Genomic DNA, 72089 nt, shown 5'->3' with positions numbered 1-72089 from the left:
TCCAAGACCCTTGGAGCGCACATGTATTATTTCTTACTTGCTGGCACTACTATCTCATCAGGTAGACATGACCTACAGTTCTACCTCTGTAACTCTCTTGCAGATCTCAATCCCATCCACAGACACAGAAGCAATAGAAAACCACATCTAGCGTTAACCAGCTGCCAACTTGTAAGGTCAAATTCCCATAATAAAGAACATGTTCTCTACCATTTTTAATAGTTCTGTTTCCTGGAGAAACATTGTTTTTATAAAAATGCCCTCTACCTTGCAGCTGAAGATACTGACTATGACTAATGACTTCCTGATGTTGATGCAGATAGAAATTTCTTTCTAAAGGCAGAAAACTGTCTTCCGATAACTAGTCAGGAGGGAGAGCAGCAAACAGCAGACATCCTGGAGTCAGCCACTGCTTAATCTCCCACATCTGCATGCTTAGTCTCCTGACAGAAGGAGCTACACCTCAAAGAAGTAACATGAATTTTGCTATATGACAAAGTCAAGAAGTTACCCAGTTGATAAAGCAGGGGATGTTTTCTCCCTGTCTCTCAATATTAATGGTGGTTACCGGAAAAGGTGAGATATGAAATTTTCAATGTTATTTTTTTTAATGGATTCCTGTGAAATGCTGTGTATTTATGTTTTAATACATGTCAGTAACTATAAGCCTCCATTGAACTCTCAAGTTCTGTGCCCAGTGGAAGGGCTCCCAAGGCCAAACTCAAACTGTTAATGCACCTACTGGAATCTCAACACACAATGCTGTCAGAAGCACCTGTGTCTGAGGTCAAATTGTCAATGAGATGCCATAGCAGGAAGTGTATGCTGATCTGTTTAATGCCAGACTTAGTTCTGCTCCCAGCCGGCATTGTTCTGCAAACAGACCAATTGTAATTGTCTGTGATCATTCAAATCTTGACTATGCCTCCTCTTCGAAGCTTAAGTAATCTCACAGATCTTTAAGTCACCATCTAAAATTGATTGAGAAAAAGGCAACTCTGACAGAGGACAGCGATCATAGCCCAGATTAGGCTTAATAAACACTTCTTGACTAAATAGATGGACGAATTGGGGTGAGGGGGGGCAGGGAGTGGAAGCTGAACTAAGCATGATAAGCAGTTTGGTCAACACACTAGTGAAATAAAAGCACATAAAATATCTTCTGTAAAGCATTATCCATCGTACGACATAAGGCTGTGTGCCTTGGCTCACTGCTAAGTGGTCCTTTATCTGTTTGATCTCCCTAAAAAAAAATTCACCTTTTCTCATTTGACTATTTTTGAGGGTTTTTTCCTGGGTAAAAAATAATATTCCAACATTGCCAAATTAGTATGTTTATTATATAGGTAGTTTAAATATTTTTGAGATAATTACATTTCTCCCTTCCTTTCTTCCCTAACATTTCCACATGCTCCCTTCATGCTCTTTAAAATTTATAGCATCTCCTTTTCATTAACTGTTATTGCATGTATATATGTATTGATAGATAACATATATATTCCTAGTTAAACCTGTTCCGTCTACATAATGTTACTTGTATGTATTTTCAGGACTTATCATTTAATATTAAATTACCAATTAATGTGCTATTTACTACATATCTAAAAATTATTAATTTTAAAGATATTTTGTCACTGTTTGTCAAAATTTTATCTAGAAAGACATAGTTATATAAAGTTAGTAAAGTATATAGAAAAATTGAGCTTTAATGCCTCTTCCCAGCTTATTAAAATTAGTGCACATCATGAAAATGCATAAAATTTAGGTTCTTTTTATTTCATTATCATCTATCAGTAATAACCACAATACAAATAGGCATAAAATATTTCATCTTCATCGACCTAAAAAACTATGATAGAATGTAATTGTAAGTCAATAAGCCCGGAAGCTTTATCTCCTTAATATAAATATAACCCGATTTGCAGAAGGAATTTAAAGCTCTGACATGAGAAAACAAATTAAAATCCTTCACCTTTACATTCTCCTAAGTGAAAAATGTCCACATCCTGAGGGTGAGGGATGAGCTGGGGTCTGGGTGGGAACCAGCACTGCGAGTTATCTGTGAGGACCATGCTTAAAATCCAGGACCTTTTTGACCTGTTCGGTGGTAGGTTTACATTGAAACTGTTATAAATTATTACAGAGGTGAAGCCAAGCCAAACAGTCCAACATAAATATATCTGCAGACACACTGGCTACTATATATTCTAAACACTGTCGGTAAATGAATAAACAGAGCTCTCTAAATCATTTAAGAAAATATAGTTATTTGTACAATCAATTTTTTTTTATTTTTAAGCTTCAGACTCCATAAGAGAGAAGGGAAGGGGGAGAGAGAAAGAGAGAAAGAGAGAGAGAGAGAGAGAGAGAGAGAGAGAGAGAGAGAGATATTTTACATCTAGCTTTTGTGAAATCTGTAAATTTCTTACACTCCCATCTTACCCCTTTCCTGTGATGATGACCAGAACATCAGAGTCACTAATTGATGTGTGAAGACTCTCTTTGTGAATACTCAACTAATTTCTACCTGCTGAAATGGCCCACTGTGTCATCCATGTCCACAGACTGACTGCAACTGTGTACAGGGACAAAAGAACATATTACAACAGTGTGATTCCCCCAGGCTTGCTGGGAAAGCAGCAAGACTTCTGGCTTGTCCTTATGGGTGAGTCTCAGCCAACTTGAGCAGACCAAATCTTGTGGTCTGCTTTTATTTGCCTAGCCATATAATTCAGGGATTTAAGTCTGCACATTGTTGACCAAAACATTAATTGTGGCAAAAATCGTTTGTGTCTGTAGCAAAAGAGTAATACCAGAGTAACCCACATATAGTGACCGTGAATTAGTTAAAGAGAGGGCAGAAGCATGAGGCCATGTTTTGTTGCCAGGGAAAGCTCCTAACCTCTGAGGATGGAGTCACTGGGAGGTCTGGTGTTGAGGAAGGCTTCAAAGGCAGAGGAGGTCATTCACGGGATTCGGGGCTCGGGTGGGTGGGTACAAGTTCAAGCGGCAATGATGGGAAGTCAGAGCATTTCTGGTTAATATTTCTCACCTCCACGTGCTCCATTATTACTCAATGCAGCTGTCTTTCTGTGTCATCTGATTTTCCTTATCTTTTAAACAGAGCCAAATCATGGTCATCTGCAGCTCACTTTTCCTAAAAGTGATTTACTTTCAATTTTCTTTCCAATCATAGGGAGTGCACGAGACTAGCACAGCCAACAAATATTTTATGCAGGGGACAAAAACAGACCTAAAATTGTCAAAAATGTCACAAAAATATAGGTGGTTTCCAAGAACAACAAGAACAACACAGGAGGGTGTGTTCTGTGTACTGGTACAAGATTTTTTGTTTCTTTCTCTCTTTCAAATTACTGAGGATATTCATCTTGAAACTTATCTGGAGACAAAAGATCCTGCCATTCCAAAGTCATTATTTCATGCTGCCAAAACTGGCATTGGGATATTTGTGTACTGATTTTAGATGCTCTGAGCCAGAAAGGCTGTTTCTTCTTCTAAACAGCAACCACATACTTGAACTGTCACCAGTGTGAGATTTTGTTGTGGACAACTCTGAGGACAGTTGCTGATCTAGCAGGGGGGAAGCTAGACCTCCAGATCCTTAATGTCTATCTCACCTATGTCTCTTCAGGACAACACATGTATTAGTTACTCAGGGCTAATGTGACAGAACACCATAAATTGCGACAAAGACCAGCAGGTGTGTATGCTCACCCAGTTCTGGGGGTCGGGGGCATGCATCCAAAACCCATTGCAGCTGGGTTATTTGGTTCCCACAGTGGGCCCTGAGGGAGAATTCATTCAATATTGTGTTATACCCTCTGACAATGCTTGGTGATCACTGTTCTTCTTTTCTAACAGAAGAACATCTCTGCCCTCATCTCTGCCTTGTTTCACATGACCCACTTCCTTGTGTGGCTCTCTTCACCCATGGACACCCCACAGGTCACAAATCAACTCTAATCTATGATGGATTTCCTTAACTTACTACCTCTGCAGTGACTTTTTTCCAAAATAAAGTCATATTCTTAGGAAATGGGGGCCAGGATCGCAGCATATCATGTGGGGATAAAAATATGCAGCTTCTACCATTATATGTGATATATATATATATATATATATATCAATCACAATATGCTTCTTCCAGACTGTAAAGATTCTCCAACTTTGCCTTCTAGGCACACTTTCAAACAGATTTTCCTAGTGTGTGCAACACTGGTTGTTAGGGTCTTTCTGGGTATTGGATGAGTTAATTATTTTAATGCTAAACATTATTTTAATTTTTTAGGTTTTCATGACAGCATGGTGATTATTAATGAGGGCAACACTTTTGCTATTAGAAGAAGGTACATTTCTTCATTTCATTTGCAAGAATTTCTGATTTTCATAGTATCAGAAAGCAAATCTGCCAAGTGATCAGAAATAAAATTAACTCTTACTGTTTCCACTCTGCTCTCTTAGTTGGTTTGGATTATATCTATGGTAAATTTATAAAATATCATAATTGATATTAAACTACTCATTTAAACTTTCAAACTGTGACCAGGTGTGGAGGCACTCATGCCTGTAGACTGCAAGCTCAAGGCCAAACTGATCTACAGATCGAGTTTCAGCCCTGTCAGGGGTACATAGTGAGGTACTTTCTCAAAAATAAAAGCAAACTGTTCCTAATGCTACCTACCTACAAACAAAGTGAGAAGTAAGACTACTGTACAGACCTATTCTTATATGTATGATATATCATTATCTTGAAATGGGAGGTTAGAAGGCCTGCCTTTTGCATCTACAGCTGCATTACACCTCTCTAAATATTCTGAATAAAGTAAAATTTCAAATAATGATCTGGCCCAAGCAACAGAAGAATCCATGTCAGAGGAAGCAGAGGACATTGCAATAGGAGGTTATCTGTGAAAGTACAATAAATGTAGACTAGGTTGATATTGAAATATTTTGGTCTATTCTGTGTTAGGCAGTATAGCAGTTTCTGTGTAGTGCCACGGGGCCAATGAGTCAGTTACAGTGCCATAAAAAATATTCAAAGTTTGGGGGAGGATTTGCAGAGGGGATCAGGGCAAACTATGTAGCTGAGGTTGGCCTAGAACTTGTTATGTACCCAAGGCTGACCTCAAATTCTATGTCCTCCTGCCTTAACCTCCTGAGTGCCTGGTGCTGGGATTATAAGTGAATGTTACCAAAGCTAGCTGAGAATGTAATATTTTAGGTGAAGGCACAGTGAGTTCTTTTACTTATTAGTTTTCAAGTTAAGCACCATAAAACCATCTTATTAGAGAAACTCCATATTGCATTGGCTAATGGAAGGCACTCAAGAGCCAAGAACTCCAGGCAGCCTAGCAAGCGGACCCTGATCAGCTTGCAGAGCGACAAGTCAGAAGTCAGGGGGAATAACAGCCCTGTCACTGCTCCACCACACCAAGCTGGACAAGTCAGAGATGCAACTGCAGCTGTGTCCTAATTGCAGACTTGAATTTTAGGCATTTTCAACATTCTAATTCCTAAGGCTCTTTTTTCATTTTCAAATGCTTTCATTGCTTTGCAGATTGCCATTATGAAAGCAAATATACTTTTAATTGTTTGAAATTAAAATATAATTACATAGGATTTCCCTTCCCTTTTATTCTGCCTACTTTTCATATGAACTCCCTTTTGCTCTCAAATTCATAGCCACTGTTTATTTAATTGTTGATTTGCTACTACTTACACAAACATACACATATACACAAAAGTGTGTGTGTGTGTACATACACATATATATGAGTGTGTGTCTAAATATGTAAGTACAATATGCTCAGTCAATATAATGTTACTTCTACGTATATAATGTCAGGATGTTTGTTCTCTTGGTAGTGGATAACCAATTAGGGAGCTCCTCTATTTTTCTGCTCTCGGTATTCCTTAGCTTCAGATAGTTTCATATGGTAAAAATTAATCTTAAATAGGTTAACAAACTTTGAATTATCACACTATACACACACACACACACAAAAACACACACATATATTCGTGCATCTTTGGGTTTTCAATAGTTCTTTCAACCAATAAGAATCTTCAGATCAGAATTTAATAGAGATCGAAAACCGTATAGATTAATCTTACTTTCTCCTCCCATTGCTCTTCAAATCCAGCTTGCTTGCTTGAATCAAACTTTGAGTTTCATATCCTTTATTTCAGAGTCACATCTCTATGTTCTCATTAGAACATCAAGTACTTGAGAGGATCTCTATCTTACCATCTCAAATTCGTGACTAGAGGATGAGAGACAAAGGTGGGGAAGAGTGGGATGCCTGCCTTTCCTGCTCTAATCCTCATCTACTGTCCAGATACTAAAGAATTAATGCCTGGAGATGGAGGGAGCTCCCAAGGCCCAGAACCTGCACAGACACAAACATCTGTTTTCACCCATTGATGCTGTGCTTCGCTTGTTGTCGTAGTTAATACCCTGACACATATCATTGTGAGAAATGTTATTACCATTAATTATTATGAACAAATTATTCAATATTTGTAGAGCACCAACACAACTCGCAGTACATAAGTATGCTCAGAGAGTGTTAGATATTTTCTGCCATAAGGATTTCCTTTCCGTGCTCCTTGGCCAGCCTTCTGTGCCCTGGCATTCTGTTGCCCTGTCTTTTCACAATGCTGGGGGACATTAGCTGAAGATTAGGCAATGTGAACTTTAAACAATTGCAGTGTGTTCCAAAGCCATGTTTTGCTTTGGGATGCAGCCCAGCACCTTTCAAAAGAGCCCAAATCAAGAGTTCAGCCTATAGGCATGTCTTCTAAGTACTGGCTTTTGTTGCTCTTTGCCAGCTGCAGAAGGAAAAAGAGCAAACTTGCAAAACTACCCCCAGGGGACCTCTTGGTATTTGAGCCTGGCTCAAGGCAGAGCATATGAAAAGCCTGTGTGAAACCCTGTGTTTGGTAAGGGAGTTCTGGACAGCAAAGACTGCTGGAATACTCTATAAAGCCAAGAAACTTCTAGAAGGCTGGTCACACAGTCGTAATGCAACTCAAGAGCAGCAAAACTAGGAATCTGATTTATTAGTAATACAGTTTCCCTTGCAAGCAAATATTGGATGCAGAGAACATCCCAAGAAGGGGAGTTCAGATCCCAGTCCTTCCTATTTTACTTAAGATGTAGGTGTATTTACACAAAGGTTTGGGCAGTATTAAACCACAGCCAGTCTGAAGGTCCAGGGAGCTAAGAAGTAATCCCTCATGCTCCACTTGAAAGGAACCTTTGGGGCCAACCATCAGCCAAGGGAGTTTCCGGTTCGTTTGGAATCTGGGTCTTCAACACAGTGTGGCTTTTTTCTTTTTTTCCTCCCTCCCTCCTCTACCTCTTCAACCAAGAAACAAGCTTACCCATTAAGTATTTTTCCACATTTCTCCACAAATGCAGAAGCCTGCTTCTCCTGGCACGTAAAGGAAACCTTGCAGAATGCCTTGCAGTCCAGAAGTTCTCTTACCTGCCTACCTATTCCATCTTTGCTAGGGTCCTGAATGTGAGATAGGGAGAGGGAGAGGTGGCCATTGTTATTGTTGCCAGTCGCTTTGGTTGTTAATAGTAACTGGATTGGATTTAAAGGAACTGAGAAGAATCTACTGAATGTGTAGCCTTATGCCAATTAAGATTTTGGTTAATTTAGAGAGGAGGGATTTGCTTTTAAACAGTGGCTCAGAGAGGAGAAAGGTCTATTAATCCCAGATACAACAGAGTCCAGAAGTCAGAGCATGAAGATTTGAAAGGCAACTGCTTGAAAACAAAGGAATCAGATGTTTTAATGAAATTACTCCCAACATTTAAGTAATATCTCTTCAGTGTTTTTACGGTGATTGACTGGATTTCAACCTTTATGTACACATTCCCACCGTAAGCAAAGATGCAAGGAAAAGACTACATAATTTGCAGAGCAGCTGGCCTCTCCCCATGGCCACAGAATTCACCTTTCTTACAGTCTGCTCCTTAGAACTTGGTCATGTGATCACAGCTAACTTCAAGAAAGCTGAGTCTAATGTCAGATTATGTGACCAGTTTAAGAGTTTAAGTAATGTAAGTGTGTAATAATGGAAGCAGCAAACAGATTCTTTTATAACTTGGAGCAATATTGAAGACCTCTGAAAGCCCAATTTCTTGTTCTGTGAGATGTGTATACCCTGACTTCCCAAGCTGGTCATTCACCAAACCAAAAGTTTATCTGAGTAACCACTCAGCATGGGTGATGCCTGGGTATATGTGAGGTTCATAATACAACACAGATGTTCAACCAGAGCCCAGGCAATGGTGTGGGAGTCTGAATGCTAAACCAGAAAATCATGAAGGAGGAGATAAAAACTTATACTCCAGAGGTCACAAAACAAATCAAACAAATCGATAGGAGGCATTGGAAAGGAAAAGGATGGCCCTTCATGACTTTCTAGAACTTATCCACACTTCACAGTGGATATCTAGAGGTGCATTAAGGAAGAATCTATCCATTTTTAAGTATAGGATGAGTCTAGGCAGTAGCAAGGCTAACTCAAAATATTTGTGAAAAATCTCCCTTGATCTACATAGCACTGCTAAAATACCATAGTCATGTAAAAATAATAAAATGATAATGTAAAGCAGGGTAAGGTTGTGAGAGGCGGGCAGAGTTGGAGGGATAACTGCCCGAAATCTTTGCTCTGCCATCTGTTGAGTGTGGGGTATTGGCTAAGTCCATTATTCTGTTTGTGTTGTAGTTTTCCCATGTACAAAGGAAGAATGATGCTCCCTGTCTGGCTGCCATAAAAATGAATGAAGTAATACCAGTGACAGGTTTGGAATATTGCTTGGTGTGCATGAAGTGTTTCCTATGTATCACCTGCTCTTATTGTAAAGGGCATCGCTGTTGTCACAAGAAAGACAATTATCCAATGCGCTTACATACAGCTTTCATTCTACCCTCTAGGGATGCTATTTGGGAGCAACTACTACATGCTCTATTAGTTTTATTTCTTACACTGTGGGAAAATACACTACAGAAAAAAATTAAGGAAGGAAGGGTTGACTTTTACTCACAGTTTGAAAAAAAAAGCCCATCATGGCAAGGACGGTATGGTGGCAGAAGCCTGAGGCAGCTCGTCATACTGCATCTGCAGACACAGAGTGGAAAGAGATGAAGACTGGTACTCAGCTAGCTTTCTCTTTCTTTTTCTTTCTGGAATACTAGCCTGCAGGATAGTGTTACCTGCATCCAGATGAGGTCTCTCTGCTTTAATTAACATCATCTAGAAAACCCATCACAGACATGTTCAGAAGTTTATCTACCCAATGTGTCTAGATGCTATCAGCTTGACAATATTAACCATTATATCGGTGATCAAAAGCCAAGGAATTGGATGTCACTGTACATTTTTAAAAACCTGCAATTGAAAGTTTCTTTTGCTGTCAGAAGAGACTGGGAATTCATTCTCTGGACAAAGTAATAAATATGCTAATCAGCTTTCTCTAATCACTTTTTTGTTTTCATTATTACTGTGCATGTGCAAATGCACACATATGTGCACCGACACACATCATGGCACTCATGAGGAGGTCAGAGGACAACTCTGAAGAGTTGGTTCTCTTCTTCCACCATGAGTTCTAGGGGCTGAGCTCTAGTTACTGGCTTCTGAGAGTAAGTCCCTTTACCTGCTGAACCATCTCACCTTCCCCATTTCTCTGTTCTTTCAACCTAATATGTTATGGGTTATTTGTTTATTTTATCCTTCTGGTTGGAAGAAGAATTTTAGGTTAAGTAACTTTGGTACATCAGATGTTGTCCACAGGATACAGCCTTGGCTTTTTAGCACAACATTCAGAGCCTCCATTGGGTAGAAACTGATTGTATCTCCTCCTCTTCTGCACCATCTCCTCTCTCAAGAAAACACTCTTTTCTCTTACTGAATTTCTCTCTACTTTTGGCATGGGGTCTTCCTCTCTATAGCACCACATTTCTCTGAACTTTCATCTATTCTGACTCTAATAATTCAATTTCTTTTGCTCAAACTTCATTAAAATGCACATCACAATGGCAAAAGTGTATGATATAAAGGGGAGGTACAGTAATATAATAGCTTAGTTGCAGCTCCTTCCAGTTGTGGATTAGAGAATGAAATTAGGATGCTTCATTCAAGACAGGATTTGCATTTCCTTTTTTTCTTGCAAATGCAAGCTCCCCCAGTTTTCCTACTGAACTCTCAGACTTCAAACATGTATTGACTCTGTGCCAAGCTTAAACAAAAAGGAGAGAATGCCTGAAGTAGCAGTTCACAACAACTGCATCTTTAATATTGGCAGTAGCTCCTGATCCCATATATCCATCAAGCTAATTTTCATTTGGAACTGGAGTGATTTGAAGGCATTCTAAACAACTGTAACCAAATCCTTTTCTATAACTTAGCTCTTCATATGACCTTTGTTCCAATTCTCTTGAAAGCATGAGTTCAGTTACATGAAGTCTCTTGGGACTGAACCACATACATGTGAACATGACTCTTAGTCTTAGTTTGTAAGACTTTTGCTACAAACAACCACAAGTGCCTTGTGTCCATGTTGGGAAAACAGAAAGGTTAGGCTCAGTGTGTTCACATTATCTGTCCTGGAAGTGAAGTAAATGACTAAAGACAGTTTCCTTGGTTCTTTAGAGTAAGTAAAACTCTGTGAACTATTGAAAAACAATTTACAAGGTCTCACAATATCTTAACAGAGTTATGAAAAGGCTCATAAAAATGCACTTGCATTTTAGTTCAGAGAATGTTTGTGCCAGGTAGACGTAACAATGAGCTCTAAATAAAATGTGAGCTTCATTGTACAGAAAGAATACAGGGATGGAGTTAGACGGGAAAATAAACTCTAGACCTGCAACTAATTTCATCAGCTACACAATAGAAATAATAATAATAATCAACATCTGGAAGAGTCACCATCATTGAAAGATATTCTCTATCTTAGAATCCAGAACCTTACCAGATGACTGAAGATATGAAGAACTTTAATAAAGAAAGGGAGTTAGCACTGTGACACAAAGACAATTTAACTAAGGCCTAGTAAGACTTTATCTTGTGGATATGGGCCCCTTTAACTGGAAGCCCATGGCTCTGGTTTGATATTTCCAGAACTAATCATTTTTTTTTTAGAAACTAACAAAAAAGTACAGAGTACAAGGGTACACAGCAGAATGCAATTGTAACTGGAAATCCCAACTGCATTGGGAAGGGGGACTTGCATAAAATTGTCTTTATTGATGGTGCCTCCAAATGCTTAGTTAAGCTGATTAAAGGCAAGCATGGGGGCCTGAGTTTCATTCCCAGAACACACATTAAAGAACATGCTTGTGGGCAGGAGGTGGGTGGGTGGGGGAATATACTTATAGTTTCAGTTTTGGCGAAGTAGAGACAGGAAGATTTCTGAGAATTGCTGACCAGTCAGCCAGCCTAGAATTATCAGTGGGCCCTAAGTTTTAGGGAGAAGAGGATGGCTCTTAAGTAATGACATAGGAAAGCTGACCTCTGTTCTCCATCCGTACTTAAGCACACGTTAGCATATAAACACATATATATGCACACACTAGTGTGGACTCCCAGACAAACAACACAAATAAGGTCTAATAATTAAGGTCAGTTGTTTTCACTGACCTAATATAGAATTACTTTAAGGCTTCAGAGAAAGGGTTCGTGGCAGGTCTCCCTTATAACAGTGGTTATGAAGAGGTCAATGACAGAGATGGAGGAAAAGCCATAAGACTTAAAAGGAGAAAAGATGACAAAAAGTAGCTAAAGGTGACCCTCGAAATGAAAGGCTGACACCACCGCCACAAGATGGAGCAATCAAGGAAATGATAGGAAGAATGCTGGGGTTTTTTGTGGTTGTTGTTCTTGTTGTTTTTCAAAGCCTAGAAACAGGCTGAGTTAACACTTTATAGATCATAAGAGGTAGAAGCAGTAGTAACATTTAATGAGGAAACTGTCTCCTAGTAATAAAACTAGTGAAATCTGTAGGAGAAATGAAATTCTTCTGCCATCATATTCTTTAGAATGTCAGTTCTTTACAGTTTTACTTTGCAGTTATTTGGGTTTTTTGGTTTTGCTTTTTATTTTTGTTTTGTTTTGTTTTGAATAAGCCTCATGTGTCCTAGACTGATCTCCAACTTACACTGTAGCCAAGAATGACACTGAACTCCAAATTCTCCTGCATCTATCTCCTAAATACTGGGATTGCAGGTGTATACTACCATATCCAGTTTTATGAAATACTGGGGATCAAACTCGTGACCTTGTACATGTGGAGTGAGCACTCCATAGTTCTTAAATGAGTAGAAAGACAAAACTATAGGAACTATTATTATAGATGAAAAGTGTCCACCCAAAAGCTGTATACTGAAGGGTTGGCCACCTGGTACAAGCAGCATTCAGTGGTGTAGATTTGGAGAGTTGATGGTGATCATGACAGCTCTGATCATCAATAGTTTAACTGACTGATAGACTGCTCACTTGATAGCATCATGAGTGCGGGAGTAGAAATGCAGCAGGTAGACCTGGAGGGAATAAATAGGTCACTGGAAATGTGCTTCAAAGGATGTGTCTTTCTCTTTTCCCTTCCTCTAGCTCTAGCTCCCTCCCCCTTCTCTCTCTGTATGTGTATGTATGTGTGTTTCCAAGCTGCCTCAAGGTAAAAAATGTCATTCCTCTATAGCCTATCACCAGGAGGCTCTGCCTTACCTTGGGGCAGGGTGTAGAACAAAGAGGTTATAACTATGGACCAAAACCTCTGAAACATAGAACCTAAACCCTACTTTCCTTCTTAAAAATTGTTTTCTCTAGGTAATTAGCACAGTGGTGATGTTTGACTGACAGGAAGGACACCATCTTCAGAAGATCTTATCATCTGAGCATTTATAATGTGCAGATGACCTCAGCACATTGTGAATAATCAGCCAGGATCCTGTAAGGTACAGTCCTCTGTCCTCCAGGGAGTGCTGCCATACTGCCCATGCCATTGCTGCTATTTTCTTGGCTGCATTAGTCTGCCTCACCTCAGCGAGCATGCTTCCTTCCTCCTCATGATTATTAATTCCATTGTCTGTGTCTCCATTTTATAATGTAGGTGAGCCGCTATCATATTCAGGACTACCTCCAGATTTAAAAAATCTCTTGAGACAGTTTCACTCTGTTAGTTTGAACTATTTCTTTTTGGTCTCTCTAATTTTCTTTACCACGTGCTGACTTTGTAGTCTAACCTTCAGAGAATAATCTTGTTTTACTTGTTCTTTGAAGACATCTTGATTTAGCCTTGAGTATGGAAAACTAGTGTAACAAACTTGGCACTTAGTTGAGTTCAATAAATGTTAATCCCCTGTGTTCCCCTGGGGGATAAAAGACTATTTCAATCTATTTCTGAGCAAGTATTTAATAAGTGCTGGCTGAGAGTTGTGAGTTCATAACAGAGGCTGCTATGTGAAATGCATTGGCAATGTGAGTGAAGAGCTCATGTGCTTTTCTGTGCAGTGTTAATGATGTGAACTATGACTTAGTTTCAGTGGTATTGTTGACATGGGTAAGGAGAATGTTGACCACAGCTGCACATACCTGAACAGATGTTTTGATACCAAAATAGTCTGGCTATTAATATGAGTTAGTGTGAACCCACAGAAATAAAGAATTGTTAAACCTACTCACGACACTAATATATTTCCTTTATACATTCTTCTTTACATATATTCTTGCTTTACTAGGTTATAAATATTTGTATGAAAAGAACTATGTCAAATTATTCCTTTATTGCTAGTGTCTAGGAGTGCCTGTGACTCTGAGGTATTCTCTAGGTATTTATCAGCTCTATACTGACTATACCATTAGTCACTCTATTCAGAATTACCTTGCTAGTAAAACAATTGCATCTCTTATCAAATAATCAACTCATTTGCTATATTAGTCTCCGGAGGGATAACATGTTCTTCTTTCAACTTGAAATGCCCATAAAAGATGGAAGAAGTAAAGATTAGAGATTGGTCTAGGCAGATGGCCTTTTTTTATTTGAGTTTTTTTAGTTAATTAGGTTTGAGAGAATGTGAACTAATGATCAAAAGTGTTCCTTCATAAGTAGACATTTGTCACTTTGGCCAGTGAAAAGGCAACTGGCTACTTTTGATAAAGGAGAATCAGAATTGGCTTCACAAGTTCTTGAGGAATGTTATCTTTTGCCCAATTACCAAAATTTAGGAAAATTTAGTTTCCTCTAAACCCTACAATCTGCAGCTCTCCTTAGATATCCCATGACTCTGGCACCTCCAACATCTTCGGGTCTCTAGTATAATTCAGGCTTTACATTTACGACTTTATTTAATGGCCTCTCTGGGCCTCCATGAAAGGATACCTCTGCTACACATTTGTCTTTAAAGGCTTTTGGAACCAGAGAGAGGGATTCCACAACCTCTATTTTTTGAATCCTTGACTTTAAAACCAAGACCATGAGGCCCAAACTGCAAAGTTGTGTTGCTTGACGGGGCTGGAACTTGCTCCGCTCTTCCAATGATCTTCTTCATCAGCTTCCCTTGTTGGTGGTCTCCACTGCTTAAGCTTTTCTTTAATTCCTTTTCATAAGGTGGAAGCTTACCTGGGGAGAATCCTGTAGTAATGTCATCATTCCCTTTTATTTTATTTAACATCAGGCTTTTCTTTAACATTTTATTCTCCTTAGCTCCATTACACCTGAATTACAATTCTTGATGCTTCTTTTCTCCTGAATACATCTTCCATTTCTTTTTGACCCACTTGTTCCTTTTCAATTCGGATCTGTATAAGAGTGTATACTAATAACCACAGGACATAATCAATACTCTCTTCTCCTGTCACTGTTATGAATTCAAACTTCTTCTACTTAGCCTCAGGCAGGATTTTGGGACAAGGTCAAAAAGCAACCACCTTGTTTGGAAAAAAACACAAGAGTAGCCTCTAGAGAACTTACTCATATTCTTCTTCTCTAAAACTTCTTGAGCTGGACCATTATAATTTATAATGCTCTCAGTATCACTGTCTTCCATGCTCCTACTAGTACGGCCCATTTAGTTCCATACTATTTCAACTGGTTTCTTTATCTAAAGTCCCAAAGTCCACATTTCACCAACAAGGAACATGGTCAAGCCTGTTACAGATATATCCCAGTCTATGGTACCAAAATCTGTCTTAGTTATTGTTCTATTGCTGTGGAGAGACACCACAACCAACGCCACTCTCATAACAGGAAATATTTAATTGGAAACTTGTTTACAATTTACAGTTTATTATCATCATGACAGGGAAAACAGGCAAACGTGGTACTGGAACAATAATCAAGGACTACAGACTGATCTGAATGCAGCAGGCAAAGAGATACGTGGTCTGTTGTGGGCATTTGTAACCTCAAATGAGAAACTACCTTGATAAAATTTACCTGTGATCATGTCTGTGAGGCATTTTCTTAATTTCTAATGGATTTAAGAGGCCATAGACTTCACTATCCCTGAGCAGATGGTTCTGAAAAGTGCAAGCCCTGCACCTTGATAGAGCAGCACAATAGAGCCAACCCTGTTAGTGTAGATGTGAGTGAGCCAGCCCCGAAGATGTGAACATGAGAAAGCTGCCCTTATTTTTCATCTGTCTTGTGGAGGCACAGACATAGAAAAGAAGTCCCCCCAACCCATCAATGTCTGGGGCATGTGAGAGAGTTGGCCTTCTGGTCATAAGAGTGAGAGAGCAGGCTCTGCACCCAACCAGGGCAGCACCACAGACTCAAACCTGTTAACAGAGGTGTGGGTGAGCCAGCCCTGAAATTATGAGTATGACACAGATGTCTCCATTACCCACTGTTTTGTGGCAGTGTGGGCAGAGGAGTGTTGGCTACCCAGCTCATGAAAACCCGTAGCATATGGGAGAGCTGGCTCTGTGATCATAAGTGTGGGAGAACCAGCCTTGACTCCCACCAGCTGCAATACTCCCATCTACTGGACCAACCCTATAGCTTCCAAGGTGAAGACCTGGGATTATGACTTGGCCTTCCCCAGCGTCTGCCCCATCTATGACCTCCTGAAGCATGTGAAGGGACCTGACCTATAGACCCAAAGCTGAAGGATGTTCACAACACAAGGCACCAGTGGATTGCCCAGGAAGAGTCCTAGCATCAATTTGGGTATCCAGCATTAAATGTAAAGTGGAGACCAGGGGATTTCAATCAGACCAATGACACTTTGCAGTGAGCACTTCCAAGTAGAGATGTATGGACAAAGAGGTATGCAGTGAGTAATGTTGGGTCACATTGCAGCTTCCATGAAAAGACTTTTAATTCCTTCCTTTAAAAAAATCTCAGTTAATTTTCTTCATTTTTTCTCTTGAATTTCTTTTATTTGGAGGGGTGGTGCAGGAATGTAGGGTGGATGTGAAGGGACTGGAAAAGAATAGGATCAAGGTACATGACGTGAAAAACACATAGGATGGATAAATAAATTACTTAAAAAAAGAGTTAACTGAGCAAGTCAGTAAGCAGATTTACTTAAGAATCTCTATGTCAGTTCTGGACTCCAGGTTTCTGCCTTTAATTCTTGGCTTGGACTCGCTCAATTATATGGAATGACCTGTAAAATGAAATATGCCCTTTACTCCCCCAAGTTGTTTTATGTCAGTGCTTTTATAACAGCAAGAGGGAAGCCAACAGAACAGTCCTTGAACCTGCTATATGTCTATACTACCAGACCTTCACATAGATCATTTTGCTGACCCTCCCATTCTTCCTCCTCCTATCAGCACCTGCTGTACCCTTTTTCCTGCCCCAATTCAGGATATTCCCTACCCTCTGATGTTTGAAGCTTGCAGTAAGCATCCCTGCTTTTTGTTTAGAACACATTACCCTCACCTCCAATAATATATGGTCAAAATTATACACAGATAAAGAGGAAAAAAACAGGGAAAGGCTTACAACTTTACTACTCAAAGGTCCCAGAAGAAAATTACAACATGTGCTGAGATCAGCACATGGAAGCACTGGGGTTAATCCAAAGCCAGGGGAACAATGGAGTACTGTGAGCAGTAACTTTACTGTGATTCCATGAAAAGGAATTGGTGATATTGAGTAAGCTGATTTAGGGTTTGCTGTTTTGAATACATTTCAGGATATTGGAGTTGTGTGTAATTGCCTTCTTTCTGAAGCTGGGGTGACTAGGGTAAATAGGTTAGTTCAAGAGAAATATGAAAGTGATAAAGAAATAGGGATTGAAGCTTAATCAGGTACTGCAGAAAGCTGACCAAATTTATCTAAGCTCCCAAACTAGATGAACACAGAATCGTATACATATATCACACTGTTGTCATCTGGTAATACCCTTGACAATATTCATCATAGAAGGCATGCTGCATTGTCATTGTTTGGGCTTCCATGTTTTTTTTTCTATTTGATCAAACAAGCCCTAAAAAGTTGGGGGCATATCTGGTATGTATACTATATGAGATATTTGATGAATGATTGAATTACAAGAGAATAGCCTTCATGTTTTGAATGATACATTGGAAGCCCCTCAGGGCAGAGCATTTAGGTGGGCAATCCAAAAAAAAAAAAAAAACGGAAGGTACACTAGAGCGTAGATATGATTTAAAAAGTGTTCATGAGCCATTAATGCTTTTAGAAGTTCTAATTTCACAGTTAAAGGAAAAGGTAAACATGAAACAAAACTGGAAAAGGTGAGTGGAGGCCAAATGAAGAAATAATTGTTATATTAGGTTAAGCAATTTGATATTTATCTTGTATACAAAAAAATCAGGTTATATTGAAAGAAGACATATAGACCCAAAAATGCAATAGGTTGTTTCTAAGTGTAGAAAATAATAGAAATTATGAAATTTTTCTACAATGAAAAATGACTAATGTGACTGGCATAGTTCTCTCTCAAAGTACACTTTTTATCTAAAGAGAGATGCTTCAGACAACCTCCATGCTTGGTTCATGGCAGAACACACAAAGGAGATGGACTGATGTGTATTGATGATTTCCCCCAACAATGAACTACAAAGAAAAACTCAACTTGTATCACCAATAAACTCTCTCCTGTTTGGTCCTTTTTCCCAGTATAGCATGAGTAGATGGAAAAGAAACAGGTAGCATAGACTTATACAGAATAGGAGTAAATGATTCATACTTTCAAGTAATACTGGAAAGCAAAATTTAATTCCTAAAGATATAGAAGTTTAAGTCTCCAAGCAAGGTATATTTACATAGTGACTATTCAAGTATCCTTAAGTTACTGTTTAATAGCTACTCTCCTCTCTTATTAAGGAAAATCCATACATGGTATGATATTGCACTGCAGTTTATTATTTTTTCTGAGACATAGACATGACAGCATAACATTAAGAAGTCATGTCTTTAGCCATATTCAAATAAATAAAATACACTAAAAGCCACAATCTGTGAAAGATCGCAGGGTATCCACACAAACATGAAAATGTAGATGCAGACATATGATTTGCTCAGTTCCCTTCACAAGCCCTTTACAGCCTGCTTCATGAGGGAAACAAAGAGCTTTTGTAATACACATGTTGAGCATCACAAATGCAGAACCCAGCCAAAGAAAATATACAGATACTAGTAGAATAAACCTAGGATAAAAAGCACAGGGGTACCATCGATACATGTCTAATTCGCCCTTGGTCCCATCTGGTAAGAATCACATCATCAAAATAAGAGCAGGAATAGACCTTCTAGGTCATCCCATCCATCCTCTTGCCAACACAACAATCATCTTTTTGAGGGCCAAATCCAGTCATATGTCTCAAGAGACAACAATTCCACAGATTCTGTGGGCAAGATATTTACCATATTCAAAAAGGCAAATGTAGCTATAGGGAAGATTTCAATCAGTGAAAAATGTGTTCACCCTTTTAAAACCCCCAGGAGTGGGTTTTTGCCAGTTGAAATCCTCTCAATAATAAATGAGCTTGAGGCATTACAAGAGACACTACTGATGTGCAAAAAAAAAAAACCAGCCATGCATGAGTAATAGAAAAAGTAGCCTCAAACCTATGTCAACTTCTAGAACATCCCAGTAAAATTCAGTATCAGTGCTTAAACATTTCTGACCTACAGAACATACTTGTTATTAGTCGAGACTTTCTCCAATAACCAAACCAAGAGAATGGAGGAGGAGGAAGGGGAGAATGAGGAGAGGGAAGAAAAAGAAGGCTCTTGATAAAAAGCATCTTCTTTCTGTCATGAGTTGTCATTTTATCTGAGTTGCTGCCAGAAAGCAATGCCCATATCTAAGGTGGTTCTTCCCACATTAATTGCAGCAACCATGACAATTCCTCAGCTGCCGATCCCATCTCAGGTGATTCTAATTTGTAGCAAATTGTCACTATAACCTAACATCACAGCATAGGAATGAGCTGAGAACAGAATCTGAGCTGAAAATCAACCTGCAGAGGCTCACGAGCAAAGGGTGCTTGCTTCTTCTCCTTTGAGAAATGATATGAGCTAGGAAGATGATTGTCTGTCAAAAGAAGTTCTATGTAGAGAGGTAAAGAACAGAATCCAAATGGAGATAACAGTTTCCTGGGCCTTAACAGAAGAGCAAAGGCAACTATGGAGACAATATTGGTGAATAGGAACATTCTAAACAGGTATGGTTCAAAAAGAGACTCCAAATGGTTGTCATGAATACTAATTTGTTGTTGTTGTTGTTTTTCCAAAGACAAATTGAGTTCTAGATTGATTGCCTCTAAATGGCTTTTATTAAAAATAAGTACTGTATGGAAATCAATTATGTATGTAAGATATTAAGCAGAGCTATTCTGGGTCTAATACCCCACTGAACTGGAACAAAGAATGTAGGGTTCCTCCTGCTGACATTCACCATTCCTCTGGGAGCCCTTGATATGTGTCCATAAAATGCCAAGGATTGATTTCAAATACCAATCCACAACTGTCAAAAGACAAGTGGAAGTGAATTCTTCTCATAAACCTCAGCTTATTTTATTTATGACAATGTATTATCATCTCCATGTAACTGACTGAGAAGTTCTCTTAAATCCCATAATCTTATTGGTCTCATTATGAGGTACTCTGTCTGATTATTTTCTGAGGCTTTGTTCCTGCAGACTGGGCCAGACCAGCCTAAATGTTCAACAAAGGCAGTATATCTGAAGAAAGATTGCTGGATCCAGTGGTAAAGAGAAATGAAAGAACTAAACAACAAGCCAGATTGAATATCAAGACCAGGGAGGATAAAACTGGGTATTGACGGTAGTCAACAGTCATGTTTAGTTAAATGAAATGCATACACCATCCCTCCTTCTAGCCAATGGAAATAGGATTTTATTTGGACAATGCACATACCTCCATTCAGGCTTGCTTTACTCAGGCCAGTCATAGGAATTCATTTCCTTGCCAACATTGATTAAGACATAAAATGGCATTGTCACCAGGATCGCCTAAAACAGGGCTTTTGTGAAGAGTCTTCCTAACCATACAATAGTTTAAAAAGCTGCATCCTTCCTATATATATATATATATATATATATATATATATATATGTGTGTGTGTGTGTGTGTGTGTGTGTGTGTGTGTGTGTGTGTTGTGTATATATACATATTATATAAATATGCTGCATATGCATATATAGTATATACATACTATGTGCATATAGCATGTACATAGTATATATGTGCTGTTTGTATGTATGTTAGGTATATACTGTAGTATGTATACATAGTGTGCACAGATACTCTATACATACATACTATATATGTATGTAATATATATTATATATATATATAATGTTATTCTAGCTTACTGTAGAACTTCATTCAAGAAAATTCTGAACATGGCTCTGCAACAGTCACTTTGACAACATAAGAGAACACCCAGCAAGACGTGTATATGGACACCTTCAATTTCACAGTAAAATCATTAATTTACTCAACCCAGTAACTGCTGTGCTTTAAGGAAAAATGTTAGTTCTTTATTCCACTTAAGGTTTTTGTGAAATTAGGACTTCAGTTGCTGTTAAACTACAGTTGGCCCTCTGTGTCTGAGAGCTCTGAATTTATGGAGATTAAAAAGGAAAACTAAATTAATAATAAAAATGTGCATACCTTCTTAGTTATTGTTATTATTCCTTAAATATTACAGTAAACCCTGTCTACATATTCTTTGCTTTGTCCCGGGTATTTTGGGCAATGTAAAGATAATTTGGAATAGACAGGGATATATGCAGAGGGTAGTTAAAACACTAAACCATTTTAAACAAAGCACTTGGTTATCTCAGATTCTATAACTTCAGTGAGTACTTGACCCAATCCTAAAAAAAAAAAAAAAAAAAAGAGGGATAATTGGATTATGGGATAATAGCTTTGTACTTATGAGTTATTGTTTTTAGACAAATATATTGGTATTGATTCTTATATATTGATACAAACTTAAATTATGTTGGCTATTTTAGGCATGCATGCTTCTACCTTTGTTTAAAACATTTTTATGTATTGACATATATATATTGTATTGATATATGTATATTTTACCATATTGCATTGTACACTTCTACCTCTGATTAAGATACTTATATATTGTTTATGTATTGATATATATATTTACCATATTGCAATGTATACTTGCACATTGTTTATATTTGGAGGTCATATTGTCCCCATTTATTGCACAGTTGTTTACTATTTCAGTCTTTAAGTTAGATAGATATTGAAAATAATATAGATCAATAGTCATCTAAGTTTGTCATTTATAATTAGACTAATCAGGTTCTTTAGATACATAGACATTATATTCAATATAGATAGATAATCTTCAACCTCTTCAAAGAGCTGTAGAAAATGGCCTTTAATCTAACTCAGAGTTCTATGGTAGGGAGACACAATCACTCCTGGCAACACTGATCTATTCCCGAGAGAATGTTGAGCACCAAAGACACTCCACCTGGAGCCTTTCTTCTTGGCAAAACTGGCCTTTGGGTAAAGAAATGCCCATACCTCAACTACTGACAGAGTTACAGAATATCCGTAAATGGATAAAACAGGACTGTCATATCCTGCCAAGACAGGATAAGATAATTTTAAAAAGTTCCTTGCCTTTAAAAATGGTATGTCAGTTACGTTAGGCCTTAGCCAAAGTTGGTTGCTTCAACGCTGCAAACATGATTTTGGGTGTTTGCCCAGGTAGCCAGTTGTCTATATGATTTGTTACATGTTCTGGAAGTTTGATTGCACTTCCTAATTACTCAGGTAACATTATTTCCCTTCTCAGATCTTTGATGGGATTAAAGATTATATAAACGTAGTTACTTTCTTTTCATGACATGGTCAAGTTATTTCTTATACAAGACTTAAGCTAATTAAAATAGGATATTTGTATTTATTGTATATAATTGTGTAGGTTTGTACTTACTGTATATAATTTCGTAGTAGGCTTAGAACTCTCTTACTTAAACAAAAGGGGGAGGTGTTGTGGGAGTAACTTCCGCTGCCTCAACCAATAGTCGCTGAAATACGAGCCCACAGTGCAGCGGGGAGCGACTTCCGCTCTGTCAGCCAATAGCTGCTGAAATACCAGCCCACTGGGGCTTGGTATATTTCTCTTTTAAAAAGAGAAACATATCCGGATCAGGCTCTCTTGGTTCCGGCTCTTGGTTCCGGTGCTTGCTCCTGGCTCCTGCTCCCGGCTCCTGCGACTAGGCTCCCTTCCTGACGGTTTATGGTGTATGTAAGTTTTACCCCCCAAAATAAATAACCCCTTAAAACATAACTGGTGTGGGATTGATTTCGCCGATAGACAGGGATATATGCATAGGGTAGTTAAAACACTAAACCATTTTAAACAAAGAACTTGGTTATCTCAGATTCTATAACTTCAGTGAGTACTCACACCAGCAAGGGGGAGTTTTCCCCTTACTCCATAACCTTTCCAGCATAAGCTGTCATTAATGTTTTTGGTCTTGGCCATTCTGACAAATCAAATGTAAGATGGAATCAGAATCTAATAGTTGTTTTGATTTGCATTTTTCTGATGACTAAGAATGTTGCATATTTCTTTAAGTATCTTTCAGCCATTTGAGATTCATCTCTTGAGGGTTCTCTGTTTAGGTCTGTACCCCACTTTTTATTGAATTATTTGTTCTTTTGATATCAAGTTTCTTGAGTTCTTTGTATATTTTGGAGATCAGTCCTCTCTCTGATGCTGGTTTGTTGAAGATCTTTTTCCAATCTGTAGGCTGCCGTTTTGTTTTGTTGACCTTGTCCTTTGTTACATAAAAGCTTCTTGGTTTCAGAAAGTCCCATTTATTAACTGTTGCTCTCAGTGTCTGTGACACCGGTGTTATAGTTAGGAAGTGGTTCCCTGTGCCAATATGTTCAGTGCACTTTCCACTTGTGTAGTTGATTTTATGTTAAGGTCTTTGATTCAGTTGGAATTTTTTTTTGCATGGCAATAGATAATAGATATGGATCTATTTTTATTCTTCTACATGTTGATATCCAGTTACACCAACATCATTTGTTGAACATGCTTTCTTTTTCCATTTTATATTTTTAGCTTCTTTGTCAAAAATCAGGTGTTTGTAGGTGTGTGGATTGATATCTGGGTCTTTGATTTGATTGAATTGGTCCTCCTGTCTGTTTTTATTCCAGTAACAGGCTGTTTTCATAGTAGAGAATTTCCATCAAGAAAAAAAAAATTCCCAATTCTGAACATCTATGCCCCAAATACAAGGGCATCCTCATAAGTAAAAAAAACAATACTAAAGCTTAAGTCACATATTAAGCCACACACACTAATAGCAGGAGGCTTCAAGACCCCACTCTCACCAGGACAGGTCTGCTAGACAAAAATTTAACAGAGAAGTAAGGGAACTAAGAGATGCTATGATTCAAATGAACTTAACATACATCTATACAACATCCCATCCAAACATAAAAGAATATATTTTCTTCTCAGCATCTCACAGAACTTTCTCAAAAATCGACCATATGCTAGGTGACAAAGCAAATCTAAACAGATTTATAAAAAAGAATTGGAATAACCCCATGTATCTTATTGGATCACCATGGTTTAAAGTTAGAATTCAGCACCAACACTAATTTCAGAAAGCCCAAAATCACATGGAAATTCAGAAATGCTTACCCAAATCACCAATGGGTCAACGAAGAAATAAAGAAAGAAATTAAAGATTCCCTAAGATTTAATGAAAATGAGCACACAACACATTCAAACTTATGGGACACAATGAAATCAGTTTTAAAAGGAAATTTCCTAGCACTAAATGCCTACACAAAGAAGCTGGAAAATCCCACACTAGCAAGTTAACAGAACACCTGAAAAGTCTAGCATACATACAAGAAATGCTGGAGCAACCAACTGCAAGGTTCTGGTGTCTATGAGGTTGATCAGCATCAAGGCCAATGAGAGATATGTTCTACTGTAGGAGGTACATGTGTGTGTTTGTGTGTTGGGGGGACATTCTTTAAGGGCTGTGCCTTTGTTTTCATAACACAACATGTATACAGGTGTTTCATGTACAAGAACAATACCATACTGGTCAGCATCTTAGATGACAGCAATAATTTTGTTAGGAAGAGAACAGAAATGAAAATGAACACCCTTTATAGTTATTAACACTTTAAGTTATTTCAGCTTATATAAAGCTCCCCATATTATTATCCTTACTTTGGAGGGGAGTGTTCACCTTAGAGTAGAGATGCAGATCTTCTGACTCCAAATCATTTGCTTTTCTGATAGTTATGTGCTACATGTCAGCCTTTGCCTAGAATGTTATCTTGATTGATGAGTTTATTGTAGAAATTTCATTACTCAATAGATTAGGGAACATTTTAGGAGATTCAAATCACTCAGGTGACACGCCAACTCGATACGGAAGGAGCTATTAATCCAGAGAAATTAGCAGTGAAATTTGACCTACCACAGACCATTTTCCACTGTTGGTCGGTGTCTTGGTCCTGTGTAGCTCTTATGAAGGGCAATGAACTCATTCTACTCTCCCAAGCCTGAGGATCTACAGTGTACCAGTGTGAACCGGTACATCCAACGCTACCTGAGCACCTCTAGTGATAGAACTGATGACATCAGAAGCTTCCCAGACTGGTGCCAAGAGAGCCATTTGGCACTGATATCCCAGAATTTCTTCAGTTCTAAAACTAAAGTTAGTTCTTTGCTCTAACAAGTCCTAAGAAAGTTAGAGTGATTCATTTCCCTACCGCTGAGTAGAAATTATCAAAGTCATTTTAGCTCAAACGAATTAAGCCTTATCATTTCTGTTAACCTGATTTTCTCTCTCTAATGTTGATTACTCAACAAGCATTTGGTTTCTTAGTTGGTTAATTTGTTTATTTTGATGAACTCTGAGCTGTCTTTGTTATTCTCTATTTACTGAATCTTGGCTTACTTCCTGTAAAGGTTGATCTGAATTGTGAACTGTGAGGCTCCAGTATATAGACATGATAGAACATTCACAGACATCCAGATCACCATGCACATGAATTTTCTCCCAGTAATTCTCCAGTATAAAAATTTTGAGATTGTTTTCCTAGCTCTTCGGGCTTAATTTTAGGATTCTATTTCTGTGTGTGCGTGTGGTTTTTCAAGACAGGGTCTCTCTGTAGCTTTGGGACCTGTCCTGGAACTAGCTCTTGTAGACCAGGTTGGTCTCAAGCTCACAGAGATCTGCCTGCCTCTGCTTCCTGAGTGCTAGGATTAAAGGCATGTACCACCACTGGGCGACCAAGAATTCTATTTCTCATAAGACCAAACTAGGCCCTCTGAATGTGGGTGACAGTTATATGGCTGGGACAGACTGTGGGGTCACTGAGACCAGGATTATCCCTACCACTTGTTCTGGCTTTTTGGAACCCATTCTCCTTGGAGGGATACCTTGCTCAACCTAGATATAGTGGGAAGAGCCTTGGCTCTGCCTCAAAGCAATGTGCTAGACTTTCTTGACTCCTCATGGGAAGCCTTACTGTCTCTGAGGAGTGGGATTGGGGGTCAGGAGAGGAAGGAATGGGAATTGGATTTGGCATGTAAAATGAGAAAAAATAGTTTTTTAAAAAATAAAAAAATCACTCTTATTATAATCTAGTTTGTATAATAATACAGTTATTTATAGTAATTGGTTTAACATGTTATTCTTTCTGTACACCCAGAAAATCACATTCATGTCTTCTAAGTCTACATCACTGAACTTGACTTTCCTCTAGGATATTGAAATTCTTAGTTCCCTTTCTTTCCCTTTCTTCCTCTGCTTTTGATAGGACTGCACTGTTCACCCCCTGGAAAAGAAACAGTTTCTGCATTATTGGTTACAGAGGGACCACCAAGCCCAGAAAAAATGCATGATTATAAAGTGTATTCCCAAATCAAAGCAGTAGGGTTATTGATCAACACCATCTTTTTGTTCCCATTGGGCATTTTCAGACAGGTGTTTCTAGAGCAAGCAGCTGCATCCAGCATCAAACATATGCACGTCAGTGTCTGATTTCCTGCTGGAAATCCAGCCTGGGATCTTAACAGCCCTTAACACTTCTGAACCAAGCCTCACAGGTCTCTTTATTTTGCTGTGGTTTTCTGGCCACTCGTGTTACACAGTCAGATGTTTTAGAACAGTTTATCAAATGAAGGTGTGAATTATTTTTTCTATAACCAATAAAAGAAAAGAGAAAAACACAAAATATAACTAATAAGATGAATGTGAGACAATTGAAAAGGAAATCTGTCTAAAGGGGATTTAGACTGACATTGGCTTTACAAAGGTTAATGATAGTGGGACATAAATGGAGTTTTGACTTTGAAAGTGTGGAATGTTTGAACTGATCATTTCATTTTATTGTGTCATTTCATAGGTATCATTTCATTGTGTCATTTCATGTCTTCTTTAACTGAGAGTAGCTGTTTCTTAGATAATGTCTCTTGCTACATAGCTAGTGATAGGCCTGAATTTATGGTGTCACTCAAGTTGACTTCATGCTTGCAATCTCCATGCCTTGACCTTCTACATACTGAGATTACAGGCCTGAGCAACCATACCCATATCAAAATCATTTCACCAGCCAGGAAACTGAAGGCCATAAAGCACAAATCATCAAACAAATGGCTGTGGCTGAGTTCTAAAGGAAGCCAGCCTGAACCCTCATTCAAACACAGGTAAAAATAGTACTCTAAATATAAAGGGGTGAAAATGCCTTTACACTCAGGGTTAATGTTATGGAACCTGTATATAATCCCATGAGCATGGACTTTCTCTAGTAAATCATGAAAGTCACTGCCTTTTAAGGGAGTCTAGACAAAGCAAAGAGGGCAGAGGAAGATGGTGTTTAAATACATCTCTTACTAAAGGTTTGGAATTCATTTTCCCAAACATGTGAAGGCTTTAAAGAACATTTGTAGAGATGAGTTGTTTGTTTATTGATGTGGGAGAATTGTCTATATTCTGTCAATTACACTTTAAATAAATGCTGATTGGTCAGTAGTCAGGCAAAAAGAACAGGTGGAACAATCAGACAGGAAGTGGAGGCAGGGCAATGAGAACAAGAGTACTCTGGGAAGAAGAAAGCTCTTTTGGCAGTCCGGCCCAGATCACAGAAGAAGCAGGATGTGACCTGCCTCGCTGAAAAAGGTACTGAGCCACATGATTAACATAGATAAGGATAATGGGTTAATTATAAAAGCTAATGCAAAGTCTGAGCTAATGGGCCAATCAATTTATCATTAATATAAACTCTCTATGTGATTTTCTTTGGGACTTGTCGGCTGTTAAAACTAAACAGGACAGAAATCCCAACAAGCAGGCCCACATGTTACAATTTACTAGATTAAAACTGTGAAATTTATCCAGGTACAGAGAGATTATGAATGATGTGACTTGCACTAACACTCCTAGATACAACTATTTTGTAGAGCTAATAGAAACTCAAGCATCATATACAAATTTTGAGATAATAATAGCCTCTTTAGTTCATTCATATAAAAAGTCTGGCTTCTACTGTCCAGGCACACTGTGTGTTTTTAATAAATAAGAAATGAGAGGTGTGTAATATTGGAATTAATATATTTCCTGTTCTTGTCTTATGCTGAATATACAACACTGAACTTGGTGCTATAGCTCTTACTGATAGTATAAAATGAGTTCTATTATAAACATTTTACAATGAAACAAATCAAATCCCTAAAATATTTTCCAAGACTATTTATTTATTGAATTTATGGGGCATTGCCCCTCTGTGATTAGCTCTTAATGGCAGTCTTCAAAAATTAGCCTTGGTTGATAAAAGATTATGAATAGTGCTTGCCCCCACTCTCTCTCACTCTCACTTTATATAATTCTCTCTCTTGTCATACTTATTATTGTTAGAATTTACTTTAAAAAGTGCAGGTGACAGCCAGGTAGTGGTGGCATATGTCTTTAGCCCAGCACTTTGGAGGCAGAGGAAGGTGGATCTCTGTGAGTTCAAGGCCAACCTAATCTACAAGAGCTAGTTTCAGGACAGACTCCAATGCTACAGAGAAACCTTGTCTCTAAAAAACAAACAAAAAAATGTAGGTACCCAGGTCCCACCACGGACCACTGAATCGATCTCTAATGGTAGAGTACAGGAAGCTGGGCAGTGAAAAAAAAACATTTCTGCTGATTTTGAAGCATAGCCTGCTATAAAAACCACTGCAGTAGAACCTCAAACGTTCAGGAAAAAGAGGTCTTCTTGTATTTGGATTAAGATAGGGTTAATCCAACATACAAAATCTCAACATACAAAAGTGACTCTATAATGCTTTGACCTTATACATGATAAGGTATACCCTTTCCTTGACAATACTTGTTCTGATGACACACCTACATAACAAAACAAGCATTCCTCCCTGCAGGGTATCCCATCTCGAGAAATAACATTATCTTTTCTTCTTCTGTAACTTTCACATCTGTTCATATTCCAAACACTGTCAACCCAAGTTCCATACTGTTTCTTCATTCTTTTTACCATGTCCTTCTCTGTTTAGGCTGTGTTGGTCCAGTCCTCCATAATGCATGGCATTCTCAAAATGGAAGGCTATTTTATGTGCTCGAATTTAAGATGATTAAGTATTAAGTTTAGAAAAAGAAAAGGAAAAGATGAGAGCATTCATGTAAAGCCACTACTATGTATATCCTTTGTTCTACAACCTTCAAACATTATGGGATGTCACCTTACAACAACTTTCAGTGCTATTGCCTCCAAGCAACTTGTAATGTACACGGTGGTGCGGGAGAATTATCTGTATTCTGTCAATCATGTATTTTAATAAAACGCTGATTGGCCAGGCAGGAAGTATAGGCGGGTCAACCAGACAGGAAGTAGAGGCGGAGTAATGAGAATAGGATAAGGCTAGGGAGGAGAAGGGTTCCTCGGCCACTCCTGTGCAGACCACCGAAGAGGCAACATGTAAGCTGTCACACTGAGAAAGGTACTGAGCCCATGTGGCTAACATAGATAAGGATAATGGGGTAATATATGTTATAAGAGTTAACAAGAAGCCTGACCTAATGGACCAATCAGTTTATAACCTTATAGAGTCTTGTGTGTGATTTTTCTTTGTTGCTTGCCGGCTGTTGGGGTACTGGGCGGGACAGAAACCCCAACAAGCCAGCCCTCGTGTTACAACACGGTAAAGAGGTGATGACTGTTCCTGATGACACACTAATAAATGCTAATAAATGACATCTGTGGTACTTAAACACAATGCCCTCTCTACAACAAAACGTATTTCGGTAATTTCACCATGAATGCCTGTTCATCCTCCCTAATGGGTTGTCTGCATTCCAACAGATTTAAATAAATCTCTTCTCATTGTTTTCTTTGCATGGATGGACACAGGATCAACTGTTCTCTGTCACTCATCTATTACACATCCATACACTTGAAGCCTGAGAATCTCTTCTACTCCTTTAACTAACCAGTCACCCTTTCCTGTTGACTTCAGTCTCCCTTGATGGAGCAGCCCCAGATGGCTGGCACCACTCTAGGCACTAGAGGAATTGGCTAGGAAGGAGATGACAAGCTTGCAGCCATTGTGACACGTGAGTCCAATAGAACATGACAGATGACAGCCAGACAAATCAGTTAAGTGCACTCGATGAAGTTGAATCTTGAAACAAATAGGAAATTTGTGTGCAAAATGAGGCAATGATCCAGCGGCTCTCTTACCCAGCTGGGCAACTTCCTTAGAGAAATAAACAGCATCCTTTTAACCATCCAGACAGGCTCGCAGTTGAGGCGATTTATCTCTATCATCTACAAACAATATTTAAGTTAATCTAAGGCAGAACAGGAGCACAAACATGGAGGTCTGGGTTTATAACCTTTCCTCTGGCACTGAAATGTTTATGAGAATGTTCAAGGTCAAGAGAGAACATGGGAGTCCCCAGCACACAGCTGATCTTGCTGGATGCCAGGCCCTGGCTTATTCATTCAACCACATGCTTCAGAGGAACTCCAAGAAACAGCCACCCCTCCTCAGTGATGTCAAGTCGAAGTTTATGGCTCTGAATCCTTCTGTGCTTCTCCTGGTTTGTGTGCTGTTAGTCATGTGAATTACGTTTGCTTAATTTCATTTGGATCAAAGATTCAAAAAGGAATTTAGTTCTGCTTCTCTAGAGGGCTTTTCTAGCCTCACCAGAGTGGAATCTAAATGGATGGGGAGTTTTTAAGAGAGAAGACAGGGTCAGTGTTTCCCACCTTCCTGGAGAGGTGCACAGTTCAGGCTATGCATAAAGAGTCCCTCTCTCTTCTTAAATCTTCCTATCACCCAAGGCTGTAATGGTTGGTGACTATCAACAGCACCTAGAAGAGCACTGATGAAAAATGTCCCACATAGTCTTGCATGGATGTCATGCCTTTCCCACTAACCTGTCTCTTAAGGAAGTCTCTTTTATGTGACACACCTTCTGCGGCATTTTACCATGTGTAAATGCCATAAGGGATCCTATAATATGATTCCACAGAGTCTATTTTGAGGTATCAAGGGGAAATTTTAAGATGAAAACAAAAGAAACCAAATAAATGACTTGGCCTCAATAGTATGGGAGCCTTCTGAGCATCAGAGTGTCTGCTGGCTTTGTCTTACGCAGTTTATACCTGCATACTTCAAAACAGCTACCTCGGTTTTCTGTCATGGGGCACACCTCCCCTTACCTCAGTGCACATAAGTTTGCCAAGAGGTTGGAGCCTCCAATAATCACATGATCTGTATAAACTAACAAGTCAAGAACAGAGACATGATCCACTAGGGGCTGATTAGAAATGGGGGAGGTAGATTTCCCCTAAGTTTGCCCCACAGCAAAGATGGCATAGGCTTGGAACGGCTGTGAGCTTTCATACTGGTCATAGAGACATGTCAGTACAAAAGAACGTAAGTTCAGACATTAATCTGCATTTCATGGCTTAGACTCACCATGCTCAAAACTCCTTTTTTATTTACATGTACAAATGAAGTCCATTGTCCCTTAAAGCCAGCTTGTACACCTTCTAGGTGACTCAAAACCGAAATACTCATAACTCATACAGTGAATGCAAGCACTGAGCCTTGTTTTTTTTCTAAACAAAATTTTAGCAGGGTATCCTAGAGGTTAAGGTCTACAAGACAGATTCCAGCTATCAATCTCAGTTTTTAAATTAATTTGCCTTTGAAAAGCTACAACATTCAAATGTAAGGAACTATGAAATCAAGATAAGCTTGATTTGAATTCCAACATACCCAGTGCTTCATTCCTAACTCAAATTACTCAACATTCAAGAGCTGAAACTCCATCGTCCATCCCTCCAGAAAAGAAATTTCCCATTAATATTTTTTTCTTTTTTTATTATTAATTTGTAAAAGTTTCCACTTCCACCCCTCCTCCCAATACCCTCCCACTCCCCCCACTCCCTCTCCTCCTCCCTCTCCAGTCCTAAGAGCAGTCAGGGTTTCCCACCCTGTGGGAAATTCAAGTTCCTCCCCCCTCACTCCAGGTCTAGGAAGTTGAGCATCCAAACAGACTAGGATCCCAAAAAGCTAGTACATACAGAGGAAACAAGTCCCAGTGCCATTGTCAATGGCTTCTCAGAAAGTCCCCATGCCAGCCACATTCAGAGAATCCGGTTTGATCACATGCTCGTTCAGTTCCAGTCCAGCAAGCCTTGGTGAGCTCTCATTAGATCAGTCCCCTTGTATCAGTGGATGAACGCACTCCTCACGGTCCTACCTTCCTTGTTCATGTTCTCCCTCCTTCTGCTCCTCATTTGGACCTTGGGGGCTCAGTCCAGTGCTCCAATGTGGATCTCTGTCTCAATCTCCATCCATCGTCGGATGAAGGTTCTCTCTGATCCTGCCTTCCTTGCTCACGTTCTCCCTCCTTCTGCTTCTCATTTGGACCTAGGGAGTTAAGTCCAGTGTTTCAATGTGGGTCTCTGTCTCTATCTCCATCCATCACCAGATGAAGGTTCTATGGTGATATGCAAAATATTCATCACTATGGTTATGGGACAAGACCAGTTCAGGCACCCTCTCCTCTCCTGTCCAGGGAACAATCTGGGGATCTCTCCTTGGACCTGGGAACCCCTCTAGAATCAAGTCTCTTGGAAACCCTAAAATGGCTCCCTTAGTTGAGATATATACTTCACTGCTCCCATATCCATCCTTCCTCCCTCCTGCCATTCCAATCCCCCAAGCTTTCCCCAATCCTCCCCTACTTCCCCTACTCCCCTCTCTCTAACTCTCTCCCTATCCATCCCCCCCCCCCCCCACCGTGCACCCAAGGTTGCCTGGCACTCTTGTCTACTTCCAATCTCCAGGAGGATAACTACATGATTTTCTTCAGGCTCAAAGACCTTTAATTATGGCTAGAATCCACTTATGAGTGAGTACATAGCATATTCCTCTTTTTGTGTCTGGGTTACCTCACTCAGTAAAGCGTTTTCTATTTCCATCCACTTGCATGCAAAATTCAAGATGTCATTGTTTTTTACCGCTGAGTAAAACTCTAATGTATATATGTTCCACACCTCCTTTAACCATTCTTCTATTGAGGGGCACCTAGGTTGTTTCCAGGTTCTGGCTATTACAAATAGTGCTGCTATGAACATAGTTGAACAAATGCTATTGTGGTATGATAGGGCATCTCTTGGGTATATTCCCAAGAGTGGAATTGCTGGGTCCTGAGGGAGGTTGACTCCCAGTTTCCCGAGAAACCGCCACACTGATTTCCACAGTGGCTGCACAAGTTTGCATTCCCACCAACAATGGATGAGTGTTTCCCTCACTCCACATCCTCTCCAGCATAGGCTATCATTGGTGTTTTTGACTTTAGCTAATCTGACCGGTGTAAAATGGTATCTCATAGTTGTTTTGATTTGCATTTCCCTGATCGCTAAGGATGTTAAGCTTGACCTTAAGTGTCTTTTGGCCATTCAAAATTCTTCTGTTGAGAATTCTCTGTTCAGACCGGTACTCCATTTTTAAATTGGGTTAATTAGAGTTTTAGTGTCTAGTTTCTTGAGTTCTTTGTATATTTTGGAGATCAGACCTTTGTCTGATGAGGGGTTGGTGACTTAAACATGATGTGAATAACTCCCTTAAAGAATTGGATGAGAAGTATAACAAAAGGTTTGAAGAAATGAGTAAAGAAATGGATGAGAAGTGTAACAAAAGTTTGAAGAAATGAGTAAATCCCATTAATATTATAGTTAAAGGACAGAGTAGAGAGCAAAAAGTAAGTGCTGTGGCTACAAGCAAGGGAAATAGCCTTCAAGGCTTCTGTGTATACATTATAGGGCCTAAATGCCTTCCTCTGCTGTTGCGAAGAGAATTAAATGAGCAAGTGAGTTTAGAAAATTTCTTTGGGAGTGACAAAGATTATGAAATTACCATATGCTTACTATTATATAAACTCAAGATTTTAAGCTACAAGTGTGTTCTGCTTTCCGTATTACAAACTTTACACACATGCACGCGCGCACACACACACACACTACTGAGGCCAATAACTGTATATTTATTGTCTTTACACCCCCTAGAAGGGACATTAGCCCACTCGAACATGGCTCTGCCAGGCCTTGCCCTTCTCTCCCATTCCCTCTGCCTTGCTAAAAAATTGATAGATTATATTCCTAAAACTTTCCCCATATTTGGTCACTTCCTCCTCCAGAGGCTGTCTACCAAAGTCCAGCAATCAGAAAAATCAGAAATTCCCTTTGGTTCACCTAATTAGCATGTCCAATTACAATTAAACACCTCATCCTAACACAGGTTTCCCCCTTTATCTTTATATATCGCCTTTTGTCTCTGTGCCACATCTGTCGCCTCTGCATCCAGAGGCGGTCCACTGTCCCTCCGGGACAATATCTCTGCCCCCTTTCCTTTACCTCTTACCCTTCCCCATTGTCCCCTATCTCCTTTGCCACTACCCCTTAGCCCGCTCTAACACAGACCTCTCCTTCTTCTTTTCTTAAGAATGGCACTTGTACAGTCATTTGCTGCTGCTTTTCTGCCTTTTAGTCAGAAAGCAGCCACTTTAACTTTTCCTCCCCACTTTATAAATGATCTCTTTTTGAAAACAAGTGTTTGGGTGGAGTTTGTGCCTAATCCAGGTCCTTCAGGGAGCCCCCACCTGTGCATGGGCTTGTTAACCTCCAAATTCATTTTTCTCACATGTATAAATTAATAAATAATTGCAATATTAATACAGCAATTCAAAGTACAATCCAAAGGGGATAATTCCCTTAAGTTCTTAGTTGGGTTGTCTGCTTGTCTACAAGAAAAGAGAATCCATCAGTTGCTCAAGCTAAGATGGCCTGTTATACATTCTTAGCCTTCATGAGAGCCTGAATCACACAGTCCCACTCTGTTACGAGCTGTCCTTTCTTTTTAAAATGTTCTTTGGAAATATAATATAATTATGTCATTCTAGTATTTTTTTTCTTCCCCATCCCTCTAATGCATTCTCTCTCTCTCTCTCTCTCTCTCTCTCTCTCTCTCTCTCTCTCTCTCTCTCTCCATCTTTATCTCTATATCTCAAATTCACAAAATTTATGGCCTTTCTTTCGTTTTTCTTTTTAGTGGAAGAGGTGGTGGGAGGAACAGAAAGGAAGAAAATGGTGTGATTCTGCACTTTCTTTGTTTATCTCTGTCCCTATCCTTTATTCCCTTCTCACACCTACTTTAGGTGTAACCAAAGATTAGTGATAGCCATCTTGGTGGGGCTGTGCTAAGGAGGACTTGGGCTTTATCCTTTGTTTGTGTTCTCTCCTTGTGATTTGTGCTAAATTCACTTAGGGAAACACGCTACAAGACACTCTAAAGAGGTCGTTTTGATTGGATAGTGAGAGGAATATTAGAAATGTGAAATCATAATTTCTGGAGGCTGGGGGACTTTTAAAATGTAGACAGCTGCTGGCTAAAGAACTGAGGAATGTTTAAGTCAGGAAAATATCCTAGGTAATGGAGCCAGAGAGCCTAAATCAGTGGTAAATACTGCTAAGCCATCATTACACACCAAATAGTTATTAGTCATCTCTCTGTTTTTAGCGGAAAGCTTACAGGCCTGAAGTCCAAAGCTCGACCTCCAATCTCTCTAACAAATCAAAAACCCCTGTTCTCTCCAGTAACAAAAATGTGCCAAAAGAACATCAAAGGTCAAGCAAAAGCCACAAAAGCAAAGAAAGATGGATTTCAAAGACTCTGAGTGGAAAAATACAATTAAAAGCCACCAGCTCATTTGGAACACAAGAAAGGCTTGAGAACTTGATTTAAGGCCACAAGCCCAAGGGACAATAGCAAAGGGAAGCAAGGGCCCTCAGCCAAGCCTTAAGCACAGTGGCCTGGAAACCCTCAAAATTGGCCTGAGCCTTTCCCTTTTGGCCCCTCTTGGTGGAGTGGGTCACAGAGGGGTTGTAACACAAAGTCATTCCCTCAGGACCTGTGCTGGGGGCTGGATTTGAGGATCTGGCCTTCCTACCGCTAAAGCCGGCTCACACCCAACTCCACAAAGCTTTTCTTGCATGATCCTGAAGAGGTTACTCATCCTGCCCTGTCCTAGTTTTGCCTAACTCCAAAGTAATTTCTTCTAATGGGGTCAAGAACATCAATTATCTTGCATTTTATGGTGTGAAAGATGCCAGGGAGGCAGAGCGGCGCTAAAACTTTAGGCTACAACATTAACACTTCCCATCGCACTTTTTCTTAATCGATGCCTGAAATATCACTGACTCATCAATATATTAAACTACAATTAATTTTTAGGTGTCTACTCTATGTCCTGTACTGAACTAGGAATGAGATACACAGCATTATGTAAAAGACAGATCTAGTGCTTAATCCACCTGGAAGAAGTAGCTCAAATTAAACTACATATAAGTAATATATGTCTGTACTTACATACATTCAAATAAAGAGTCCATTGCAAAGGTAGAAAGCAAAGCATCCTGGGCGAGAGTACAAAGCTGACTTTTAGATGAGATCAAAGTCATTTATAAAGTCACCAAAATAGTTTTTAAGACAAGGCAGGAAATGAAGGTGAAGATTCTGTTAGATGTTGAGCTAGGTGAGAACTGGTGAGCGAGCTTCTAATATGGAAGGGGGCTTCGCTAATTCCAGACACAGAAGTCAAAGAAGCTTGATGTGGGTAGAATGGAAGAAGTGAGAAAGAAAAGAGGTGGGATGGGGTGAAACTAAACTAAGAGAAGGCCACACACAAGGTAATGGGGGGAGCATAAGAATGAGGGTGGGAGTTGCTATGTATACATTGCCAAGGCACTAAAGATCCCAGGTGGAAATGGCACCTTGTCTCTCACTGTGTAAAATACTCTGGCTTCAGTGAGATGGATGGAATGGCAAAGATAGAAGAAGCAAGAAGACCAAAATGCTCTCCTCCTTTTGACAGCTGATGCCTGCTGGAGAATGGAGAGTCATTTTTCTTCAAGGGCCATGACCCTTGGGGGTTTCCCAGGCTCCTGAGGTTGACCCTATACCTATGCACATAAGGGCAGCAGTATCTGGACTTGGTGAGATGTTTTAAATAAATATCAAGTTGGTGGTGATACTGTGGGCCCAAGACAAATTAGGAGTAGGTGACTGAGGGGTAGATACGCTCCAAATACATTATATATTTGGTTGAAATTCTCAAAAAATGAATCAATATTTTTGAAGTCCTGCCCCCCCCCTTTTTGGTTATAAGGTTCCTACGAGAAGGAGTTGAATCTGTCCTAGACACAAGTATTCCTCTGCTTCTCCCAAGGCCCGTGTCCTTAAAGTGGTGAGCTCTGGCGGAGAATGAAGGCTGCCACACTTAACACCCAAAGAAAACTCCCAGGTTTTTTTTTCTAGCATTTAAGAGAAGTTTATCCAGTAACTGTTAATGAATGAAAATCACCATTTTTCAGAAAAGAGTATTACTGCAGTTTGATGACAAGGATAGGAGTATAGAATGGGAAGCAGCTGGATCCGAGATGTGTGAGAAGCAAAAATGGAGAAGCTACCAATGCATTGAATGGAAGGGTGAAGGGAGGGACAAGTAGAGACCAGAAGCAAAATTTGCTGATGTGAGACTAGTGGCCTGAAGCCTAAAAGGAATGAATCCAGCTAACTGAGGCCTGTGCATATGGAATAAGTGTGTTTTGCAACTAAGTTTGGGAGTAGACTGCCATTTGCTATTTACTTGGCCACAGCTGACTGAGCCAGGAATCCTAAGAGTCAAGGGAAAGTCGTGGGTTAAGTTTAGGAAAGTCAAACATGATGCATAGGGGACATCAAATAGAAAAATGGATATAAATTCCATAAAGGATTACACAAGTTCTCAGCTCAGACAAGCCTTGTGCAGTCACCACCAGAAAGGTGTGACTCACTGTCAAAATCACATTGCACTCATGTAGGGAGAATTCATAAGAGGGATGGAGGGTACTGAGCCTCTGCACGGTACAGTTCGTCCATATTTTGTTCTCATGCAGAGTAGTTCAAGGAGACATCAGAGACTGGTTAATTGAAAAGCATAACTCAGATTGTGTGTTGTGTGTGTGTGCACGCGCGTGTGTGTGTGTGTGTGTGTGTGTGTGTAATATGTGAGCATGCTTTTATGTGAGTGCATTGTGTGATATGTGTGTATGCCCAAGTTTGTGTGAGTGTGTGAGCTGTGAGTGTGAGACAGAGGTGTATGTATGGTTTGTGTATGTGATATTTGTGCATGTAGTGAGGAACATCTAAGCTGAGGAGCTAAGGCACTGATGACTGTTGGTGGAAAGAAAGTTTTCTTCGAGGTTTGGTCCCTGGTAGATCAATCACACTCTATCCACGTACGTTTGTGCCATACTGATTTCAGACTCTGTGAAATATTTCATACGTATACACTGTATTTTGATCTTATCCACCCTCTACTTCCACTTCAACTCCTCCCGGATTCCCTCTCTCTGTTTCTCTTCCCAAAATCACTCCTTTTCCCAATATCCCTGTATGGAAAAGGCTCTGGTGTCCTTATTTTACATGGTTGAATTGAGGGTCAGAGAAGTTAGGAGATTATCGTCAAATTGTGGCTAATGATGATATCCTAACCCAACACCCTTCCCAGTGCCTATGGATAAGATAAGACAAGCGGTAGTAAATCCTAGGCAGATAATTTAGCACAGCAAACCCAACACTGTGTTGAAAACTGGTCTGCATTTCCTTGGGAGATGCCTTTGACCCTTGGAGTATGCCAGGAATCTAGTGAACAGAAGACAAAAGTAGCACAGGTTTTGATGCCCTAGAGAGAAAGGATGTGCAACCTACTAATGATGAGCCCAGAGGGAAGGAGAGGTTGGGAGTCAAGAACAAAGCCCTGATTTTGCCAGGTTGACCAGGCCATGCTCACTAGAGTGTGAAAAGAGATTTTAAAAAAAGCACAAAAGACGGAAAGACTTCTTTAACCCTACAGGAGTCCTGTCCTAGTTAATATTTTGTCAGCTTAACACAAGGTAGAGTTATAGGACAAGAATGAACAATAACTAGGGGAAAAAAAGGCCTCTGTAAGATTTGCTTGTAAATCAAGCCTGTGAAGTACTTTTTTTAGTGATTGATGTAGTAGGGAAAAGCCCATTGTGGATAGACTCATCCCTGAAAGATGCTCCTGGAGTGTATAAGAAAGCAGGGTGAATAAGCCATGAGGAGCAGGTTAGTAAGTCACATCCCTTCATGGTCTCTGCTTCAGCTCCTGCCTCCATATTCCTGCCTTGAGTCCCCGGCCTAACTTCCCTCAGTGATGGAGTGTGATCTAAAAGCCCTAAGCTTAAATAAACCCTTTCGTTCCCAACTTGCTTCTGGTCATGGTGTTTATCACAGCAATAAAACACCTAACTACAAGTCCAGAGAAATGAAAGAAACAGAACAGGTGGCAGAACATCAGAGATGGACTGAGCAATTGATTCATATGTTGCAGGATCTCTGACTTCAAGAACCCAAGCATCTGAACACAGTGGTCCAGTCAGTGGACCCTCTAGGTCACTAGGGGTCCCTTTGCAGGGGAGAACTCATTAAGTACTTTAATCCCTCCCCCAGATCATTTCCTCCTGCTATGAATGAATCATACACTCTCCCCATGCACAAGGCCTGGGTACCAAGGCTTGGAGCAAAGGCCTGTTTTCCAGGTGTGGTCTCACCAGTGCCGTATAAAAGGGGGATTATTCCTTCCTGCAACTTGACTCTTTGCATGCACAAGCTGGCTCCAGCTGGGTCAGCTTTCCTCATGGCCAGATCACTTTACTGGCTAATATCTAATTTGTAAGTTCTCTTTCACACCTCTGTTTCTCAGCATCGTGACTTCCAAAGGATCATTTGCTTCTTCCTTTTTGAAAATTGCTTCCCTAGTCTATAGTGAGACAGAGAGAACGGAAAGTTCAATTGACTCAATAAATTTTAGACAGAATGGTTATCTAGCCACACTGTAGCATGCCACCTTTAGTTAACAACATGTAAATAAAATGGGGCCTTAATTTTGTCCATCATTTCGGAACTACACAATATCCAAGAGATAATAAAATGCCATGCGTTCTGTCATCAATTTTCCCTACATCATAAGCAGATAGAATTAGTTGGTCTCTGAGGATTTTTAAAATGCAGTATTCTTTCCTTTGCTGTGTGACTGGTGGCTACTGCATTATATTCTGAAGTTTTACTTTACCGAAGAATTACTGTCATAGTGCTTATGTTGCTGTACCTTCCAGCATTAAAAGTATTAACATTTTTTGGAAATAATGTCAGAGATTATACAACAGTGAACATTCTCTTAGTCAAACTGCTTAATAGTTCTCTGTATGTCCATATTCACACTGTTAGACCTTTACTAGAGTGGCTAAACCTCACTCTGGCCTTGCTGTAAGACAGTGTGATGGGCGTGAGAATGATACAAGCAGAGATTCCAAGAATTCTGTACGACTGGAATTGATCCTCTTGCTCTTTCACCTTGCTGTGGAAGGGAAACGTCTAATATAACCTAGCAGCCTCAGAAAAAGATGAGATATGTAAAACAGACAGCCTACAGATACATGAACAACCCCAGTCAAACCACAGAAATATGATTGAGCCCAGCCAGCACCTTCATACTCAGCCTAGATGGTATGTGATGTAGGAGAGTCTTCTATCTATCTGTTGTTTCATTGGTTAATTAATAAAGAAAACTGCTTGGCCTGATAGGGCAGAACATAGGTAGGCGGGGAAGACAGACCAGAATGCTGAGAAGAAGGGAAGTGAGGCAGATGCTATAGCTCTCCTCTCCAAGATGGACGCAGGTTAAAATTTTTCTGGGTAAGCCACCACCTCGTGGTGTTACACAGATTATTAGAAATGGGTTAATCAAAATGTGAGAGTTAGCCAATAAGGGGCTGAAACTAATGAGCCAAGCAATGTTTAAAAGAATACAGTTTCCGTGTAATTATTTCGGGGGTAAGCTAGTCAGGATACAGGCGGGAACGCAGCCCGCTGCTCCTTTCTACAGGTCTGATCTCTGCTGGCAAGCTAGATACAAGCATTTATCACTGTACGTCATTTGTCTTGGGGTGAACTGTTACACAGCATTATCTTAGCAGCGGCTACATATATGTCTTCCCTAAGTACTTCATGTTTTCTTCAATCCACATAGAAAAACCAATAACCAATGCGTCGTCTTCCTCACAGTCCTGTATTTTCTTTTGCCTTCTGTCTTCTCTGTCTTAAATAAAAATTTCCCCTTCCATCCTTTTCTTTGACACCAATCATTGTATAAGCTTTTCCCTAACAATGATCAATACTTCTTTCTATCTTCGAGAATAGAAAGTCAGACTTTACAGAAGACATCACTGTCTCAAAAGGGTGGCTATAAATCAGCCACAAGCGTTATGTAATGTAAAAACAAACAAAATGCCTAGATCGTAGTGCTACTTTCAAGGAGACAAATAAGCTTCCTAGAACTAATTGGATCTGCATAAATTCTACTGCAGGTGGCTCACACCCCAAGAAATGGACAATGGGAAATGAATACAAATAGCCCCATCTTGTTGGAGCAGATGAAACTTTGGGGAGGGGAGCAAGCCTGGTGCCTTTTGAGATAGCAGGAAAGAGTTTAAACGGAAGTTGGCGTTTCCCTTCATAACATGTGAAGAACAGGTACAAACCCTTATCTCAGCTTTCATGGAAGAGAAATGCTCAAGAAGAGACAAGGTGTGTTCTAGACACCCAAGTCTTCTGAGTGTGGAATCAACAGAAACCCGTTTCAGTAGCAGAAACTCAGCTTGTTTGGTAGCTGCTTGTGATAGTTAACTATTGACCATTAGTAGGAAACAATTAAAACAATAAAATTAAATATTAAATACTTGTATTTTTGTATATTGAAATTCATTATATTTTTCATAAATTTCTAAAAAATATTAAATGACTATTAACTAAAATTATCCACATTATGATTTCAAGACTAGAGACCAAATGGTCAGTGTGCTTCTCTCCTTGTATAGGAACCTCTATAGTAAAAGAATTGTAATTAAAAGTAATGGTTTGTGAGAGAGACATGAATATCCTACAGAAGGTGATCATAACAGACACACTGGATATTCATAACATATAAAGATATAATATATGATTTATAACAACAAGTTTTCAACAGGTATTAATTAAAATATACATATATTCCAATGATAGCATTTAAGACCCTTTGCAATAGCATAACACAATTCTCTTCAAACTGAGACATTCTACTACCCTCATTATTTGTCATTATGTGCTCAGCACTTCCCAGGGCACATTGAGCTATTTGTGGAATAAGACAAATCTCTGGATAATGAATGAATAAAACAAATAACATATTGAGTATCTACGCTATGCCAGCTATTTTCCTAAGAGGGGTAAACATACACAAAAATCAAAATTAGAAAGCTTACACTTCATAGGCCAATTGTCAGAAAATCCCTTAGGAGGAGCTGAGTAGGGCAACATTTGACTTTAAAGAAGAGTTAATATGATGAACAAAGTTCTCAGAGAAGATAAAGGAAGACAGAACTCTAGACTCAGCAGCTAAAGTCATCACTTCTGAGAAAGGGACAAGAAGGCAAAAGTTAAGGCTGTCTAAAAGCAGAACCATCAATGAGGTGTTTGGCAAAGAGGCTATTAAAACGCCTGGCACTGTCACCTCTCCTGGGTCATTTTTATCATTTCAGACACTAATCTACATTATTTTATGCTAGTGTGATAAATTACTGACCAAATAGGAACACAGAAAGGGAAGGATTGGGCAAGTGTTTCAGTAACACAGAAGGTTTCTTCTTGACCATGACATGGAGTTTTCCAGGGTCGTCTGCATCAAGAAAATTCTTGTTTTGATAGCTCTGCTCTGTTCTAGAGAATGGAAAGGGTGCTTATTAAGTAAATGCTAAAAACTAAACTTAACCCATAGCTTTCCATAATTATGAGATGACAACATGGTGCATATGTCACTTCTTTCTGTTCTGTATACAGAATATATAATAATTTCTATTCTTTCCTTCAATTTTTGATAAATGGCTATACTCTTAACATCTTGCCAACCAAAGTGTATATTTGTAGTGTTGAATGTAGAACTAAATTATATAAGAATTCTCCAAGTGTTTGAAAGGAGACTTGAAATAGTTAATTCAAGGTATCATAATTTTCAATACAACATATGAAAAGACATATAAAATTTCATCTCATTAAAATTGTTCTATAGAGCAGCCTATATGACTTGGGCAGTAAAGAGACCTACTGCCAAAACCTGATGGCCTAAGTTCTATCCCTGGAATCCACATAATAGAAGGAGAAAACTGACTCCAACTAGATTTCTTCTGACCACGACGTGTGCCCTGTGACACATAAATACCCATGAGCATTCAGTTATACATGCAAATAAATAAAAACACATTTTGAAGGACTATAACATATAATGAAAGTCAAATAAAAATAAACATATGTAAGTATAATAACACAAGATAGGCAATAATAAAACTTTTAAGGTGAGTTGAAGTTGAGGAATGAGAGGGAGAATATTTGTTGCCTGAGAAGCTGATATTTACATCAGTGATGTTGGGGGAAACTGGTTGATCATTTCACCTTAGTATTACCATTTTTATGGTGTCTACCCTTAAAACACTCTAGCACTTTCTTTTTAAATGTTGAGAAAAATCAACTAATACTGTCAGTCTTTTTAAGGTTGAGGTCTAGCTCCTCTGGTTGCTTTTTTTGTTTTGGGGATTTTTGTTTTGTTTTGTTTTGTGTGCTGAGTTATCCTGGCAAGTTACCAATGCTTCCCATTTCTTAGTCTCTCCATCTGTCCAATGGCAAGCATAAGGACATTGTATGGTCATCTAAGAATTAAATAAAACAATATGCTTAAAACACTACTTGGAATACAGCCAATGTTGGTTTTAGGTTTGCAAATTTATCGAGGATAAAAAAATGTAAAAGACACTCAGTCAGCTTAGTTGCCAATGAAGTACTGCTGCTCCAGGCCAGTTTAAGAGATTTATTGAGGAACTCTGCAGCTTGTTATCTTACAGAGTCCTTTTCAAGTCAACCAATTTCTAGGATTCTGAATCAAGAATGCTGCCCTAATCCTGAAATGTCTGGGTACCGTCAGCAATCTGAACCTTTTACAGAGAGTAGAACTAAGAATTTTGCGATTTTGATATTTCACTATAGGAAGTCTATCTGTGGAAGACAGTTCTTGAACACCCACTATTTACCAAACATACTTCTAAACATTTAATAACTATCAGCACCGTCAACCTTAACCTTAATTCTATAAGGTAAGTAGTAAGTATAGTCTCCATTTTACATAAGAGGAAACTGAAGTCCAGGAGAGTAAAGCATGCTTCTCATGCTTCTCACAAACTGGTCTGAGAGTTACCTCCAGATCCCAGAAGTATTGATCTTGCATGAAAAAGCTTATGTACACAGCGTGGGGACCATCTATGGAGATGGTATTTCTGGGTTCAAAGTCGGGGTCTAAGACACATTCCACCTGGTAACTTCAGTCAAACCATTTTGTTTTAATTTCCTTTGCCCCATCTGGAGACATGTGCTTAACAAGCTAGAAGCCAAATCATGTCTACCTCATAGTTTTCTTCTGAAGAATAGTAAGATGCCCCCACGTAAGAGTCTAACCCTCCACTAGACTTCTAGAGAATGACCAAGAAAAGATTCAGAAGTAAGACTGATTTATTCCTCAGTAAGTCCTGCTTTTCTTTATGAGGGACAGAAAATTAACTCTGGAAATCATGTGCTGTTGCACTAAGCAATAGTTGCTTAGTCTGTAAGAGTCTTTTCATTCTGTTCCTTATTCACAAGTACATAAGTTTATTATCCTCATCTGCAGCAAACTGTTCTATCCTGTAGTATTAGATGAATTTTCTATCATAGGCCTTCATATTCAACCCTCACAAAATTCCCCATCTACATAATATCATGATCTCCACCTTTCCAATAAAAAAGAGGCTTGGATGAATTCTGAATTCAGCAATAGTAGATAGAGTTCCAGGACATAAAACCAAAAGTTTCCTGCCAAATGAACATTTTTTTTTGCTTGTTTGTTTGGTTGGTTTGTTGGTTTGGTTTTTGTTTGTTTGTTTTGCTGTTAGTTTTAGAATGATTGGCCAACCATTGATACCTTTGGTGGTATATTTCATGTAATTCTAAAATAAGGTTTCTTTATCTGACATAGGAGTGTAAATCTTGCTACCGCTAAGATGAATTTAAGTCCATTAAATGCTCATTCCAGTGGTTTTCCTTTGCATCTATTAATCTCTTTGTATCTCTTAATCTGTTCTTTTGATGAAACACTAATATATTCTTTGAAGGCAACTTGTTAGGAAAAAAATTTCATGTACTTTTTTTGTTGTTATTTTTTCAGCTTTAATAGAAATGATGAAATGGTAACCAGGAGTAGTTTACACATCACTTGCATAACTCTTGGGAGTTGTCTGTAAGAAAACACTCCAATTCAGGGGGCTGATCAGGACATATTGGTGTCTTCGAAGAGATGCATTTCTTTCAGAAGTACACACTGATGGAAAAATCCAAGGAAAGAGTGAGAAAATAAAAATTAAAGAATAAAAAACTACGTTTGATTCTCATGATACAGTTTCTATTAAAAAACCTTTAAGAGGTCAAGTTTATATTTCAATTTCTCCACCTAACACCAAACTCACAATGCTGGTGTGATCATTCTGACACAGAACATCAGCCAAGATAGGAAAGCACTAGTCATTTTGTATGTGTATTCTATACTATTTCTGCAAACAATGTCTATGAGTTGAATAATTTCCCTTAAATATCATGCCCTAAAGTCCAGTGCCTCAGAATGTGAACTTATCTGGTTATGAGGCCCTCAGTTTATAACGATGCCTTTAAAATGGGCCCTGATCCAATATAATTTGTAAAGCCCCTTGAAAAACAGGAATCTAGATGCTGATCTACACACATCATTCAAATTGTGTTACATTGAAAGTGCTGCAGATGATGCTTGTGTGAGTCAAGGAATTCCAAAGACTGCCAACACTACCACAGTCTGTGAGAGGAGAATAGATGGCTACTGCCTCTCACTTCTCAAAACAAAGCCACTCTCAGCTCCTTGGTCATAGACTTCCATAGTTCCCATATCTTCAGGACCATAAATCTCTCTTGCTTCAGCCGGTAGGGCCATGGTACCTTGTTACATGCTTTAAAGGGTTCAGATAACAAATCATAGAGTAGAGTATTACTTTTTGCACTTTTGAAAAACCGGTACTTAGTGAGCTTGATTTTCTTGCCTAAAATATGACCATTGGGCATCGATCAGGTTAGTAGGAGACCCTTTTCCAAAGTTCAAGCTGCTGGGTTATGTTGTATCTGTTTTCATCTAATTGCTAATATTTTTAAAGAAAAGAGTGCCAGTCTTAAAAATACTACATTGTATAGCTGAACTTCTTCAGAAAGCACAGGATAGTTTTTTTTGTTTTGTTTTTTTGTTTTTTTTTTTGAGGGGATGCAATGAACTTTATTGATGGTATTCAAGAGAGTAGGGCTCCCTAAGCCCCTCCTGCTATCTGGGGGTCTGGGATGGAAACTGTGAGGGAGAGCTCAGTGTCAAGGGTGAGTTAGGACAGGGACTGCTCAGCAGCCGAGGGCTTCTCTCTTGCTGTGTCCTTGCTGGGGTGGGTGGTCCAGGGCGGTGGAGGCCATGTAGGCCATGAGGTCCACCACTCTGTTGCTGTAGCCGAACTCATTGTCGTACCAGGAAATGAGCTTTACAAAGTTGTCATTGAGAGCAATGCCAGCCCCAGCATCAAAGTTGGAAGAGTGGGAGTCACCATTAAAGTCACAGGAGACAACCTGGTCCTCAGTGTAGCCAGAACATCATCCCTGCATCCACTGGCGCTGCCAAGGCTGTGGGCAAAGTCATCCCAGAGCTGAACGGGAAGCTCACGGGCATGGCCTTCTGTGTTCCTACCCCCAACGTGTCCATCGTGGATCTGACATGCCACAGGATAGTTTTTTATGCACAAAGGACTGACTAAAGACACTATTGACCTGCTCTAATGAGAAATATCAAATTTTAACAATGATAGTATGTATTTTAAACATTATTTAACATTACATAGCATTTATTGATGTTAGTTTGGGTTTTTGTATGAATTCCCATGAAAAGAATTTAGCACATCAGAGAAGGAACACCTGAGAAATGGCTGTGGAATCCATCAGAGCGAAGCAATGAACCTGTGAGCAAGCCAGGACTGCAGTCAAGACTTTGTGGTCCACCTACTTTCCTACCAAGAGCATAAGGTTTTCCTGTCTTGTCTCTAACTGACATGCCTGCCTCTTACCTGAAACCAACAGGAAGTAGACATTAAAGGTGTCTTACTTCAGAAAGAGCCTTTGCAACAAGACAAATATGAATTCAGTTGTTGGTAACAAAATCCCCCAGATCTTCAGCCTCTTTGAATGTAGAGTTAACTCTTATGAGGGCTGAAATGAATTATAACATTTCACCCACAGAAAATGATCAGTATTGTTCTACTAAAAAGAGACCCAACTCGGTACCAGCTCTACCATCTTAGGGCCACCATTTTGAGTTCCTTGGACATCCCTACTCATCAATTACCCCACATTCATCAAGGATATTGTGCTACAATCACATTTTTGACATTTGTACTTTCATGCAAATACAAAAAACTAGCTGAAGGGAATCTGAGAGGTCTACCAAAGGCATTGAATCACCATTTCTTTAGCAAGTAAAAACTACTTTTTATACTCTATTCCCCCAAGATTTAAAAGAACTTATTTTAATAGACAGAAAAAATAAATTTTACTTAGACATTATCTATAAGGTAGAAGGGGAATCCAGAGTGTACTTACTCCAGAAAAGTAGAAAACATAACCATTTCTTGGTCAGTGAGTCTGTCATGCCTATGTCGGAATATTAAATAAAATATGAAAATCTCATTGCATGGACCTTTCTTTGAAATTCCTTATATACTAACCATGATTCTGATTTTTAAAATACCACCATCTCTAGTGCAAAATTAGAAGATGTTTTAACCCATGTTCTTATAAAAGATCTTTTGGAAACTCATCTATGTATTTGTCCCAGAAGAATTCTGACAAACATTGAAATCCACATCTAATCTGAGTTTGGTATCTAAAAATTGGAGATGCTTGGAAGGCTATCTCGGAACTTGCTGGAACCACCTCAAATAATCATTCAGTGTTCAAAGTCAATACCTATTAATGGTCTTGCATATGGTATTAATTCTACGTTAATTCTGTCAAAAGTGATATCATAGCTAGAAGTTCCAAATTATGACATCACTAAAACAACTTGGTTTTCATGAGCATGGGACCATCCTGTGCCAAAATCCAGTTCAATCTATTCATCTGTCTATTCTGACAAGTTCTGTTTAATTAGTTTGTGGCCTCATAATGAACAAGAGACTGACTCTCTGTCCGATTGCCAGAGCCATTTCTATTCTCTTCAACTTAAGGGCCAAATGCTCACACTGCTTTGCCCAATTTATACCTTTTTCTGTAATTACTGGTCCCCAAGGTGTGATTGTCCTTTTTCATAAGAGTTTGTGCAGCTGCCAACATGAAGTTGTAAATAAATTGTAATACCGTTGCTATGAGGTGTAAAAATCCCACAGCTCATATCCAGAGCCTTGTATAATAAACTCAAGTAAACATTCCATTTCCTGCAAGTGATTGTGGTCTGTGACTAGATTTAGAAAACAGGGCAGTAAGTCATCTTTCTTTAATGAGTCGTTGAAAACAAAGCTCTATCCCACGAAACCAAAGCTGGTCCTTGACAAAAACAAATAGATTATTTGTCAAAGACCCTCTGAAGGGGAATATAATTTTTTGAACTTGCGATCTGAAACCCATTTTTTTTTTGTAGTCTCATGAAGCTTAAACACTCGCATAGTAGTACCACCACCAGGGAAGTAGAAGAAGTGAGTTTTCTAATGAGGAAAGCAATGCACATCTAGAGGGAAGAATGAGAAAATAAAATATAGGAACATTTACTAGTTATTCACATCTGTGCTTCCTTTTGCTTTAACCTGGGAACAATGTTGTCTTAATGTGTAGGACCCAGGTAATCTCCTAATTAGATAATTAATGTCAGGCATCTATCAGCTGTGCTGATTAACAGTGAGCAATATACCAAAATGGTGATTTCTTCCTCCATTTTCTTAGTAACAGAAAGAAAACTTTCAGTCTTATTTCTCCAGGAGCAAACTTGAGCTTCCACAATGGGATGGGCTTTACATAAAGAGCCATAATTATTCTTTAAATTCCAAAATCACTATGTTCACCTATGGCAAAGCTTCCTGAAACTGCAGCAATGATACTTTGGGCCTGGAGCAGGACACCTACAACACCTCCCTCCCCACCCGAAGTCTAGAGATTGGAGGATATGGAAGATGGGAAGAGTGCTGTGAAGTGTTGTCTCTGACTATGACATGAACTTTGTCATCATAAACACATCATAGCTGTGGATACATTCATAAGACATACATGTTCATGCATAGCATACACACACACACACATACACACACCGCACACTTTTTTGGGTGGAAAAAAGTGGTGAGCAGGAGTACACATGGGACAAGAGATGTTGAGGGGGTATGAAGATGTTAAGAGGATGTGATAACAACATATTGTATACATGTATGAAACTAATAAAATTCTCTAATTTTTTAAAAGAATGACAGCTTTAACAACATAATTCAATGATCTCCAAAATTCATCAGTGCTACTGAAACTTCTTTGATCTTATTTCTTTTCATAGTAAGGGTTTGTTGAGTTATTTCCTTGCTTAATTATAATTGAATTTCTTTTATAAATTGAAAGTTTCTTATGAAATTTCTCTCCTCTGGTACTCATAGAAACATTGGCTTCCTCTTGAACATGAAATTGAATCAACCAGTCCAAGAAGCAATTACTTATTACTATACCCATGTCATCAACAGTAGCCCACATCTGTCAATGAAAGATAAGTTAACAAGATTTGTAATTCAAGCTCTTATGTGATAAAGACCATGGATACTGCCAAATATATGTAGTTTATTTCCTGGGCTCTTCCAGTTAATTTGAATCTCTAATGGGCTATAATCAAAAGTTATATGTATTCACTATTTCAGATACAGGAAATTAAGAGTCTGTGTGGCTTCATTGCCTCAGTTTTTTTTTCAGTTATAGAGAGCCAGAAGGAATGTTTCATATGGCATTAGTACAAGAAGGAGTAGAACCAGTTTGCCTTCATAAAAAGATGAGCCAGTTACTAATTGAACTCCATAATCGTAACACAAATAGTCTAGATGCCAGTATTGTTTTCTAGGACATTTCATATTAACTTTGCCCTTTTATGAGACTGCAGTGCAAAGTTCATTTTGATTTGTGTTTTAGAGATATTACCTAGGGTATCCTTAAAATAGATAATGCCTGTGTAATTGGGACTACATTAAGTGTCCTTAGAAAGATCCTTCTCAGTTCTTTGAGTTGTGCTTGGACTTCTAAGAGTTTTTCCCAAGTACAGTTTCTATGGGAACTTCATCACAGCTCTGAGTAGCTATCATGCCTATTACTGCTGAGCCCTACCATGTCTGATATCTTGTCTATGTTTTTACTATATTCTGTAAGTTCTCATGGTTTAGTGATGGAGGAGGGTCATCTGTCTATCTGTTACTTTCATTGGTTAATAAAGAAGATTGCCTTGGCCTTTTTGATAGGCCAGCCCTTATGTGGGTGGAGTAGACAGAACAGAATTGTGGGAGAAAGAAAACAGAGGCAGGCAGTCGCCATGACTCTCCTCTCCAAGACAGATGCAGGTTAGGATCTTTCCCAGTAAGCCACCACCTCGTGGTGCTACACAGATTACTAAATATGGGTTAAAGCAAGATGTGAGAAATAGCCAATAAGAGGCTGAAACTAATGGGCCAGGCAGTGTTTAAAAGAATACAGTTTCCATGTAATTATTTCGGGTAAAGCTAGCCAGGAGCAGGGTGGAGGGACGCAGCCCTCCGCTCCTTTTTTCTACAGTTTAGGAGTGAGAAAGCCAAAGTCAAGATGTTTTCAGGCTGCCCTCTGGGGAGGGGTTCTCAAAGGGAATGTTTTTCTATGCCAACCGCCATGTTCACTTGCCTCCTTGCATGGCATCTCTGCCTTCCTTGGACATGGTTTGTCCTCTGTGTGCCTCTTATAAGGATTTATCATGATAATTGAGTTTCAGGCAGATAACCCAGGATGAGCTCTTCATTGGAAGTATCTTGGCTTAGTTACAGCTACTGAAATCTTTTTTTGCAAATAAGGTAAAATCCACTGGCTCTTGAAACTGGGGTTGTACCCATATTTTTGGAGACCCGTTTTAGAATTACCACAGTGCAATTTCTGCTAACTTGAGCTCTTCCATTTATGCTAAGATTCTAAACTAATTTGCCTTGTTCCTGAGTGCTCCAGGTGTTCAGTTACAGAAGGACTGAAATGTTCCATTTTATTAATAGTAGCTTCTATTTCCCAAAGGCTCAGACATAGTCCTCAGACAAACCTCTCATAAGGAGCCCATCGGCCTTGTCATAACTGTATTCACACCAAAAATTTCTGCAGAAAGATATTCTGTCACTAGAAAGGCCTCTCTGTACCCTGTTCAGAAATGCTTTTGACCATTCTAGCTCAAAGTTTAAAAGTCCTTAATCAGGACTTTAGCCTTTATGAATACTCATAAAGACTCACTCTTGTATCTCAACTATGGCTAGTTTATTTCATATCTTTTAGCCCAGTGAGTTTTTGAAGGTGAATTCTGAAGAGAGTTCTGCCTATTTCCATTCTCAGTGTAGACAGTTGTCAAACTTCAATAAAACCCACAGAACCGAGAAACTAATCATTAATACTGCAAAAACACTTACTGAATCTCAATCAATATCTTTACCTGGAATAATCTGTTGATCAATGACTATAATTCAGAATGTATCAGAAGAAGCAAGGACATTGGGTCATATAATTGAGCTCCTCACTTTGAAAGTGGGAATACAGAGATCCTGATGTTAATAACTGACTCATTCGAATAATCCTACTTTTGATTTTTGAGACACAGCCATGGGACATGGCTTGAAATATCTAGAAACAAAGATTCCTGGAAGAGAAGAAACTTGTCTTTAAATGCTAAACCTGATAACTAATTACCAGAACTCCTGGGGAGTAATCTCTTTGAACCTTGGATCCTCACTCTGTAGCAGAGGTAGATATCACTCTGTGACACAGTTCGGATTAATATATCTTGCAGACTTCATGCAAACAGAATGAGTTCCCTGGGAGTTGATAACTTGCTGTATCCCTGGTCAAACTTAACCAAAGACTGACAGGTGAAGTACTCAGAAACCTGGGCCAATGTTTAAGATACTCAATTCTCAGTTAAGTACTGAAGACTGAAGGGAACAATCAGAGTCCTGAGGGAATGTAAATTGTTTGAAGTCAGCTAGCCACATCAAGAATGAAATAATCAGAGCCATGGGAAATGCAATTAGCAAAACCTTTCCCCTGGGTCACGTATGGAAAGGCAGAACCGTCCTCCATCCAAGTACGGTGTATAAAAACAATTGGCCAGTGTGTGCAAAAGCTAGCAACTGCAGCTTTCTCCTCCCAGATGTTTAGGGCCTGAGATTGCTCACTACAGATTCCTCTTACCTAGACTAATTACTCTGCCCCCTGTGCTGCACATAATAAATGTGTTGAGGTTCTGGGTTGTTACAGTAGTCTATGTCACTCCAGCAGGGTACACTTGGCCCCCCTGACCCCAGCTCTCCTGTATTTTTGTCTGTGCCTCTGTCCTTGCTCCATTTTCTCCCTAGCCCTAATTGGGGACCCAGGACTAAGACAGCTGGAACACAGTAGAAAATGAAGTATTATTACCTCTGATAACATAAGATAGCATAGAAACATAAATTAAGATCAGGAATTTTAGAATCTCATCCCTTAGTTTCAACTCTAACCATATTTATATACATGTGTATGTATATGGGCATATATATATATATATATATATATATAAATAAACACATAGAATAAATCACTTAATCCCTCAGTGCAATTTCTATTCTCTACAAAAGGAAGAATACAGGAATTCACCATATGGAGTAAGGTGAGACCCAAATGGCATCTGACCTGGCATAGAGATACTACCAGTAAGTATGTTTATGATAACTCCAATATTATAACTATTCCTGGAACATACACTATTATAGCTTCCTTAGTTTGTGTTTTTAATCGACATTTGGCACTGTAACATACTGCTGAGTTTCCATATGTTTTGTCTCATTCTGAGTTATTAACAGAGAAGAGATCATAGAAATCATTGTATTAATTCATGAATGCTCAAGTTAACAAAAGGCACATGAATAGCCAAGGATAATACATCAAGATTACATCACATTGCATCAAAGTAGTCCTCTGATAGTCAGAAAAGCACAGCTTTGCAAGAAGATGCTAAGATACAAGGACATCACAAGTAAGAGCTTCCTTACCAGCCCAGAAGTAAAACAGTTTAACCTGTGTTGTGACTTGGCTTGTTAGTGTACAGTTAGTTAGGAATGCCATTGCCTCCTTAATCTGTCCTGAAACCCAGTTAAACTATCATTTTATTTGAAACAAATGACTAGATGTTTATAACCCAAAGCAATCATCATGGCTAAATAGGGTGTCACGCAGCACTCTGCTTCATTCTTACCGGCTCACTCTGATTTTCAAGTGTGTTTTGCACCCATGTACGTTCAAATCTCTGCACCTGTCTGTTACAGGAAGGCTACTTGTTTGTCCCGGCTGCCCGGAACCTAAATAATCACACAGAAGCCATATTCATTAAATCACTGTTTGGCCCATTAGCTCTAACTTTTTATTGATTAACTTTTACATCTTAATTTAACCCATTTTTATTAATCTGTGTATCACCAAGAGGCCGTGGCCTACCAGCAACTTTCCAGCACATCTATCTCTCACAGCAGATTCATGGCGTCTTTTTGACTCTGCTTTCTTCCTCCAAGAATTCAGTTCCGTCTTTCCTGCCTACCTAAGTTCTGCCCTATCACAATAGGCCAAGGGAGTTTCTTTATTCATTAATGAAAGCAACCCATAGACCGAAGGACCTCCTACACCACATGTCTCCAGTCAAACCAAGAATGTCGCCTAGCCACTTCTGCTTCACACTCTCCTTCAAACTATTCTAACAGGAAAGACTTGGATCTACAGGAATATTTCATATTTTTTCTCTGGTGAGGGCACTGAGAAATGTCTTATTTAACAAAACAAAGACCAGTAAAATTTTATTTAATATTTATTATGATTTTCTGAAAAGTGTAATTTCAAGTTTTCTTGGGTGTGTGTGTGTGTGTGTGTGTGTGTGTGTGTGTGTATTAAAAGTTTGAAATTTAGATGACAAGGTTATTTTAGAAACATGACAGAGAAAGACATACCAGTCATTGCCCTACCCATAAAAGGTAGGACGATTAGGTATCAATAATATAAATAGTTCTGCTCAGAAGCCTAGCAGAGGCTGGGGAGATGGTAAATTGTAAAAAGTGCTCGCTATGAAAGAATGAAAACCCTGAACCAGGAAGCTAGCTACCCATGTCCAAGTCAAGTAGGGCAGAGCACACCCACCACCCCAGCACTGGAGCACGTGGAGAGACGCATAGAGAGTGGTGGTTCTTCAGGGCTCACTGATTGAAATGGTGAGCTCTGGGTTCCATAATCAGTCCTGTCTCCAAAACCCAGGTGTAAAGCTGTACAGGATACTGCCTGAACTTGACATCTGGCCTCATGAACACACAGGTAAGAATCTGCATACACAGGGGCAGGAGACAGAATGACAGGGAAAAGAGGAAGGGAGAGAAGCTATAACAACACAATTTTGCAGCTCACTCAACAAGGATAACCATTTGTGGAAAGAAGAATTTCATTTCCCAGCACCATTCTATCACCCGGGCTGGCACTGCAGTGACAAAAAAAATCTCCCTGGCCTGTGAGTTTCTCTGATAGAGAAAAAAAGAGAAAAGGTGAAGAGCCAGCTTCCTTAGTCTTTGCAGCATGCTCAAAGCTGCCCTTTAATGTCTCCATGTGTAGAACAGTGGAACATGTTCACATTATGCTGAGATGTTTGAAGTCTTCAGGAATAAGGATGGAAGCAGTGATTATACCCAACCCATGGTGAGGAAACCATGGTCCCTAGAGACCTTTCCTATGAAGATTCCTGCAGGCTTTTCTGCAGAGGAATTCACCAGATCTCCAGGCACCATGGAGCTTGCCACATAGATTTTACTACTAAAACCTGCAGTATTGCCCCAGTGTCCTGCTCTGCAGAGAAACCTAGGCCACTTTTACCCCCTAATAAATCCAACAGTGAGCACATGGAAGCACAGGGAATAAAAGAAACAAGTGAGAAACTGCAATGAAAAGGTAAGAGGAGAAGAATGGAACTCTTGAAAGTTGTTCCATTAGCATGCCGTGTGTGCACCCACACTTAGACACACAAAATCAACAAACAAACAAATAAGAACTAATATCTCAAAAACAGTAAGCTGAGTTTATACCTTGAGGAACTAGAAAGCAGCAACCTATTAATTTCAGAGCTCATAGGAAAAAAGAGATAGCGAGTATCAGAGTAGAAATAAAAAATAGGTTAGAAAACAACAGAAAAAAATTATGAAACTGAGTTAAGTGCTCATAAAAATTGACAAAATTGACAGTTGATTTGCTATTTCAACTAAAAAACTAAAAAGAGAGAAGATATAGACCAATCTGATGGGAGAAATCTCTCAACTGGGATACCTTCCTTCTTTCCAGGTAATGAATCTGTGTCACGTTGACAAAATATAACCAGCACAAAGCTGAAGATTGTGAGTTATCCACTCTCTGTACTTCCTAGTGGGCAATGTGTTGACAGTCCCAGATGGAGCAAGTCTACAAGGATAGAAATTAATGTCGTGCAAAACAGAGAGATGGTATTAAAATTTCGTTTTTTGGTGATGTAATCTGTATATAGTAAATCCTGACGACTACACTGAAAAACCTGTGAAGAAAGTCAGAATAACTACATTATTAAAAATCAATATAAAATTGTATGCTTCAATAGATGAACTTCAAACTATCCAAAATTATAAAACACAGTCTTGTTAGCGTCGACATCACAAAGAATAAAATGCTCAGAAATAAACTTAGCGAAGACTTTGAAAGATCTATCCACTGAGAATTATAGAAATATTAATGAAAGAAACTGAAGATGATACAAATAAAATGAAGGATTTCTATAGCCATTGACTGGAAGAATTCTTGTTATTTAAATGCCCATATTACCTTCAGCCATCTACAGATTCAGTGCAAGCTCTACCAAAATTTCAGTGACAATTTTCAAAAAAATAGGAAAAATAACTCTAAAGTTTACAGAGAAACAATAACTACCCCAAACTGTAAAGGGGTCTGAAACAAGAGAAATGAATCTGGTGTCATCACACTTTCTTATATTAAATTATGTAATAAAGATACAGTAATTACAGCAAGAAGATCTTGGCTATAAATCAGATGCCTAGACCAGCGAAACCAAAAAGAGCCCCCCCGAAAAACATGACATGTATGCACATTAAGTTTTGACAAAGGTAGCGAAGTCATAATAAAAGGGAACGCAATCTATTTTTTCCAAAAGCTGCACAACCACATACAAATTATCAACGTGTACCTTACCTTGCCTCACTGGATTAAAATCTTAACATGGATCCTGAAACAATAAAGCTCCTTGAAGCATACACCCAAAACACGGGCATAAGCTGCACAGGTAAGTGGCATTGCATTCAGCTAAAAAAGAGCTTTATATGTCAAAGAGAATGACAAAACAGAAGGCAATCTACAACATAAGAGAAAATATTTACAAGCCATAGATGGAATAAGAAGCTAATGCCCCAAAAACATAGGAAATTCTTACAATAAATAGAAACCACCAGGAAAAAAAAAAAAAACAAGATACCATGCTTCACACATTGCAAAGGACCCTTAATAGGCATGCTTCCCAAGAAGATGTAAGGTGGAATGGGAGGTGTATCACAAGTGCTCAACATTATCAGTAATCTGGGAAATGAAGTCAAACCACAGGGATGTATCCCAACTGGGACAGACAGCACCCAAAAGACAAGGAAAAAATAAGTGTCAGTGAAGATACCACAGGGACTCTTGCACACTTGTGAAGAAAGTGCAAATTGGTGCAATCATTACCAAAAGCAGTACAGGACACCTCTTAAAGTAAGAGAAAAGGTACCATATAATCCAGTAACCTTGCTTCTGAGTATCTATCAAAAAAAATTCAGTGTGTCAGAAATAGCTGTACTCTCTGATACACGGTAGCATTATTTACAAAGGCATAACCAGTCTACTGATAAATAGATAGCAAAAATGTCATTTAAATTCACAGATACACAGATAATGAGATATTACTCATATTTTTAGAAAACATTATTTTTAGAACTCTAATAAAACCAACCTGATACCGTATAACAAATACTATCTGACCACATTTACATTGGAATCTAAAAACACAAAAATGAATTAATAACAGCAGAGAGGAGAATGTGACTATCAGGGACTGAGACTCAGACATAAGTGTAGGTATCACTTCAGGGACATAATTTCATTTATAGAATCAATAAGTTTAGAATCTAGTATACAGCACAATTACAGTTGGTAATAGCTACACATTTATAGTCTTCTAAGAGACATTAACTGTTTTTAGCCTAGCCAGTAAAATGTTAATATTATATAGAAACATAAACTAAAAATAATTGACTTAAACAACCCAAAATTTATAGTGCAGGTGAAAGGGTGGGGTGTAATTAACTGCAAAAATGAAATTTTGATTAACCTGTAGGCAGAAACTGCTCATTTGTTTCCTGGCCACCCAGACCCAAAATAATCACACAGAAACTACATAAATTAAAATACTGCTTGGTCTATTAGCTTAGGCTTCTTATTCACTAACTCTTGCATTTTAAATTAGCCCATTTATATTATTTTGTGTATTGCAACAAGGCTGTGGTTTATCAGGTAAATTTTTAGCATCTGTCTCCTTTGGCAGTTACATGGCATGTCTTTGATTCTTCTTACTTTCTATATCTCTGTTTGGATTTCCTGCCTGGCTTTTTTCTGCCCTGCCATAAGACCAGAGAAACTTCTTTTGTCACCAATGTTAATAAAACATATTCACAGCATACAGAGGGGAATCCCACATCACCACCCCAAATTGGGTGACATTTTGTAGGAGGAGACAGCTCATTCATTCCCGGCTGCCCAGACCCAAAATACTCACATAGAAACTATATTAATTACAACACTATTTGGCCAATAGTTTAGGTATATTTCTAGCTATCTCTTACATCTTGAATTAATCCATTTCTATTAATCTGTGTATCATCATGACACAGTGACTTACCGGGTAATTTCTGACTGATGCCCTTCTCCTTGAGCAGCTACATGGCTTCCCCTGATTCCACCTACTTTATATATCCCTGTTCAGATTTTCTGCCTGGCTTTGCTCTACTAAACCATTGGCCAAAACAGCTTCTTTAATAACCAATGGTAATAAAACATATTCATAGCATACAGAGGAGAATCCCACACCATTAATCAATATGTTCTCAACACTAGACATCAACCCCAAAACGTAGTGACACCAAAACACAGGAAGAAAGTAGCAATAACCACCAAGCGGTAGGCCCGTCCTGTACTCAGTGACTGGGAGTCCATTCCTTCTAAACAATGCAAAGTCTGGTCATTTGTATTAGTCAGAGTTCTCAAGGGAAACAGAACTAACAGAATATATGTGTATATATAGGATTCATGCTACTTTATATACAGGATATGGTTCAGGTAAGTGTTGAAGGAGTGGCGGGCTATGTTCCTGTCTGATCCCAGATAGCTTACCCCCGAATAATTACACAGAAACTGTATTCTTTTAAACACTGCCTGGTCCGTTATCTGTAGCCTCTTATTGGCTAACTCTCACATCTTGACTAACCCATATCAAATAATCTGTATGTCACCACAAAGTCATGGCTTACCAGCATGAGTCTAGCCAGTGTCCATCTCGGGAAGGGGAATCATGGCATCTGCCTGCCTCTGCTTTCCTTCTCCCAGCATTCTGTTCAGTCTACTCCACCTATCTAAATTCTGCCCTATCAAAAAGTCAAGTTGGTTTCTTTATTAACCAGTGAAAGTAACACATAGACAGATGACCCTCCTACATCTTGTAAATCCAGCAATGGATGTCTCACACTAAAAAAATCCAAGAATCTGATAGCATTTCTGCCCACAACCCTGGATGTCCCACAGTCCCAGTTTGGCCATGAGGGCCTGGACGATTCCTGAAGAGTTGCTGGTCTAGTTAGTTAGCGTTTGGACTCCAGAAGAAATTTGTGCTAATACTGGTAAGTGAATGCCTCAGCAATAAGATAGATGAACTTGCCAGTGAGAGTGAGGGCAAGCAAACAAAAGTTGTTTTCCTCTGCCATCCTTTTTCAATCCGAGAGATATAATCCATATTTAAGGTGTATTTTCCTCCCACAAACAATAGGATCAGGGAAATCTCCCCTCTGGAACACCCAGTAGTTTTTATTTTAGTTGATTCCAGGTGAAGCCAACTTGACAACCAAGAATAGCCACCACATTATTTATACAGTTTCATACTTATATCTAAAAATAAAACATAATGTTATCAAATAATAAATGACTATCCCAGATGGCCAGTCAGTGGTCAAAGATGCTGTCATTGAACTCATATACAGAGAAAACAAAAATCATATGCTTTCTCCACTTCAGATCACAGAAATTTGTATAACAGAATACTAAAACCAACTCTGTGAACTAGTTGTGCCTATCTGTAGCAACATGTAAAACTTAAAAACACATTTTAGTAAAGAAAATATAATTTTATAGTTGCAGTAGGTAAATTACAAGAAATTCATTATATGGTGGTCAAACAGAAAACTACAACTAACTTATCAAAATACAAAAAAATAGAATTTATTTTTATTATTACCGTTATTATTAATACTAATGTGTGTCTATGCAAGAATGTGCACGCATACATGTGGCAATCATAAGACAACTTTGGTGCATCAGTTCCTGTTTTTCACCTCTGGTTGATCTGCCATGAGGTATGTATATATATACCAGGTCTCTCACCATAAGTTTTAAGAATTGTGCAACCTGCAAGACTGATAGGGGAGTTCAGCCAATCACATTCTGTCCGTGGGGCATGTTGCCCTAAGGCAAAAATTTACCTATAAACCTGGCGGATGCGCTTCCCCTCACTCTCTCGCTTGGCTCCTACGTTCTGGACGGATCATTGGGATTCTGGTGTAAGTTTTCCCTCTGTTTATTAAAGCTGTATCTTTTGTATTAAGCTAGTCTGACAGATCATTAATTACCGATCGACCTCGCCCCGTCAAAAGACTATCACATATAATATACAATTCCAGGCAGTCTAATCACAACAGTCAAGAGCTCCTTATATATTCGCCAAGGTTGCATTTATAGATTCTTGACTCTTTTCTCTCTCATTATCCATACCTTGGAGCTACCAGGAATATCATATTTTCATTTATTTATTTATCATGGCATCTAGTAATGTAATGTTATGACATCTGCCTTCCTCCTTCCCCTTCATCTGATAGAAAGGGCAGATGGATGGATGGATGGATGGATGGATGGATGGATGGATGGATGGATGCAAATTATATTAGCAGGCATTGCCGTGTCACTTGGGAGAAAGCTGTTAAGAATGCATTGGGATTCAGGATGCTTGGAATGGTGAGAAAGGACAGTACTGAGAATTTTACAATACTTTCAACTTTGCTCCTAGCTAGAAATTAAATAGGAAAATAGTCATCTTCTCCAAGTTCCAAGTTGTCAAAATCTGAAAGCAGGGTCTAAATATCTAAAACTTTAGCAATTCCTATCTCCCAGGATTTCCAGGTCTCTTTGATATAGGTTACATTTTGATTACTTCATAATTACTATCTCACCATCACTAATCCATCTGTGATGTGTATATGTAGTTTTAAAATTTAGATTATATTAGAGGTTACTTGAAAGTAGATTTGAAGCAATTAACTAACCAATATTGTAGAAAACAGAATTATATTTTAGCCAAGAAATATTTCTAGACTTTTGTACAACATAGAAAATTAACATGATTGGCAAAAGATGTCAGAGATTTAGGAATTCCCTAAGCATCCTTTCATTATCACAACTTGGCAGTTGGTAAAGTGCCTGGCTAACTCTTCCCAAAGGCAGTGCCTAGAGCTGATAGCTGTAAACAGGTTTTTTTCCAGTTGGCTTTCAAGTAATTTCTTTTCTAAATAGCTCAAACCAAGCATGGCACACAGTTTGTAGATTTCAGGGCAGTTCTAAGAGAGCATTGGCTTGGCTCTTTGGAATATACAGTGAAATGGTCCAGTTTCCTTCTCATTAGAAAAGGGCACAGCTAATGCTGTTTGGAATGTCCTTGTGTTTTAGGACGTGATCCTGTCATTCAGGATGAAGGACGAGGTTGCGTGACAGATTATGTTTTCCTTTGCAAAACTACTTCACCATCCATTATGCAGAAGCTTTAATGAGCTATTTCTCAAGAGGGCATGCCACATACACTCTTCTCTGTGAAAATATTCAATGAAGGACCCAGATCAAGGATGCCAGGTCCCAGCACCACCATCGCTAACAGCCTAGAGTTAATCTCCCTCTTTGTGTTACTGGAACTCTTTTAATTTACATTTAGGTAAAATAATAGCTGAGGACAGGTTAGTTAGAAGCTAGCAAGATGTATTCTTCATATTAAGGTGAAAAGACAGGATTACTAATTATATCATTACTTGTAAAATAGATTCAGAAATTTTGACTGTCATTTGTTAAGCTTCAAATTCTATCAGATGCACAAAAGGTAAGAGTGCACTGTAACTCCAGACTTCAGAATACTAGCAGGTTGTTCTGGAATGTTGAATGAGGTGAGCATGCTGTAGATTAGGCGAGGTGAATTGCTTCTTCGAATTCACCTTCATCCTTCCCTGTTGTGGGATGTTTGTGCACTGTGTGAAGATGTATTGCTGTGATTGATGTAATGAAAAGCTGAACAGCCAACAGCTAGGCAGGTGATACAGGCAAGATTCCAGGCAGAGAGAGAACTCTGGGAAGAAGAAATGAAGAGTTGCCCGCCACACATGTAGAGGAAACGGGAGCTGTAAAATGGAAGGGAGGTCATGCCAGATGCCAAAATGTAGACTAATATAAATGAATTAGTTTAAATTATAAGAGCTAGTTGAGACAAGCCTAAGCTAAAGGCCTAGTTTTCGAAATTAAGAAGAAGTCTCCATGTCATTATTTGTGAGCTGGCATCTGACAAAAAAGCTTGCCAGAGTTCCCTGCTCAATCTTCTTGGATATTGCTTTTCTTCTTCCTTAAAGCTGTCACAGTTTAAAATTAATAAAATGCATTCCAGTTATGTGTATATTCTAATATTATGAGTTAGTTTACCAGATGGTATAGCCATGACCACAAATCAATTTAGAACATTTTCATCCCCACGAAGATTCTTCAAGTTCATTTGCTCGGATCTTCAACTCCATCCTTAGCCCCAGACAACTAATCTACTGTATTATTCTACCTCTACAAAATTTCTTTTATAAACACCTCACATAAATTGTGTCACATAATATGTGGTCTGTTTGGCTCAGCTTTTTTCACTTAACATAGTAATTCGGAGTCTCGTGTGAGGTGCAGCATTTGTTAGCAATTCAGTACTTTTTGTTCTATTGCAGAGATATCTGCAGAGATACCTCATATTTTGTTTATCTCTTCACAAGCTGATGAAGATTTATTTGCTCTTAGTTTGTACGTGAATAGGAATGAAGTTGTTATAAGCTTTTGCATTGGCATTTGTAGACAGACACTTTTCTATTTATTTTTGGTAGATACCTAGAAGTAAGTTGTTGTTCTTTTAATTTTATAATTAGTCCTTCCCTGAAGGTTATTTCATTAGCCACATAAAAGCTATTCCTTGTGTAAAGATCAGTATCGGATCATTATGTTGGAGAATAATTAAGAAATGCTCACAGGCATTTCTTAAATACTTAAAAAAGTAACTACAAGCGAGGTGGAATTTGGAGGAGTGGAGCACACATATACACATCTACGCACGATGTCTATGAAAGCCAGAAAAGAGCAGGCAAATGGATTAGAAACCCAGCCTGTTTAACAGTACATTCACTCATGGTGTTTGATTGACACATGTTTTTCTATGATGAGTTTCATGGTCTTCAACATGTGGAGCATTTTCCTAGCCAGTTGACTCAGGTTCTCAGAAAAGAAATGTATACCATACTTCAACCTCTTTCGCATACCCTGTCAGAACAAGACTACACATAAATCTGTGCAGGCTAACTATTCAAACATTAAATGAATCCAAAAGGGTGGAGGCAGAGGTCATTTGGTTGAACTTAAATTCAAATTGCATGGTTCCCTATTATTACTCATTCTGCATTCTTGGTTTATCTAATATTTATATTCGTAGAGTCAGTTTAAAAGAACTAATTTTGCTTTCTGAAAACTTGGTAGAACACGATAAAAAGTTGATAATTCTAATCATTGATGCAAGATCTCTGATAAATAAATGACTACTTTCTCAGAGTGGAGAATAAGATCATCATAATCTTTTAAAAGTGTGTATGTATATATGTGTAGGTGCAGAAATGCCTGCCACAGTGCACTGTGTTAGAAAAGGACATAGTTTCAGGAGTCAATTATCTCCTTCCACATTGGGTTGGATTTTAATTTTCAATTCAGCTATTCTTTGAGACTTTCATACATGTATATAATCTATTCTGGTAACTCTCCCCTTTCACCCTTTCTTATTCCCCTTCCACTCCTATCAATTTTTCCTCCTTAAAAGTTTCCTTCTCAGATTCATGTCTTTTTCATTTATTTTGTGACCAATTGTGTTTAACCAGGGCTGCCTGAGTGACTACTGACAGAATTATTCATTCGATCCTGTTGGACTCATTTGTGAGTAGACAACTGAGGACAATCACTCATCTCCTAGACTCTATCTGCAGGCAATAGTTCATTCATGAGGGTTACAGTCTTCTTTCAAAGGCAAATTCTTTCTTGTTTCTGTCTCTGTGCTCCCTTTGTAAGTTTCCTGCTGATTCTCTTGCCTTGTTCTCCAGTTTTTACCTCCATGTCCCCATAAGAGTACTGGAGTTGCGGATACATACTACTGTGTCCAGCTTTTTAAACACAGATTTAAAAAACTGATTCAGCTACTTAGGCTTACAACTCAAGTACTTTTTATCTGCTAAGAGATTTCACTGGTGCAATGCTAAAGTCTTATATGCTACAGTTTATGGGACAGGAGGAACAAGAGCACTTAAAGTTAACAGAGGTGATCAAATAAATTAAGACACTCAGCTAAGTGTACAGAGAAGTGTAGGTAATGCCTGTAAAAAAAAAAAAAACAAACTATATGCGGAGTCTCCAAGAAAAAGCACATGTATTTTATTGCAACATCAATCTGTCTTTTGCATTCAAGATACGCGTGGGTTCCCATTGCAAGATATGCTATGGAATCTGGCTATCAAATAGTTCTTTGTAGCTTTCTGCGTTTATTGCGTTTTAAGGGTGTGAGGATGAGGGATATGTATGAGTGTGCAAGGAATGCACACAGGTAAGGTGATCATGGAGTGCTGCGCCAGCACAGCCTGGATGCCCAGTCCGAGCGAAGGACATCAGGATTAATGAAAGACGCACTCTGGATGTTGCAGAATAAGAAGGCCCTTTATTGTACATCACCAAGGGGGTTTTATACCTAACCCAGACAGGTGGATCAACAGGATGGAGATGTCATCGCCAGATCCTTGGGCCAAGGCAATGCATACTCAGGAAGCAGGGTTGGTAAACAACTCTGAGAGTAAGGAACTTGTAAGTTTCTCAGAAACCCAGAACAACAAGGGCAAGAAGGTGAGGTGAGTGGGATGGCCAGGACTCCATTAGGTCACAACAATGGAGGACAATGGAAAGTGTGAAGTCTGAAGGAAAAATCATGGTGCTTGTAGTACCAATCTCTCAAGTAGAAACACTAAACTAGGTTTTAGATTTGAACACTTTGGGTCTATAAAGATATGAAAAATATATTTTTTAAAAAACCTTATGGAAAATGTAGAGGCATTTTTCAGAAAATTATGATCTTAGTTTGAGAAAGATGAAAGTCTTGTCAGAGACTCTTGCCAATGCACCTCATTGAGGACACATGGAACAAGAGCAAAGCAGTCTGTCAGGCCACCTCTGCCAGTAAATGCGCTTTTCAAAAAATATGTGCATCATTTATCTTGGTAATTACAATCCAAGACAGGAGGACATTGTAAATGTTAGAAATATGAAATGGGGAGGAATAGAAACCATGTGAATATGTTTCTTTATCTTTTCTAAGTTATGTAGCTTAAGAATTAAGATGCCTAGGATCTAATCTGTCAAGTCACCAAGGAGGTCAGCTTGTGACACATATACTCCACCCCAGACTACCCAAGACTGCAGACCAGCTTCTCCAGAGCCTCCTATGTCTTTCTTCCTTGGTTAGTTCTCCAGAGGGTTTCAGGCAATAGACTGAGTAGTGCTTCAAGCTGTGCAATAGACATATTTGTTGCAGGAGAGTGGAGTATTCAAAGAGATCACTCAGTTTTCTAAGTTGAGCCCTAATTAGACATTCAAGCACTTGGGGGAGAATCACAATTACTAAAGTATAGGTTGTGAGACTCAATAGAGTTTAGAGATTTGTTTCTAGGAAACCTCAAGAAAATGTACATACCACCGTCTTTGATCCTGGAGCTTGAAACTAGATACAGGAGGTCATAGGTCACAAAGTTCATGGTGCATCAGCTCTAGATCTTTGGCTACTACTCCCTCAAAATGTCATGTCCCCTCTTTGTTATTTGAACCACAGTCCTCAACCTTACTGGACATTGAGACACATCCAGACATTCATACTTTAATTCATAATCTCCCACAAGTGTTTTTGAACCCTTATTTGAGCCTGGAATCTAGTTACATATTGATGGAGATAAAGTTGATAAAGATAATGTCTTTGAATATACAGAATTTAGCTTTATCCAGGAATCGTGACCTACAAATACATCACTCTGATACCAACCAATTCCATCAAAGAATAACATGTAAAGCCTGACATCCACAAGCCAGTGGTTAGCACTAACACCATGATAGGAGCAGAAATTCTTCTTTTGTGAAACGGTCCTACTTGTCTACATAGGCTCCAAACTGAAATGCTGAGACAAGAGAAACTTACAGCCTTTGGTTAAGATTTATCTGAAGATTGGAAATGTGCTATGAAAGAGAAAATTTGTAGGCCTTAAAAAAAAGATCTCAGGTCAAGTTCAGGTGACTCAGATGCAATTTTCTCCTTGTTTCTTAATTTCTACATTAGCAAAACTTGAGTATCAGCTGTAGATAATGGTGAAGTCATGGTTAGGATATAATTTAAAACATACATAAAAAGGCCACCCTCAGGTTAACTCTGCTTTGTTAACTGGGACTGTAGCATTCAGACTGTCCCTGAATGTGATTTGCATTTATAATAGTGTGATGAATTCCATAGTCAGTAGAAGCCAACCTTCAAATATTTAATTTGGATCTTTTCCTCATTTAGTAATATGCAGTACGATACTCTCAGTAACCCTGGCTCCAGTGGCTATGAGACCATGGGGGGAATGGTACATACTTCACAGTGCTATGTATGACTAAATGATGAAGCTTCAAACCTTGTGTATTAAATTTACTTCTGACTTAAAATATTTTCAATTTACATTAGATGCATTTAACATGATCTCACCATAGGTCAAGGAAGAAACAAAAAGACATTTCCTATTCACCTCTGAAATTATACTCAGGCACAAAGTTCTTTCTTCTGGGCTCCCATAATATCCCACATCTGAGGCTATAGATGATTCAGTAGGTAAAACACAAGTCACAAAGCACATGGTCCTGAGTTCAGATTCCCAACACTTAGGTGGATGTGATAACAAGCTTCTGTAACTTCATTTCTTGGGGGTAAAGACAGTCACATCCCTGTAGTTCATGGGACAGTCAATCTGACCACACTGGTGAGCTTTAGATTCAACTGGAGATCTTGCCTCAAAAACTAATGTGGACAATAATAAAGAATAGTAGAGAAAGAAACCTGACATTAACCCCTAGTCTTCAAAAACATGTATGCATGTGCATACACACCCATACAAACATTCATGTTCAACACACTACAAAATAAAAACCAAACTCTTCATATTTACCATGTACCAGCACTTCGTAGCTGAAACTACATAGTTTTGTTATAAGGAAGAAAAGAAGTGAAGAAACCAATACTTCCAATATTTATTGTCAGTTATTTTAATTACAAACAAAAAGGAATTCTATGTAACTTAAGAAAAAATTACAGAAAATACAGGGAGTAGTTCATGAAATTGAAATAAAAACTTAAAATAATATGCTTCATACACAATGAAGGCCAAGATACTTTCAGGGAACTCGGGTTATAAGAATTAAAAGACAATGAGGGGAAGGAATGGGTCCCAAATCTTCTATTTTGGTGGCCTTCCATCAAGACTCAGTTTCCAGGCAGAGAACCCCTGATTGGCCTCACCTTGGATTCACTCAACCCTTGCTGGGGAAAGAAGTCACTTTGAGTGTGATTATCACTGTGGGGCTCTACAAAATGCAATTACAATGCTGGTACCTGAAGAGAGGAAAGTGGATATTGGGTAGAGTCATAGCGGTAGCAATAGTTATGTTTGGTCTCATCACAAAAACAGTCTGAAGGGCTACGAATTTGTCCTTATTAGAAAGGAGAGAAGCTTGTAAGTTTAGGAAACAAGTTGAAGGAGTTATGAAAGAGAACTCGCTGAGTTTGGAGCCGAAGATCGTCACTATTACACTTTTTCCCCTGGCAGCAGAGAGAAGGCTCTTTCCACCTCAAAGTCTTGGAGCTGGGCTTTAAAAGGTAGGTGGGATTCCAAATGGCAGAGACATGAAGGAGAAGAAAGTGGGAAATGACCAAGCCTTGTGCTCTGCCAAGCATTTGCTGTTAATATTTGCAGTATTCCCGTCAACTATGGAGCCAGCATCCTTTGCAATGCTAAAGCAAGAGAGTTTAAAAAAAAAAAAAGAAGAAAGAAAGAAAGAAAAGACAAGCATACTCGGTGTTCCCTTTGAGACTCACAAACATTCTGCTAAAGGGAAACTATCCAAGGCTACATTTGTTTAAATTAAAAATAACAAAAAGAAAAACTTGACATCTATTTCTGGCTGAGAGGTGGAACATTCAATAACATTTAAATTTGGCTTTGATTTTTAAAATGTATGTCGTTTTGGGATAGATACATTTAAGCAAATTTTGCAAACCTTCGAGGGTGCTAAAAATGCCATAATCACTTCCTCATTTTTATATACTCTATGCTATGGAACCGAGAAGCATCTGACAACAAATTTTAAAAAACACTGTGTATTTTACACATGAAAGAAACCCAAATCCCTGAAAATACCTGCAACCATTTGACGGGCCAACTGAGCATTCTTTAAAATGTGTTTAATTTCTAGCTACACCTGGACATCTGGAACGCACTCTAAGCAAGTCATTGGTTTTGTTTTTTTGTTTTCATCCAAAATACGTAATTTTCCAGTGAAACTCTTCTCAGTTGGCTGATGAGTTTCGAACACTGTGGAGCATCTCCTAGGGAGCAAAGATAGTTTGTTTCCTTGACCTTACACTAGGGATTAAAAAGGCACAAGCACAGGGAACTGAAATTGGCATCTTAGGGGATTGCACCATGCTCCAAGCACTGGCCTTTTCCATGCCCACATCTCTGTGATTCAAATGTCAGCACTTGGAAAAGCTTGTAGAGCATTCATTTATTCCAGCAGTATGGTCCTTCAGAGGCCAGCAGCCAGGGAACAGCTCCTTGGCTGGAGGAAGAGAGTGATGGGGACCTAGCCACAGGTACACATAGACAGATGGAAGTGAAGAACATGGTTCAGATGGTCCAGAATACACAAATGAGGATATGGAGAGAAAGAGCAGGGGCTGTGGGTGTGGAAGGGAAAGAATGAGAGTGGGAGAGAGTGATGTGGAATGAGGAGTTTCATGACAATACCATAAGAAATGGCAGTGCTCCAAGCTATTCGTGGTGACAGCTGCTCACCTCTTTGATCATACTAAGAACTATTAAGTGTAATTTCATGTGGGTGAGTTCTATCATGTCTGAGTTATAGATAGCTCAATAAAGGGGAATTTTGCAAGTAAAATTTAAAACTATACAATATAATAACAAGCAAATGAGAGAAATTTTTGGTTTTAACCCATACATCCACAGTAAAATACTTGCTCAAGTTCTCTCAAAATAGAATTTGTTGTTTCATAAGAACCATCATCCTCCATTCCTCTGGCTGTCCCTATTCTAAATCATTAAATAGAATTCTATGATATTATCCAGCTGTGCCAACTCCTGGATAGAGTCGACAGACTATGTCAGTATACCATAGTGATTCCAGTATAGTCGTGCACTATTCACAATTCTTAGATATGGCCATTCCAGGTTCCATCAACTGATAAATGGAGAAAGAAAATGCAGTATATATAACCACAGTAATTTTATTCAGCTAATAAAAGGAATAAATAATATACACAGAAAGTGGATAGAACTGGAGAGTTTTTTATGATATAAGCCAGTCATAAAGACATAGATCACATTTTCACTCATATGCAGAATCAGGGTTAAATGTGTATAGAAATACACACACATATACAATATAACAAATAAGATGCATACATATAACAATATAATATATATAGAAACCTGCATGTGTGTTTCTAGGTGTATGACATGAAAGTAGAAAGGGGATTATGGAAATGGAGAAAGGGATCCAGGAGGCCAGAGGGTGGAACAGTATAGGGCAGTTGAATATACATGTCACGAAAGCAGGCAGGGGGACTATCTGTAGGGAAGAAGGGGATTCACACAATGAAAAGAAGATGAACAATGAGGGCAATGCAATGAATGAGAAAGAGAGTAAAGAGTACTGAGAATAGTAGTTAATTCCATTTCTATAATCTAACAAGGATGAATTTAGAAAAGTGAAAAAGCATAAAACCAACAAAAGTGAACGATGGACACTTGGCTTATTTTGGTATTTGTGGGTTGAACCTATGAGCTTGTGCATGCTAAGCAAGCATCCTGCCTCTGAGCTGTATCTCTGGGACATAGGTCCTTGGTTTGAATTCCGCACCTCTGCCCTAGTGTCACCTCACAACTGTTGTTTCCATTACAGGTGGCAAACTTTAGTTCTAACTTTCCTCCTCTAATAACTCCCAACATGTTTCCAGGAACATCCTAACATCATTGAGATTGTTCCAGGTCACTTGCCAGGCAACCCTTCCCCTGTGCATGTTTCTGATGTGGCAGAAGGACTGTGTATTTCGTCCCCTTCATTCTGACACTCTCACTCTGAGTGTGCTTAGAGAACTCTTTGCTTTGTGTGCACACCTAGCAAGAACTCAGGAAATGGTGGCTAAATAGACCATTGTCTTAATTAATGTTCTACTGCTGTGAGGAGACACCATGACCACAGCAACTCTTATAAAGGAAAACATTTAATTGGGAATGGCTTACAGTTTCAGAGGTATATTCCATTATCTTTATGGCAGTGTGCCAGTAGGCATGGTGCTGGAGAAGGGGTTGAGGATTCTACATTTTGATCCCCAAGCTACAGAAGCAGTTCTGTTGATGGAGGTCGTTCGTTTGTTCCTGGCCACTTAGATCTGAAATAATCACACAGAAACTACATTATTTGCAATATCATTTTGCCAATAGCTTAAGCGTATTTTTAACTAGCTCTTATTTCCTAAACTAATTCATCTTCATTAATCTGAGCATCGTAGCCTACCAGCAAAGTTTCGGCGAGCTCTGGAGGAGGTGTCTGTCTCCTGTGGTAGCTACCTGTCTTCTCTTCGATTCCGCCTACTCTCTCTATATATCTTTTCCAGCCAGGCTATGCTTCGTTAAGCCATTGGCCAAAATCAGCTTCTTTAATAGCCAATGGAAATAAAACATATTCATAGCATACAAAGGGGAATTCCATATCACAATTCTGTCAACACTGGCCGTAGATTGATCACAGGAGATCAAAGCCCACTCCCACAATTACATACTTTCTCCAACAAGGCCAAACCTACTCCACTAGAGCTTCTTAAAGTGATGCTTCCTTTGGAGGTCATTTTCCTTCAAACCACCACAAGTATGTTATATATGACAGTGGCGAGATCCTCTGAAAAACAGAACAATACAGTTAACACAGTAGAACCGGCTCTGGCATTCAACAGTTATGTGCAACTGAGCTTTCTCCTCCATCTGTTCCTTTACTCCAAGCAGATATATTTGTCTGTTTTCCCTGAATCTCATCTTTTCCTAATTCCCCGATATTATGGTATTTCCATCATACCGTGAATACATTCATATGCCAGATGTACCCAAACACTCTTTCTCCTGGAGAGCAAATTATTCAATGATTCAACAGCAAAGTAACAGCAGAATACATTTACTATTTATTTTACACAACGTATCCTTTCTTTGTGTGACCAGTGCCCACTGGCCCTCACAGTATAAGTTACAACCATAATCATTATTAAGAAACTTCTTTCATGATTTGTGTGTCTTCAACTGGTCTACTTTCTTAATATATAGATTCAGATAGTCTATTAGCCTAAAAAACCATCAGAAAACACAGAAGCCTTGTGCAGAAAATAAGTGATTTGTATGAATTACTATAAGGATCTAGCTGAAATACCACTGTGAGGATCCAAATAGACCATGGGAAATGACAAGGCCAAGCTGAAGTCAGGAGTATCAGGAAACCACTCTCCATGCAAGGGAATAGCAGATCAAGTAGA

The sequence above is a fragment of the Myodes glareolus genome, chromosome 8, assembly GCF_982192425.1.
Source record: "Myodes glareolus chromosome 8, mMyoGla1.1, whole genome shotgun sequence".
NCBI lineage: Eukaryota > Metazoa > Chordata > Mammalia > Rodentia > Cricetidae > Myodes > Myodes glareolus.
This window is presented reverse-complemented; position numbering follows the sequence as displayed.